Source organism: Humulus lupulus, chromosome 6, assembly GCF_963169125.1.
Source record: "Humulus lupulus chromosome 6, drHumLupu1.1, whole genome shotgun sequence".
Taxonomy (NCBI): domain Eukaryota; kingdom Viridiplantae; phylum Streptophyta; class Magnoliopsida; order Rosales; family Cannabaceae; genus Humulus; species Humulus lupulus.
The window spans coordinates 11,543,088-11,615,176 of NC_084798.1; the positions used below are offsets into that span (position 1 = coordinate 11,543,088).

The 72,089-nt window shown below is 35.7% G+C and overlaps 4 protein-coding genes and 1 long non-coding RNA gene across 6 annotated transcripts; 3 read left to right on the forward strand and 2 right to left on the reverse strand.

Annotated features, from left to right (window-relative positions):
• Positions 1 to 11,021: 11,021 nt before the first annotated feature.
• On the forward strand, positions 11,022 to 13,921 carry LOC133783797 (uncharacterized). Its single transcript, XR_009870965.1, has 2 exons — positions 11,022 to 11,160; positions 13,608 to 13,921. It is a non-coding gene; the product is annotated as an uncharacterized LOC133783797 (long non-coding RNA).
• A 26,102-nt stretch (positions 13,922 to 40,023) lies between these two features.
• Positions 40,024 to 42,988, forward strand: LOC133781659 (pentatricopeptide repeat-containing protein At1g25360-like). The gene has a single exon (XM_062220718.1). It carries the CDS (start codon positions 40,179 to 40,181, stop codon positions 42,582 to 42,584), a length of 2,406 nt encoding a protein of 801 aa, XP_062076702.1. The 5' UTR covers positions 40,024 to 40,178; the 3' UTR covers positions 42,585 to 42,988.
• Positions 42,989 to 43,246: 258 nt separating this feature from the next.
• Positions 43,247 to 44,797, reverse strand: LOC133781660 (probable polyamine transporter At3g13620). The gene has a single exon (XM_062220719.1). The coding sequence runs from the start codon at positions 44,757 to 44,759 to the stop codon at positions 43,329 to 43,331; it is 1,431 nt and encodes a 476-aa protein (XP_062076703.1). The 5' UTR covers positions 44,760 to 44,797; the 3' UTR covers positions 43,247 to 43,328.
• A 4,452-nt stretch (positions 44,798 to 49,249) lies between these two features.
• Positions 49,250 to 51,629, reverse strand: LOC133781661 (probable polyamine transporter At3g13620). 2 transcript variants are annotated; one of them, XM_062220721.1, is made up of 2 exons: positions 51,468 to 51,629; positions 49,250 to 51,180 (listed from the first exon to the last, which is right to left on the reverse strand). In XM_062220721.1, the coding sequence occupies exon 2, from the start codon at positions 51,153 to 51,155 to the stop codon at positions 49,716 to 49,718; it is 1,440 nt and encodes a 479-aa protein (XP_062076705.1). In that variant the 5' UTR covers positions 51,156 to 51,180; positions 51,468 to 51,629; the 3' UTR covers positions 49,250 to 49,715. The 2 variants fall into 2 exon arrangements, with proteins under 2 accessions (XP_062076705.1, XP_062076704.1); XM_062220720.1 differs by having other exon boundaries at positions 49,250 to 51,184; positions 51,468 to 51,628.
• Positions 51,630 to 56,671: 5,042 nt separating this feature from the next.
• LOC133784700 (probable polyamine transporter At3g13620) lies at positions 56,672 to 58,065 on the forward strand. The gene has a single exon (XM_062223984.1). The coding sequence runs from the start codon at positions 56,695 to 56,697 to the stop codon at positions 58,063 to 58,065; it is 1,371 nt and encodes a 456-aa protein (XP_062079968.1). The 5' UTR covers positions 56,672 to 56,694.
• The last annotated feature ends 14,024 nt before the right edge of the window (positions 58,066 to 72,089 follow it).

A 72,089-nucleotide genomic window follows, 5' to 3' on the forward strand; every position in this document is an offset into this window, starting at 1 on the left:
GCGGCGATAGTGGGCTCGAATGTCTTCTTGCTCGCGTGCTATCTCGTACTCTTTAATCCGACGCTGGTTCCGGGCAAAGATCGATTCCGGGCTTGGAGATTTTGGCTCGTAAGGAATTGCTCGTAATGACCCCCACCGTCTTTCCGAATTCTGTGACATCTAACGAGAAAGAAAAAATAGTGAGGGCCATGCATGCAAGAATCACGAGCTCGATGGATGAGCTCGGAGATCTAAGGACAAGAAACTAAGTATTTAGACCCTTACTAAAGAGTCAGAGCGTGGGTTCCACGGGAAAGGAAAAGGAGCGTGGATGATTTCTTTTTTGAAAATCCCGAAATTCAAGGGAAAGGAGAGTGGCGGTTAGCCAGGAAAAGCGTTTTTGGGTTTCGTGTAATTGTCAAGAACAAGGGTTTTTACCCGAAAACTTGGTGTACAAGAAACATAGCCTAAAATTTTCAAAACCCAGAAAGTTGAAACGCCGTTCAAAGGACAAAACTGGGCATAAACCAGAGGCGAACATCCAGAAAGAAAATCCAGAAAACATAAAGCCTATTGATCCTAAACCTCCTATCGTATCATTCTATTATACGCAGCAAGAGCGACATAACAAAAAAAAAAAAAAAAAAAGAGCTAAGAACAAAAATGGCATACTTACACAGTGATGGTGATTGTAGCGAAATCGTCGCTCGGAGAAGAGGTTGCAAGAAAGAACTCACTGACTCGAACAGACCAGGGTTCCTTTGTTTTTTGGGTCGAGAAAACATGCACGGGACGGAAGCTTCTTAAGAAAGTTTCTGGCTTTCTTGCTTTTTCTTTTCTTTCTGGTTTACGATGAACAAACGTAAAGAAGAAGACGAAGAGGAGATCTTATATATATAGGTGGGAAAACTAAATCGATCAGGAGCGTTGGTTAAAATCCTCAACAGATCGAATGGAGGGGAATCGGTGATAAGATGGCGCCGAAAAGTTGTCAGACGAACGATCGTGGGCGTGTTCCCAAGGTACTCAAGTACCTAAAGTGAGCAATACCCATCTGGCACGTGTCCGTTTTTAAGAGTGTGACGGTATGGTTCCCAGAAAGAGTAGTTCAAAAGTTTCCTTCTCTTAGGACTCGAACAAATACTTTTGAGGGGGCAAAATGTTATACCCAGATTTCGAGCCATAGTAAATATGACCTCGAAAGCTGAGTTCGCATTAAATGATCTCGTGAGGGTTAGGGTATGCTCTACGATTGTAAATCGAAGCCTGCAAAGTATGATACATGACCTCGAATGTACTGACCTCGAAATGATCTCGATCTCGAAAGGTAGCTCTGAGAGCCCCTCATCTTCAGGAACAACTTCGGAGCAGGGATATCGAGCTCGATGTACTATCTCGAAAGCAATGTTAGCTCGGGAGATGTCAGTGGCTCGAACAATGACGTGAAACCTGAGATGCTGAAGCCTTGGAGATACGCTATGACCACCTTGAATATCTACAAGTATTGTAAACATGAGATGTAATCCCCATTTATTGATGTAAATCCCCAAGAATCGTGGGATATTATTTAGTCAGTTATGCGTTTCCTGGTCTTCAAGGACGTTTCCTTTTTTATCTGATTAAAGGCATTTAAAGCCATTTATTTGTATTCACAAAAGAGTAACTACCCAAAATATGTGGGTTAATATTCTACATCCTTCTCTATAAATAGAGAAGTCATGCACCATTGTAAAGGACTGAAATTCTGATCCTTGAGAGAAAACTCTGGAGAATTCATGCTAAAGAATTGTTCAGAGATAATCTTGAGATTAATAACAGAGACTCGTGGACTAGGAAGATTTAACTGCTGAACCACGTAAAAAACCATGTGTTTGATTCGTTTGTTTCTTTTGGCCATTGTCTTTAATTGTTTACGTGCTCTCTTCTTTTATCTGTTGACGAAAAACGGCGTCAACAGTTGTGTTCACGGGCAGTTTTGTTGTTAAAGGGTGGCCTGAACGAGCCTGGTTCGCACAAGGAGAAGGGTGGCCTGAAGCTTTTGGGGCCTGGTTCGTGTAGGGAAAAGGGTAGCCTAAAGATTTTGGGGTCTGGTTCACGTCAAGGAGAAGGCTCTCTCGAAGTTTTGGGGTCTGGTTCGCGTAGAGCCCCGTCGCAGTCTCCATCGAGCCTCCCGTGCCAACCACTTGCAAGAGAAAAGGGTGAGACAGAGAGAGGGAGAGAGAAGGAGCTGAGAGGTTAGATGTGAGGGAGATTGAGAGGTGCGGCTGAGAGGAAGAATGAGAAACAAATGAACCCTAATCCCTAAAGCCCCAATCTGATTTTTAGGTCTGTTTTTTTTTTAATTAAAATTTTCTTATTTAATTAATAAATAAAACTGATTTTTAATTATTAATTATTAATTTTCTTAAGAATATATTTATTTATTATTTTTTTAGGCCCCACTTTGAGTGTCCTTAATACTCTTTTAGGACACTCAAAAGAGTGTCCTTAAAAGTCAAAACTGACTCAAATTTCTTTATATTTTTTAGGACTCACATCAGTAATTAGGACTCGCACTGTGTGTCCTAAAAAATATTTTTTAAAGACTCTCACTGAGTGTCCTAAAAAAGTTTAAGAGTTGTTTTTAGGACTCGCATTTAGGAGTGTCCTAAAAAAGTGTCCTAAAAGCCAGATTTTGTAGTAGTGATAGTTCACATCCCAACATTTACTTGGAAAATCTAACAGTAAAGTCCATATATTTTTTTCTAACAAAAGTCCATTTGAGTTATAAAGTTCTTTACTTTAAAAGCACAATGTTAATCTTCTGATAAATCTAAAAATGACAAAATACCCAAGGGCAATAATGCTATAGAAGATTAGACATAAAATTATGTATCAATATTACATTTACTAATTAGAAGCACATAGAAAGAGCATGACTAATCCTATATACTATTAGCATAAGTGAATAAAGATAACAAAATAAAGATAGAGATGAAAGAACATAAATAACTCAAATATATTACATTAAGAACATAGTAAATCAAAGTAGCAAAATAACATCACTGGGATATGGAATCATCCCTAACCTTCCTAGGAAGATCAGGCCATTATGCTCATGATTCTCACAAAATTCTAAGAAGAAAATATGAGAAGAAAGTGAGTGGAAATTTTGCTATAGTTTCTCTACTCTAAAAATTACATGCCCATTATGAAGAAAGTGTCCCTATTTATAGAGGGGGAAAAGGACTATAAAGAAATTAAACAACAAAATGGGGTTTACAAAATAAATCTGAAATATTAATAATAAAATACGAATTTGAAAAATCAAATCTTATTATTAATATTACCCTAGCTATTTTTGTGTATAGTCAAAATGCTCCTTTTCTAAAATACCACAAAAACATGATCTTTAAAGCTCAAAATAGCAATTTACAAAGCTCAATACCCACAAAACATGGCTGGTGACACAAGAGGGTTTTGACCCATTTTCAGCCAATGAGGGAGCTAGGGAGAACTGGGCCTGCGTGGGGGAGTTAATGCATTGGGCTGGAAGTGGCTGACTTTGGTGCTTTGGGCTGCTGTTGTTGAAGCAATTTGGAGGACAGGTGTCGCAAGCTGGGGGTCACGTTATTGCTTGAAGACTGGTCACGTTGGAATTGCTTGGACCATGAGGGATGCACTGGCGTGAAGGGCTGAAGGAGGCAAGCTGCTGGGCAACTGACAGGTGGCGTATGCGGACATGTGGCACACACTGGAGGCAACAGCTGGGCATCTAGGCGACGCGTGGCGCGCTGTGACGATGACACCTGGCGGCTGGCAAGGAGGGAAGGGCTATTGCTGCTGGGCTTGGGCCTCCGGGTTGGGCCTTTTGACTCCAAAAATACCACATTTTCTTTGTATCTTCAATTTTATTTTCTTCTTTCTTCTTTCTTCTTTCTTTCTTTTTCTTTGTTTCTAAGTGCCAAAAATACCAATTAAATCCCATAAAATAAAATAAACTAAATTAAAATTAGATATTTTCATTTATAAATTAAATCATATTAATTCCATGAAAATATTAATTAAAACTTAATTTATTTTGACTATTAAAATCAATAAATGTGTATTTTTTTTGCACTAATCAATTCCCACAAGGGTTGTTTACACATTACTAGTAATTAATATCTATTTCTATTCAGCTTATAATAATTTATTAAGAGAATGATTAAAGCTAAGAAAACTGAAATTAACCTTAGCAAATTCAAGAAACAACTTTAAAACGATAATTTAATGGAGATAAAACTAAGACATTTAATCTTATCTTCTATCCACTCTAATATTTCATTAATACGATTCCTATTATTCTTCTTCCAATTGTGATAGCGGATTAACAAAAACAATTTATATTCATACTAAGATATATAAACCAACCTATATGCAAACTTTCTACATAGCAGACATTAAGTACAAACTTTAATTAATTCTCACTTCTCATATTTCGAATATCATATAGAACATGCAAACGATGGCCAGTCAATCACAAGCATTAAGTATAAACTTTAATAAATCACAATATATAAGAAGACATCATAGAAATTGCATTAAATCATTAAAGAGTTTCAAAATACTCCATTAAAGCCCTAGAAAATAAAATTAGTGTATAGCTAGATTCATAACATCCATTGATTCAGAAAAGAACATAAAAAGATAAATGAAAAAAAGAAGAAAAACTCTTGATGAATTCCAATCTTGATCTCCAAGTTCATCTTGATTTCTAGCGACTAGAAGTGATTTGAATCGCCCATAATTATGTTTTTGTAGTAACCCTAACTATTCCTTGTGAAAAAACCATTTTACCCTCATAAAATTAAGGTTTCGTGGGTTGTACAGACGATGGGTGATGCAGCGCCCATATATAGCGCTCACTACAACAATTACAAGCATTAGCGGCAGGTTTATTAGCGGCGGACTGAGTCCGCCTGTACTGCATATACTATTAGCGGCGGACTACGGGGGTCCGCCGCTAATAAGATTCGAGCATTTAACAATTAATAAAATATATATTAGCGGCGGACTTTACCACTATTTGCGGCGGATAGTCCGTCGCTAATACACGTAATAAAAAGCCCGGGAATATTTTAAGTTTTATTAGAGGCGGGATATTAGCGGCGGACTACCCGCCGCTAATAATATTAGCGGCGGGTAATCACTTAATTTAGCGACGGGCAACCCGCTGCTAATACTATTATTAGCGGCGGACTCAATTAAATAGAGGCGGGGTCCGCCGCTAATACTTTCGCAGATTTAAACCGCAACGTCTCCTTCTCCGAACTCCCACAAACCCATTTTTCCTCCTCCATCATCGTCTCCATTGTCTTCTTCGTCGTCTCCTCCACATCAGGTTCGTCGCAGACTCAGCCTCTCAGTGGCAACGTGGGTAAAGACAGAGGTGCATTCGGTGGCAGCGTGGGCAAGGTCACGGACCCGTACGGCTTTGTCTGGCTTTTTTCTTCTCCACCCAAGAAGCAGAGCACTGGGTATTTTACTATTCATATTTATTATTTTTTTCTGGGGTTTTTGTTTTTGTTTTGTGGATTATAGAGAATGAAATTTTCTGGGTTTTTTTTTCTTGTTTGAGAAAAGCTTTCGTTTCTGTTGAGAATGGTTGGCCCTCTGTTGTTGCCTTTTCACTTTAGTATATATTACATAACAAGAAAAATAATAGAACTCTTTCGGGTCTTTTTTTTTCTTTTCTTTTTTCCCTCTAATCAAATTTGAGGATTTTTATTTAAATATATGTTTATCATATTTGTCAGAGGAAAAATTATATTTGTTTATATCTGCGAGTTTAAAGCACAACACATTAAAACGTTTTTTTTAATCGAAGCATATTATGCACAGAGGCAAGATCTTGCTTCCTAATTAACCACATTACATTTTCCATTGTTTGTATCTTAGTTATTTGATCTTGGACTCAATAGGGAGTAGGGACAGTATGATACTCGGTGTCACTGTCAGCCTTGTTGGTTTGCTTTATTTCTCTATTATTTTCTCGTAACATTAGAATTACTGTAGTTGATATTGGAATTGGGATGTTTTTAATTTGCTTTGTCAAAATTGTGGGTTAGAATAGTATTATTCAATACTAGCTGATTTTTGTCTTAAGTTCTTTACTCTATTCCAATATAGAGTATAGAACTGTATTGTGTAATTATTTTTTGTGGTTAATGAAGAAATAGCCTTTTCTTATACCTAAATTGTTTAAAAATTACTAATATATATATGTATGTTTTGCAGGGAGAGCTTGCTTCATTTCCGTCCGGCCAAAGGTAATTTTTGACTCCTTTTGTCTTTCATTGGTGTAATGTAGTTATTTTTCGTTCATGGCCTTTTTTTTTCTGAAAGGTTATATGGGTCGATTTTAGGGACTTTGTATGTTTCTATAAAGTATTCTGGTTATTTTGGGTACGACTAGTGTGTCTATATAATCATTATTTTTATTTTGATAAAAGCATAGTTATTTGTAAAATAATAATTAATTTGTAAAATTATTATTATTATTACAAATTAAAAAATTATGAATAAATAATAATTTATTTATAATTATTTTTTATTAATTTAATTAATTAAATAATAAAAAATAATTAAATAGGTATAAATTACATAAATATAGAAATTGATAATTATATTTCATAAAAGTATAAAAAATTAAGAATAAATAATTATATAAATAGTAATTTAATTTTTGATTAATTTTTAATAATTTAATGAATTAAATAATAAAAGTTTGATATAATATTTTCTAAATAAATAATTTAATTTAATTTGTTTATTGAATAATATTGTTTAATATAAATTACATGAATATAGAAATTGATAATAATATTTAATAAAAGTATAAAAAATTAAGAATAAATAATAATTTATTTTTAATTATTTTTTATTAATTTAATTAATTAAATAATAAAAGTTTGATATAATATTATCTAATAAAATTATATAATTTAATTTGTTTATTGAATAATATTATCTAATATTAAATAGTTATAAATTACATGAATATAGAAATTGATAATAATATTTAATAAAAGTATAAAAAATTAAGAATAAATAATTATATTAATAATAATTTAATTTTTGATTAATTTTTAATGATTTAAATAATAAAAGTTTGATATAATATTATCTAAATAAATAATTTAATTTAATTTGTATATTGAATAATATTGTTTAATATAAATTACATGAATATAGAAATTGATAATAATATTTAATAAAAGTATAAAAAATTAAGAATAAATAATAATTTATTTTTAATTATTTTTTATTAATTTAATTAATTAAATAATAAAAGTTTGATATAATATTATCTAATTAAATTATATAATTTAATTTGTTTATTGTATAATATTATCTAATAAAACATCATAAAATAGCATAAGATATTATAATATTGCATAAGATTTCAAAAATGATAACAAATCTCCTTTGTTATAAATTTCTATTCTTGTCGAGTTTTTATTTCATATATTTGGTTTGAATTTTTTTCGTGTATCTTTTGGTATTAATTTTTTTTTATCAGGACAGCGACACACCCACGACCCCGACACACACACGACCTTGGCACACCCTCAACAGGTGTGGATATATTTTTTGTAATTAATATCTTTTGTATTTTTTGAATAATTTATTTTGTATTTGTTTAGTGTATAATATTTGAGTTTTGAGTCCTTTAGTTAGTATCCGTGGTATGTAAATCTTGACATCTATTGTTAAGATATATGTTTGTTCTTACTTTATTTTTTAATCTTGGTATGTAAATAATTATAGGACTGTTTTGGTTAAAAACAAAATTTAAGTGATAACTTAAATTAATTTATAAAATATAATAATAGATGATTTAGTATTAAGTAAAATATAGTGTTTTTGTTAATGTTGAATAAAGAGGAACTTGATCAATCAGATTATTAGCACCCGTATTTTCTTTATCACCATTTTCTTAATTATATAATATTAATTAAACTAAGTGTTAGAAAAATATACAAATTCAATTAAAATTAATTTAAATTTTAAAATATTTTTTTAATGTTTGAATCATTTTTAAATTTTAGTAATAAATTTTGAATTATTTTTTATTTTAAAAAAATTTGTAATTATTTTTTAAATTAAAATTGAAACAAACTAATTATTTCACGTCTGTGTTACTCCATTGTCATTATTGGCGGCCATACCAATTTTTTTGAACTACTTATTAATTTTTGTAAAAAAAAAAAGTATTTAGTCAAATAAGTGAAAGCTTATATACTACTAATTAACTTTCACCGCAACTTGATATTTTTAATAGGGAAACTAATTTTGTTTAGATTGTGAAATTTTTTTAAACAAATTTAAGATAGTTTTTTTAATAAAAAAAGTGAGTATAGAAAAAAAAAACAATAAGTGCATATTATCATGTTATTTTGTTCTTTTTCTCCTTTTTGCTTGAACATATGTTATTATTATTATTATAATTTGTAAAAATAGAACAAAAAAATTAATTAGTAGTTAATTTATTTCCTTAGTCTCGGTATGTTTGTGATTGATGGTTGTTGACTACAACCATCAATTACATGGATATCGGCACATAAATGATAAGTTTAAAATATTATTAATAAAATTTATCTAATTATTTAAAAATATAAATTAGTCTTAAAGTCAAATAATAATTAATTTATAAAATTATTATTATTATTACAAATTAAAAAATTATGAATAAATAATAATTTATAAATTACATGAATATAGAAATTGATAATTATATTTAATAAAAGTTTAAAAAATTAAGAATAAATAATAATTTATTTTTTAATTAATTTATAATAATTTAATTAATTAAATAATAAAAGTTAGATATAATATTTAATAAAATTTTAATAAATAATAAATTAGTTTAGGAAAAAAAATTAATTTGTTTATAAATAACATGATCAAATAAAACATCATAAAATAGCATAAGATATTATAATATTGCATAAGATTTCAAAAATGATAACAAATCTCCTTTGTTATCCATTTCTATTCACATTACTAAAACTCACACTCTTATAACACTTTAGATGGCGATTGACAAGACTTGGACAACATTGAGAAATCGTGGTTGTCAAGAATATTGGAATGGTCTACAAGCTTTTTTGAGGATGGCGTCAGAACATAAAGATTCTGATGGAAGAATTAGGTGCCCGTGTGTGAGATGCAATAATAATAGATTTGAATCTTTAGATGTAGTTCAGGCACACGTATTCGATAGGGGTTTTCATCAAGCTTATGATAAGTGGATTTTTCATGGTGAGGTGGAAGAAATTGTTGCTGATGAGGTGGTTGATGAGAATGAAGACGATGAGATGATTCAAGTTGTGGAAGACTTCCTTTTACCGACAACTGAGGAAGCAGAAAGGGATCCCGGTGGGAGTCAGTATTATGACGAGTTATTTGAGGAGATTGAAGCGGAGTTGTATCCTGGCTGTGATTGGATTTCATCCCTGAACTTTTTAGCAAAGTTATTGCATCTAAAAGTTAGAGGGAAGATGCCTAACAACATATTTGATGAATTGCTGAAGTTGTTAAAGCTTGCATTTCCTAAGGAGAACAAAATCCCCGGATCGTACTACGAGGCGAAAAAGAGATTGAAAAAATTAGGGTTGGGATACGAGTCCATTCATGTGTGTCAGTATGATTGCTGCTTATTTTACAATGAGCATGCATCTAAAGAGACATGTCCAGTATGCGGAAGTAGTAGATGGATTACTTCCGAAATGACGAAAGGAAAAAAAGTGCCACACAAGGTGATGTGTTACTTTTCGTTGACCCCTCGGTTGAAAAGATTATACAGTTCAAGGATTACAGCAAAGCACATGATATGGCATCACGCCGGGAAATCAAAAGATGAAGGGGTGATGCAACACCCGGTGGACGACTCTGCGTGGAAGGACTTTGATGCCAAGCATCCTGATTTTTCAAGGGATCCCAGAAATGTTCGTCTGGGCTTAGCTGCTGATGGATTTAATCCATTTGGCAACATGAATCTTGCATACAGTATGTGGCCTGTGGTGTTGGCAAACTATAATCTGCCACCTTGGTTGTGCATGAAAGACAATTATTTCATGTTGACCCTCCTTATTCCTGGGCCAAAATCACCCGGTAAGGACATGGATGTATTTCTGAGACCATTGGTGTAGTGCACCAAAAAAAAATTTCTTTAGATTATTTAAATTTTGTGCTTTATTTGATTTAAATGTTAAGTGTGATGAATTGTTTTATTTAAGTGTTGTTATTTTATTTAATTGTTTATTTGTTTTATTTGATTGTTTGTTATTTTATTTAATTGTTAGAAATGTTTTGGTTAATTAATTTAATAAGTGATTAATTGTGTAACATGTTATCTTACTATTAGTGTTACATTTTATTTAAGTGTGACAAATGAGGTATTTATGTGAGCTATGGTGGAATGCACTAAGGTGCATGATAGATAGTAATGCACCCTAGTAATTTAGTGTGTGCTAGTGCATAGTAGCATGGTGCACATGTGTAGATTTTCTACACATTTTAGGTTTCCTTATTTTAGATTTAATTGAGTAATTTATTTATAAAAAAAAAAAAAGAAGAAAAGAAAAGGGAAATGAGGAGTGGGCGTGTGACCTAGTGGGAATGGAATATTTCCTTAAAATGGTAAAAAAATCAAGACTTGAAGACCATGATCATTTGGGGATAGGCATGATCATATCTTATCCCTTTGTATCTTTTTGAAATAAAGAAAAATCAAGGAAAATAAAAGAGAAATGGAAACTTACCTTAATATTGTTTGGGGAGACTTTATGAGAGGATTTGTGATAAAGGGGCTAAGAAAGGAGAGAAGAGCCATTGCTCTTGTGTGTGTGTGTGGGGCTGCCGTGACCTAGAGAGAGAGAGAGTGGCGTGTAGAGAGAGAGAGAGAGAGGAAGAAAGAAAGAAAGGAAGAAGGAAGAAGAAAGTGAAGAGGAACCCCTCTAGAGTATGTCTTCTTGTTTTCTCTTTTACATAATCTTTTTATTTGATAATATGATTTTGATTGTGTTATTTTTCTTGTGTGTGTTTGGGTCTTTCCTTCTCTTCATGGTGGCTTTCCCATAAAAACCCTAGGCTTGAACAAGGGTGTGGAGTTTGTGGTATTGATCTTTTGTGTTCTTGATTCTACAATCAAGAGAGGTAATGGTCTTTTCCTTAGCCTTATATTGTTTTTGGTGGGTTGTATATGAGGTTTTGCTAATGGTGCTAATGGTTGATTTTGGGTAGGATTGATGTATAGGATTTGGATTTTTGTGAGGGCATGATTTGTGTTTAAGGGTTGTGATGTTGATTTTGCTATGCATAAAAAAATTGTTATAATCTATGAACACTTGTAAGGTGATTTCGGCCTAGGTACACCCAAGGGTGTTCTTGATATGTTGTGTGATTTTACAATATATTTGATCCATGTTTTAGGATCTATGATACATGGGTAAGAGAACAAGTGGTAATCTTGATATTTTGATCATGAAATTTTGTTAGATGCATGTTATATTTTGAATGATTAAATTATGAGATGCATGAAAATAATGATAGAAATATGCTAGGTTAAAATAAGGCATATGTGAATATGGAATAAATTTACTATATGCTATTTTTATTGAAAAAGTTTTGTTGGCTTTCATGGAATTGCAACAAATGGTTTAAAAGGATTCAAGTGATTATGTTAGTGATATTAGAATCATGCATATTATAAGAGCATAATGAGATCTTAGGCATGAATGATTTTATGTAATTTTTGAGACAAAAGTTGAGTTTTGCAAAGAATTAAGCTTGCTGTTTTTTTCAAAATAATTGGGTAAAAGTTGATAAAAAGATGAGATTGCATGCATAAACAATGTTCTTAATGAATGTGTAAATTTTTATGAAATTAAAAGAGGATTTTAAGTTTCATGTTATGATATTTTACCCAATTAATTTCCTACAGAATTTTTATTGAATTTTGAGAAAATATGAGTTTATAAAATTTAATATGGTGATTTTAATGATAAAAAAATGGTTGCTGGAATTTTGTAATAAAATATGAAGTAAGTTTCACTAAAAATGAATTTGATTAATTTTTGGAATAAATTATTTTTCCTAAGTTATGGTAATATTGAAAAATGATATTTTAATGGTATGAAATGCATATTTTGATAAATAATTATTTTTCTTTATTTTGATTGAGAAAAATATTTAGACTCTATTTATTTGTGATTTTTGAATAAAATAAATAGTGGCTGAAAGTTTGTTTTAAAAAGGTTAACAATTGTTATTAAATTGTCACATATGGGTTTTTACTACTTAAAAACTAAGTCTTAAATAAATTAAATCAAAATGTATTTTTCCACACTTAAAATATATTTTTCACATCATTTTTGTAACACAATAATAAAATATATTTTTCTAAAGAAACATGTTAAAATAGGTATTTTAATTAAATCCAAGCGTGTTGGATAATTCTTGGTAAATTAATATTTATTTAATGAAAATGTCACATATTTTATTTTGAGCTAAAATAAAATAAATTTATAAAATAAAATAAAGTTTTTGAGAAATTTAATCAACTTAGAAATTTTAAGAAAAATAAAGCATGTAATATGGCTATTGATTTTCAAACAATAGAAGCAAGAAATGTAGAATTATCGTTTTTGAAAACGTCTTTATTACGCAACGTTCTCACGTATGCATGTTACATACAAATCAACTTTTACGTCCAAAATCATGATTATTATTCAAATATGTAATTTTTATAAAGCAATCATGTTAGCAAAATGGGTAGAACGAGCATTATTCTTTTGGCGATAATTGCATGTTTTAGTGTAACTGTATTCATGAGTGCATGGCCCATGCACACATGAGTTGTATGGAAGGGCAAAATAGTAATTTTATGAACCTAAGAAACGTTATTTTGATTATGATATAGGCTCGTTGAAAAGATTGTGAAATTCTTAGCTTGGACCTGAGGTAAGGAAGTTAGATAGATTTTATGATTTTATGCTATGAATGGTAAGACTGTTATATGAATGAACTGTTATGAAATTATGAATGCCTTAATGTGATATGTGTATGGATGTTAGATACATCAAACAGAATGTGATGTTAGATACATCAAACAGATTTCGATGTCAGATACATCGTACGAGTTACTAAGGACATTGAGACGTGACTCCTAGGGCGGACGCGCCGAGGTTATTCAAGGACCAGTGATCTCCTGTTTACCTCATAGGGTGACATGGACAACTAGCGTTCCATGCTCATCATGTATGCTGTATGATTGTGATATGATGATATGTCACATTTATGTTATGATATGTTGATATGTCACATTTATGTTATGATATGTTGATATGTCACATTTATGTTATGATATGATGATATGTCACATTTATGTTATGATATGTTGATATGTCACATTTATGTTATGATATGTTGATATGTCACATTTATGTTATGATATGATGAAATGTTACGATTATGTTATGATATACCATGATGTTTTTAGATGAACGTTAGTGTTTGGTTGTTTGTTTTTTTTTTTTCTTACTTGCTTATTTGCTTGTACTTCCTTACTGGGCTTTTAGCTCACCCCCTTACTTTCCTTCCAGGTAGCAAATAGGATTTCTCTATGGCACGCGTGGTGACGTGAGGAGTTCTTCATCATGGGGTGTATGGCGTGGGGCAATCCTATGGACGATAAAACGATCAACGTGGAACGCCATTTAAATTATGTTTTGTTTTAAGGGACTTTTCCTAAATTATCAGTGGGACTCTGTTATTTAACTTAATTGGTTTTCTTTGAACTTTGCATAAAAACCTATGTTTTATTTTAAACTTATGGCGCCAACTTGCATGATTTTAAATAAGTCCCCCTGAGACTTTAATAATGGATGGTATTCTTTTATAAGCTATGTTATGCGAATATTTTGTAAGTATTAGTCTAGGGCGTTCTTTACAATTGGTGGATGAGTTGAAGGATCTGTGGGTTAACGGAGTTGATACAAGAGATAGTACGACCAACAGGATGTTCAAGATGCGGGCAGCCCTTTTGTGGACAGTGAACGATTTTCCAGCTCGCAGTAGTTTGTCTGGATGGAGTGGTCAGGGATACAAAGCTTGTCCTACGTGTAATGCGGACACAACTTCCATCCGAGTGATCGGTAAGACATCTTACGTTGGTCACAGAAGATTCTTGCCAAGTACTCATCGAATGAGAAGAGACAAAGAGTTCGATGGAGAAGTTGAGAGAAGACGTCCTCTGAGACGGTTTACTTGTGAGGATATACTAGAACAAGTTAATGCTCTTGCAGCGCAAGTTCCAGGAAAACATGTCCAGTTTGGGGGTGTGAAACGTAAAAGAGGAGTAGATGAAGGTAATTGGAGGAAAAAAAGTATTTTTTACGAGCTTGAGTATTGGTGTACAAACAAATTAAAACACAATATAGATGTCATGCATGTTGAGAAGAATGTGTGTGATAGTCTCCTTGGCACCATCTTAGACAGTGATAAATCTAAGGACACCACTAATGCCAGACATGATTTGAAAAATATGGGTGTGAGAGAATCATTGTGGATTTATGAAGATGAGAATGGGAAGCTGATGAAGCCGCACGCTCCTTATGTGTTAACTCCAGCGCAGAGGCAACAGTTTTGTCAGTTTATAAAAGGAGTTAGATTTCCAGATGGCTTTTGTTCAAATTTGAAGAAGAAAGTGTCCGAGAATGGTACAAATATTCTTGGGTTGAAGTCACACGATTGTCATGTGATAATGTAACGATTACTTTCTCTCGGTGTTCTCAAGTTTCTTCCAAAATCTATATCGACCACTATTGCAGAATTGTGCAATTTCTTCAGGCAAATATGTTCGAGGACTTTAAATGTTAAAGATATGGAGGAAGCACAAAATGATCTTATTCAGATATTGTGCAAGATGGAGTTGATTTTTCCTCCAGCTTTTTTGACATAATGATTCATTTGGTATTACATTTGCCAGAAGAAGCAATATTGGGTGGTCCGGTATTTATGAGGTGGATGTATCCTTTTGAAAGGTACATGAAAAAATTAAAGAATTATGTGGGAAATAAAGCTCGCCCTGAAGGGTCGATCGCCGAAGGCTATGTTGCAGACGAGGCTTTGACCTTTTGTTCAATATATTTCAAAGGCATTGAAACAAGATTTAACCGTCTTGATCGAAATGAAGATGCAACTTATATCCCAAGAAATCTTGCAGTTTTCCAATCTCAATGTCGTCCACTCACAAAGGGAACTTTGAAGACTCTCGATCATAAGACTCGTGAAATAGCTGAGTGGTTCATACTTGAGAATTCTCCTGAAATTGAGCCTTATTTAGAGTAAGTTTATTCTCTTATAAATTAGAACATGTGTGGTTATTATCAGTTTTTTGTTATCAAGAATCGTAACACTATTCTAATTAACAGCGAACACCTACAAGAGATTAAACAAAAATACCCAGATGGTGATCATGATCGTTTGCATAGGAAAAATTTCCGTTCGTGGTTTCATAAAAAGGTAGCTTTGAACTTTGAACTTTGAACAGTGATTTTATTAATGATATATTTTGTGAATCTAATATCATTCTATATATTTAGATATATGACCTGCACAAGCTTGGGTCTTTGGATAACGGTGATGAACTGTTAGCTTTAGCATCTGGGTCAGATCATTTGTCAACCTTTTACCAAGGTTGTATAGTCAATGGTGTTCGATTTATTGCGCACGATCGAGACAAAAAGCGCACCACACAGAATAGTGGAGTGTCTGCTGCCGGAACAGAAGGTTTTAATTTTTACGGCACGCTTGAAGAAGTGGTGATACTTTCTTTCACTGGTGCATATTCAGTGGCATTATTTCGGTGCAAATGGTTTAATACAAATCCAAGAATGAAGAAAACAGTCATTGAAAATAATGTCACCAGTATAAACGTCAATGGCGAATGGTACAAAGATGAGCCGTACATACTTGCTACTCAAGCTAAGCAAGTTTTCTATCTTGATGATTTACTTAGAGGTCGTGATTGGAAAGTTGTAGAAGATGTGAATCATCGACAGATTTGGGACATTAAGGACAATTCTGATGAGGTTAATGATGTTATTGATGTTGTACATGAAACAAGTTCATCAAATTTTTTGTTGACTGTGGACCTCGGAGAGTTGATTATGCAATCTGATCAACCTGCTGCTTATGTTGGAGCTGATGAAGATGGTGACGACGAAGCTGATATGTCAGAACATGAGGACGTTGCAGATGCAGAAGATGAATTGGTTGTTGAACTTTGTGAAGATGAAAATGTGTCTCCGAGTACTGATGGAAATGATAGTGATTACTCTGTTTAGTTTTTTTCTATTTGTGTAACAGAACTATGTATTTAAATATAATGAAGTGTTTTTTTGTAATTATAATATAAGATATTTGAGCTTTGTGAAGATGAAAATGTATCTCCGATTACTGATGGAAATGATAGTGATTACTCTGTTTAGTTTTTTCTATTTGTGTAACAGAACTATATATTTAAATATAATGAAGTTTTTTTTTGTAATTATTATTATTATGAATTCAATGTGATATACTTCTATTTAATGCTAATTACTAACTAATAAATTTTAAACTGAAGTATAATGTCAGCTGATATAGCTACTTATCATGGCGGAGATGGTGGGGGTCAAGACCCGCCAGATCCTTCTAGGGTACCAACATCTTGCGAGTCAGGTTAAATATTGCATATCAAAATTATTTTTAGAAATTATATTGTTAGATAAATATAACATCAATACTAATACTGATTATTGTTAATAAATTTTAAAGCCCCGTCGACGAGAAGAAAAGGTCGTGGCCCTGCTAGTAATAATGTTCTTGAAGAACGAAGGAAAAAAGCTGGGAAACCATTGGATCTAGAGCTTGATCCTGTGACCAACAAAGTGGTTGGGCAGGAGGATCAAGCTTTTATTCGCATGTTGGGAACTCTAGTTTCCATGTTGTGTCCGGGGCATTATTTGGATTTTGCTGATGTACCTCAACAGTTTAAGGATCAAGTGCTTGATCGTATGAGGGTAAAAAAATTACAAATCTTGTACTTTTCATTATTTACAAGTTATCTAATATTTTTTTTCCTAATGCAGTATTACTATAATATAGACGGTCATCCACAACGTGAGTCAGTTCTAGCAACTCTCAACAAGGAGATGGGGGAAAGATATCGCGAGAGAAAGAACTATAGACATAGACACTTCAAAAATCATTATGCTGGACCAGAAGATTTGGAGAATGTCCTCTCTAAGCCACCTAACCATTGCACTAAGGAGGCTTGGCAGCTTATTTGTGAAATGTTTTTGAGCGAAAGATTTTTGGCTCGTTCCTCTAAAAATCAAGCAAACAGAAGACAAATGAAGTATGTAACAACACAAGGCACAAAGTCGTTGGCAGCTAAGCGTCACGAATATGTAAGGGAAGATGTTAATTTAATTTTATAAAATAACACATTCTGAAACATTTTGTTTACATTTGTATAGGAGAACCCGCATGCGCATGTTGTTGATACTTGGAGGGATGCTCATATGAGAAAATCGACAAAATCTTTTGTCAATGAGGCAGCTCAACAAGATTATGTAAGTGAATAGTATTGTTTTCTTGTTTCTAATATTTATAATGTTTCTAATTTTTGTTTATAATGTTATCTTTATACAAGAAAAAATGGCGGCTGAGGTTGAGAAATCACAGAATGAGAGGCAAAGTCAACAGCAGAGTGAGGCATCTCTAAATGTATCTGGTGTTGATTCGTCCTCGGTCAATCAATATGAGATACTAAGTAAAGTACTCGGGGAGAGATCTGACTACCAAAGAGGAGTGGGTTATAGGGCGAAAGGGAAGGCAAAAAGGACATCCTCTAGCTCTACAGATCAAAGTCATTCCCAAGCAAATACTGCTGCTTCGCCTAATGAAGATATGAGAGTTATGGCTTTGCTGGTGAAGGCAATTCGTGAGACGTTTGAGACTTCGACAACTGTGCATCCCAGTAAACTGTATAACCCAATGTTTGACAGTTTTCTGCAGAGGCATTTGCCACCACAATTCGAAGGTGCTTCGTCTTCTCAGTCTCCGTCACAGCAGTATCAGCCTCCGTCACAGCAGTATCAGCCTCCTTCACAGCAGTATCAGCCTCCTTCACATCAGCAGTATCAACCTCCTTCACAGCATCAGTTCCAGCCTCCTTCACAGTATCCGCCGCAGCAGCTGTACCAGCCTCATCCAATGTATCCGCCACATATGTCGTCGCAACAACCTCCTCAGTATCAAAACCAATACATTTTTGGACCCCATTCTCAGTCTCCTCCACAATATTTTAGTTTTACCGATTTTCCAGGAGGATCGATGCAGCCTCCACCACAGCCACAGCCTCGAGATCTGTTTGGGGACCTCACGCTCGGACGATCATCACAACCACCATATATTCCTTCACCGCCACCGCCACCGCCGCCACAGCCACCGCCACCGCCATCGTCACAGCCATCGTCCTCACAGCCAGACCAAAATGTTGAAGATGAGGACAATTTCAATATTAATCTTAATGACTTTCTTTAGTTGCTAGTTTATATATTTGGACTGAATTAATACTTTATTTATTTTTAATGACTATAGTGATATTTACTAGGTTGATAAATATTAAAACTATTTATATTAATTTTAATGTTAGTTATGTTTAAATTAATTTAATGTTTATTTTTATTAAATTATATTATAAATTATTTTTAAAAATAATTAAATTTAATAAATATTAATTTATTTAAAATTTAATTTTAAAAAAATTATAAATACAATAATAGCGGCGGACCCCGCGGCTAATATTAATCCCTCGGATATAGTTATTAGCGGCGGGTTCCGCCGCTAATGTCCGCTGCTAATAATTACTTATTAGCGGCGGGTGTGTCAGTACGCCGCTAATAATCATTATTAGCGACACTTTTTTAGGCGCGGGGTATTAGCGGCGGAGGCCCGCCGCTAAAGTCTATTAGCGGCGGACGTGGCATTTATTAGCGGCGGAGTCCCCCGCCGCTAATAATTAAATTTGTTGTAGTGGCTGGGGCGCCACCTCGATTCTAGAAATTTTTCTACTCTCTGACTTTGCTAGCGCTGCGGCGTTACTAAGGGGCGTTGGGCGCTAATTCAAATGCTTTTGTCTCTATTTTCTTCAGCGCTACAGCACTAATGACTAGCGTTGGGGTGAAAATTCCATTGCCAAAAGCCCTCGAATCGACTCTGGAATCACTCCAAACCTTCCAAAAACATTCGTAGACTCCCATAAATATAATTACTTCAAAAAATTCCAATTTAAACCTCTTTTGGGCCTATATTTCCTCAATTCACCTCTTTTGTCGTTTACTCCTGAAAAATGAAACAACCAAGCATAATTCCACACAAAATAATCCTAAACAATCTAAAATATAACTTAAATGCCCTCTAAATTAAATCTAAAATGATCCTAACAATATTCCACTACTATAGTAGTGAATGTATCAATACTTATAGGTATTTTTAGTATTTTCAATATATGGATAAGTTGTAACTCTAATTTTTTATACATAACAGTATATAATGTAGTTATAGGGGACTTCCACAAATTTTTAGGAACTTTAAAATAATTTAAAATGCCGAAAATAAGATTCAAATAGTTTTTTGCATACTTATTTCAATATTTATACGCGCATGCAACATGCTATTTGAATTGTGATTTTCGACATCCTATATCATCAAAAAATTCCTGAAAAATTTATGGGAGATCTCCTCTAATTATATTATACATCGTCATATATAAAAAATAAAAAAATAAAAGAGTTATAACCCATCCAAGCCACTATTATAATAGTTCGATCCGGCTATATGACATTATTATTTACGTTAGATAACATATATTTTTACTATAGCATATATACTTCTATGTCTATTGTAGTATAGCATATACTTTTATATCGGTTTATACTTCTTTCTTTTTTCTTTTTTTATTAATTATAAGGTTGACTAATAATGAATGGTAATGATCTATATTAATTTTTATGAAGAGGATTGAGATGGAGGGACTATGGTCTTGAGCAACTAGATGCTTTTTCCATCTCCAACTATGTGGCTGCCCACACCTCGGAAAAGAATGAAAATTAGTTCTCGTTCTTCATTTTTTTTTAGTGATGTTATTTGGCATCTTAAGGTGTCCAACACCACAAGAGGTGGCACCCTATAATTTGGTTAGCACGATACTCTATAATAATTATTAAATTAAAATGTGTGGGACTCGATATTTGATTTCACCAATAGTGATATGTCACCTTCTTCTAGTGTTGGATACCAATAGTGTCTTTTAGCAATTTTTTTTTTCCTAACAAATCTCTCGCATGTTTTCAAAATATTTTGGGTAGTTTATTGTGTTGAGGGTTCAAATAGCATGTTTCACGTGCATACAAAAGTGAAACAAGCACTCATGCAATGTGATATTTGAACTATGTTTTCAACATAATAAATTATTCAAAAAAATTCAAAAATGAATTAAAAATTTGTTATATCTATAATGCACGTCATTATAAATAAAAAAAATAAAATTATAACATATCTCTAAGTGTTGAAAATGGGGGACTCCCATACCGATAAAGAATTTTAAATTCCTCTACCGTAAAAAATTTCTAGATATATTTAAATATATAAAATGATTGAGTTTATCAGCTCTAGGGGGCAAGTGGGGTAAGCCCCCACTACTCATAAAAGATAAAAAATTATATCTAAAATTTCAAATAAAACCAATAAAATAAGATTTTTTTATTTATAATTCTAATCAAAAAAATTTCTAATGTATTTCGAAGTTTTCGAGTTGTAAATTCAAAATTAGACTGATTTTTTTTTCTTGCTGGGTGGGACCGAGATAAAGAAAGGACGGAGGGCAACCATGCATGGTACTTCTCGACCGTGTCTCCGAGGGACAGTTGAACGAGCGATTCATGAATGCCGCCGGGCTGGACGAGCCAATAACTCGAACGCGTTCGGTCTGTTTTTTGAGCAAGAACCCAAAATTCAACTAACGAAAAAAATTCTAAAAATTAACGGGAGGGCTCAAACTTATTTGATTTGTGTACGTAAAAAAATAAAATTGTAAATAATATATTAAATGTATAAGATTAGTGTTGTAGGCATAAAATCCTCACCTATCAGACGGTGACATGTGTGACCCCCAAACACGTGTAAAGCAAAAATATACCTAGGTCGCACCTCGCACCCATCAAGTCAAAGAGCACGCATTCAAGAAGAACTTGAGTACCTCACGTGAACTCTGAGCATGTATGAGGTTGCAGCAGAGTCCACTTGAGTACTTTGCTGCGAGCTTAGAATGGTAGGGGGCCCATGCAAGCTCTCCACCAAAAATCCTTATAAATGGGAAGAAAATTCTCATTTAATGGGATGGTTAATTCTTCAAGAGAAATGTTATGCCCAACACCACCATGAGTTGTCGTACCATTATTGATGTAATTTAATATCGGGTCTCACATATTTTAATTTAATAACTATTATAAAAAATTACTAACAACTCATAAGGCGTCACCTGAAAATGGTGTTGGGCACCATTGGTGCCTAATAGCACAATTCTCATTTTTCAATTGAGATACTCTCTCTGTAACCAAATTCCAACTTGAAAGGTCTTTCTATTCTAATACCATAATCATAGAACAGGTCATAACTTTGGACCGAGCCACATGAAAACATCAGTGCCAATGACTGCATTTATTTCATTTTTTATGAAGTATTAGTTCACACCAATATTATTTTATGGGTTTATATCTTTTTTGAGTTTGTATTTTGTCTTATTATTTATTTGGACTCTGTATTTTGATAAATTATTTTTTAGACCCCATATTTTGTAAAATATTTTAAATAGAACCCTAAACCTGATTTTGGTCAAAGTTTTCTCAACTGAAATCACAAATAATTCACTAAACTAACAATTCAGAACAAAAATAAAATCATTCTGCTTAAAAATTGTGTTGTTATATTTAATTTTTTCTTCATTAAAATTGAGTTTATGTGTCCATTTGAATCATTTTACAAATTATAGGATCCAAAAATAATTTTTTTAAAATACAGAGTGCAAACAAATAATTAGAATAAATACAGGGTCCAACAAAATATAACCTCCATCGATCAACAATTAGTTAAAAAAATGTAATTCTACTTTCATTTCATTTTTTTCATATACTTCTTGTCCAAAATATTGAAAAAGTCGAATTTTTATTAATATTTTAAAAAAATAAGTTGATTTATTTTCAATAAATAATAAGATTTAATTTACTTAAATTAATAGAAGAAATTTGTATACATACATAACTCTAATTAATAAATCTCAACTCCAAACTCAATATAAACTCAATCTAATTAAAATTATTAATTCTTGATTTGAATTTGTTAACTAAATATTATTAGCTATCTTGTCTTTTTTCTTCTTTATAGAGAAAAAATACTGAAACTTATTTTTTGTTGATTTTTAATAAAGCTTCTACGGATCAAATTCTATAGGGCATCGTCTAGCAGATTAATTGGTACAAAAAGTAAATTTATTTTCTTAAGTTAACAAAAAGAAGAAAAAGAAAAGTATGCAAATTAATTATTCATATTTATTTCTATGCACGTGCCGCATATTTATAGTATTAGTGTTGAATATTAATGTAAAACTTACCATAAATAAATAACTTGGGTATAAAATTGCAAAAAGTCTTATACCACAAATACCTATTTTTATTATTATATTTTTTAAAATAAATAAATTCGTATTCATATCAAAGATAATGAAAATAAAATTCTTAAAAATAAAATAGCAAATAAAATTATTATATTAAATACTATATATATAACTATATATTTTAAGGGTTTATACAATTTAGATCTTTCTATTTTTATTTAATGCTAGTTTGGATTCTGTTGACGCCGTTTTTCGTCAGCAGATAAAAGAAGAGAGCACGTAAACAATTTAAGACAATGGCCAAAAATAAACAAACGAATCAAACACGGTTTTTTACGTGGTTCAGCAGTTAAATCTGCCTAGTCCACGAGTCTCTGTTATTAATCTCAAGATTATCTCTGAAAAATTCTTTAGTATGAATTCTCCAGAGTTTTCTCTCAAGGATCAGAATTTCGGTCCTTTACAATGGTGCATGCCTTCTCTATTTATAGAAAAGGATGCAGAATACTATCCCACATATTTTGGGTAGTTACTCTTTTGTGAATAAAAATAAATGGCTTTAAATGCCAATAATCAGATATTAAAGGAAACGTCCCCCAAAGATCAGGGGGCGTATAACTGTATTAAATAATATCCCACAATTCTTGGGGATTTACATCAATTAATGAGGGCTACATCTCATAGTTATTATACTTGTAGATACTCAAGGTGGTTATAGCGTATCTTCAAGGCTCCAGCATTTCTGGTCTCATGTCATTGTGCGAGCCACTGACATCTCCCGAGCTAACGTTTCTTTCGAGATGGGATATCGAGCTCAAGAACCATGCTCCGAAGTTCCTGAAGATGAAGGTGTTCTCGGAGCTACCTTTCGAGATCGAGGTCATTTCGAGATCACCGCACTCGAGATCATACATCATACTTTGCAAGCTCGACTTACAATCCTAGATCACTCTAATCCTCACGAGACCATTTGTTGCGAACTCAGCTTTCGAGGTCATATTTACTATGGCTCGAAATCTGGGTATAACATTTTGCCCCCTCAAAAGTATTTGTTCGAATCCTAAGAGAAGGAAACTTTTGAACTACTCTTTCTGGGAACCATACCGTCACACTCTTGAAAATGGACACGTGCCAGATGGGTATTGCTCACTTTAGGTACTTGAGTACCTTGGGAACACGCCCACGATCGTTCGTCTGATAACTTTTCGGCGCCATCTTGTCACCGATTCCCATCCATTCGATCTGTTGAGGAATTTAATCAACGCTCCTGATTAATTTAGTCTTCCCACCTATATATACAAGACCCCCTCTTCGTCTTCTTCACATTTGTTCATCACAAGCCAGAAAAAAGAAAAACACTCCCTAAACTTCTTATCATAGTTTATACTCATTGCATGTTTTCTAGGCCGAAGAAACAAAGGAATCCTGGTTTGTACGAGTCAGTGAGTTCTTTCTTGCAATCTCTTCTCCACTCGATGATTTTGCTGCAATCACCATCACTGTGTAAGTACGCCATTTTTGTTGTTCTTTTTATACTGTGTTTGCTGTGTATGTTAGTTTACGTTCTTAGCATGATGCGATAGGAGGTTTTGAACCGATAGGTTTTTAGGCTTTCTGGATTTTCACTCTGGATGTTCGTCTCTGGTTTATACCCAGTTTAGACGTTTGAATGTGGTTCCTATTTTCTGGGTTTTGAAATTCTTAGGCAGCGTTTCTTGTACATTAAGCTTTCGGATAAAAACATGGGCTTTGACAAATACACGAAACCCAAAAACGCTTTTCCTGGCTAACCGCCACTCTCCTTTCCCTTGAATTTCGGGACTTTCAAAAAAAATCATCCACGCTCCTTTTCCTTCTTGTGGAACACACGCTCTGACTCTTTAGTAAGGGTCTTAATTCTTAGTTTCTTGTCCTTAAATCTCCGAGCTCATCCTGTCGAGCTCGTGATTCTTGCATGCATGGCCCTCACCATTTTTTCTTTCTCGTTAGATGTCACAGAATCCGGAAAGACGGTGGGGGTCATTACGAGCAATTCCTTACGAGCCCAAATCTCCGAGCCCGGAATCGATCTTTGCCCGGAACCAGCGTCGGATTAAAGAATACGAGATCGCACGCGAGCAAGAAGACATTCGAGCCCACTATCGTCGCCAGATAGACGAGGTCATTGAAAAGAAGAGAAGGGTTCTTCGGGAAGCCATCTATCCGGAGCCTAACCCGGGACTTAGGCCAGTTCCCCTCAACCCTGCGTTAAAAGTCACGGTAGCATACCACCCGGGGGAACTCCAGTTTTCCTTAATGGCGGAGCCTTCGTCTTCGCAGCCTAGGAGGGAGATGTTTGAAGCCGAATTCTACCAGAGCTCGGTTACCACCACTGACCAAATAACTGATATCTTGGCCCTCCATGGCCTTAGTTCGTTGGACACACTGAAGTGTCGAGCTCCGACAAGGCATGAACGGAGCTGTTTCGCTCCTGGGGGCCGCGATTCCAGTGTGAAATACGCGGCCTGGAGCCAAGAACATATAAGGGCAGGAGCTTTGCTGCCCCTGAAGTCCTTTTTCAGAGACTTCATTGATTTCGTTGGGTTGGCTCCATTCCAACTCAACACCAACTCATACAGGGTGCTGTCTGCCCTGAGGTCCTTATTCCACGAGCTGAGGTGGACAGGGCCTTCACCCCAAGAGATTTTATATCTCTTTTGTTTGAAGAGTAATCCCTCCCAAGCTCGGGGAGGAGATGGTTTCTACTATCTTTCGAGCTACCCCAAAGAGACGAAGATCTTTGAAGATCTTCCGAACCACCCCCCTGACTTCAAGAAGGCTTTTTTCTGGACAGACGGTCTGTTCCCGTCTCGACATCGTTCGTTTAGGCGAATTCGTAAGTATTCTCGTTACTTTCTATTTTTGAGCTCGAATTTTTAGCCCTTGAATCCATGTTTAGTTGAAGTGTATCTCGCCTTTCAGCTAACTTCAGCGTCCCACCCCTGACGAGACAATGAAGGGGCACAGAGAGAGCCTGCTCCGACTCCCTTACGGCAGGAGATCTCTCTCATTTCTGCTACATGAGGACAAGCTACGAGCTTGTGGGTTATTGGGACAGGGCCAGTCAACCTCTGACTGGTCCAGTAATAAATATGAACGCTGGGAGGAAGTGCCACTGCCCACAGGCATCCTTCCTCCGAGGAGAGAAAGGAAAGCATCTCTCCCAATTTGCTCGAGAAGTCCGCGGTCGGGAAATGAGGCCAATGACGAAGCCTCGAGTTCGGACTCCGGAGGAGGTAAAACCCTTCCTACTTCGCGAATGTGGTCCCCCACTTTGTTAAAACACAGGCCCAATTGACTAGTCTCGTGCCCACAGGATAGATACCACTTCTACATATGGAGTTGGGTAGATGACTGTGTCCATAGGTTTGATAGTGGGCTCAGGAAATATGATACCATGTACACCACGGACGAGGTGTGGAATGGGATAGCGGTGCAGTATGGGACCAATGACTATAGGGACCTCTCGAGGTTATCACCAACTTATAGGGAAGGCACTCCCCCCGCCTCTTCTGAAGACGGGGGAATTTCATGGTCCCCAAGCTCGAGCTTGGGGAAGAGTCTCAGTTAGGTTTTTTCTTCAACTGGTTTATATCTTTTCCCAAAGTTATTATCATTGTTTAACTCACTGTCATTATGCAGGTGCCATGAATCCCGACCTCGACGCCGTGCTCTTTAGTGATGGGGGAGCTGGCGCCCAGAAGAGCAAATGCCCGAGGATACCAAAGAGGCCCGACCGACAGTCCAAGGTACCTAAACGTCACGAGACGACTCCCACGGCCCAGATCACTGCGAACACCTCCAAGGAGCCGACTGCCCAGGTTGATGGGTCAGGCTCTACTGCATCCATCTCGCAGCTTCCCACCGAGACCCGGTTAATAGTTGCTTGGCCTCCGAAGAAACCTTCTACCTCAACGGTTCAGCTGCCAACGGCCTGAACTCATACTGAGGAATATGTGCTTGATGGCGCCGCTGGGACAGAAGGGGCGCTTCTCAACTCGGACGTCCTTTCTCGGGTGGGTCAGAGCTTTTCTGGCTTTGGTGCCGACCACTGGGACCTCGTGCGCAAGGCCTCGGACTGCAACACTCTTTATGAGAAGAGTATCGAACTCTCCGCCGCGGTAGCCTTCTCAATTCTATTTAGAGTATTTATGTCTTAGAGTATTTATGTCTCTGATTATAATTCTGATTCATTCTTTGTGTTTCAGGCCCTTGTTGTTTCAGCGCAACTCAACTACAAGCTGACCAACGAGGTGCAAACGAGCTTATCTCTGGCTCAAAAGTCGAAGGATCTCGAGCTGAAGATGGTTGACGAGCTCAAAGACTCGAAGTCTGAAATTGAAAAATTGAAGACCCGTCTCGAGGAGCTTGAAAATTCAAACACTGAGCTCGAGAAGGCCAAAGCCAAGGAGAAGTCTGCCACCCTCGATTTCATGGAGAGCGAGAAGACCCGCCTCCTGAATGAGTCTAAGGAGCAGAGGGAGAAAGCGGTCGACCAGGCCATGTACAAACTTTGGGCCGACAATGCCGATCTTGACACCAGCTTCCTGGGTCCTCTCGAAGCCACATTTGTTGAGCGGTGGAATGCCCGTCTTTTGGCAAGTACAGCTGCTCGAGAGGCGGCCCAGCAGGATAGTCATGCTATTCGTCCTGGAGGGTCTGGTGATATTGATGCTGAGAAGGCCAAGGATACTCTTCTTCCTTAAATCCGATCTCGGGGAGATCAGTTATCGGGGCTGCGTCCCCTCATTCTTGTAACTATTTAAATTTGTGCCCACGGGGCTGACACAATTTCTTTAACTTTTTCTATTATATGCTTTACATTTCTTGGCTCGAAATATTTTGCATTTTTCCTTTTATATGCTTTACATTTCTTGGCTCGAAATATTTTGCATTTTTCTTGCATTGATGAGTTATGTTTATTTAATTCATACAAACATAGTTTAGATTTAGGCTCGAAATTCGATGCATTCATGCATAGTTTATTCGAATTATCCGCTTCCAACCTCGTTATTTATCAAGGTCGGACATTACTTTAACCATGAACTGAAAAGTACTTATATGGCATGTAATATGAATGATTTGGTTATATCTCTGTCACTTTTCCTCATCCTCAGTATCTTGGCTCCGAGGTTATGAGTTCGAAACTATTTTTCTAAGATATTCCAGCCTCGATTTTGACATATTTCGCAATAGGTCTAGGCTCCCATTTATCATTGATCGATAATTTGGCTGGTTTGTTCCAAATCTGTTGTTTGCACATCTGGTTAACTCCAAATATTTAGGTTTTTTGATGGTTCGGTTATGTCCGAACTATCTAAGCTCGCGTATTTGGTCATGTCCAAATACTTTATGTTTTTGATGGTTCGGTTATGTCCGAACTATCTAAGATCGCGTACTTGGTTATATCCAAATACTTTGTTTTTGATAATTCGGTTATGTCCGAACTATCTAAGATCGCGTACTTGGTTATGTCCAAATACTTTATATTTTTTATAATTCGGTTATGTCCGAACTATCTAAGATCGCGTACTTGGTTATGTCCAAATACTTTGTACGTTTTTGATAACTTGGTTAAGTCCGAACTATCTAAGCTCGCGTATTTGGTTATATCCAAATACTTCATGTTTTATTTATTACTTTTTATTTTTTAAGCTGGTGGTATGTATACCAATGATGCCCCCTTAATATCCTATGAGTGTGACCATAGGTTATTAACTTAAGAGAGATTGCAAAAATAAAAAATAAATTACATGCGGAACAAAGTAGACATGTCATTCAAAAACAAAGAAACATAGATAGAAAATCATGGTTACAGGCAACACTTTTCCTATACTATTGATAATAAGGTCTAAGGTGTTCGCCATTCAATGCTCGTGGTAGGAGGCTCCCATCTAATCTCGCAAGTTTGTATCCGCCAGGGCGGATGACTGATTCTATCTGGTATGGTCCTTCCCAGTTTGGCCCGAGTACTCCTGCTGCTGGATCTCGAGTTGCTAAGAATACGCGTCTCAATACCAGATCTCCTATTCCGAACTTTCGATCTCGAACCCTTTTATTGAAATATCTTGTGGTTCGTTGCTGGTAAGCAGCATTTCTCAGCTGAGCCTCCTCCCTTTTTTCTTCGATCAAGTCTAGGGTTTCTTCGAGCTGAGTATGATTGGAGCTCTGGTCATAAATCTGAGTTCGAATCGTTGGAATTTCGACCTCAATGGGCAACATTGCCTCGCAGCCGTATGCTAGAGAAAATGGGGTATGTCCAGTTGATGTCCGAGCTGTAGTTCTATATCCCCAAAGGACTTGAGGTAATTCCTCAGGCCATCGTCCCTTTGCTTCTTCCAACTTTTTCTTCAAAGAACTTTTGAGAGTTTTATTAACGGCTTCGACCTGACCATTCGCCTGAGGGTGAGCTACTGACGAAAAACTCTTTATTATACCGTTCTTGTTACAAAAGTTGGTAAATAAGTCGCAATCAAACTGGGTTCCGTTGTCAGACACAATCTTTCTTGGCACTCCATATCGGCATACGATGCTCTTTATCACGAAATCTAGGATCTTCTTCGAAGTTATGGTCGCCAATGGTTCAGCCTCCGTCCATTTTGTGAAGTAATCAACCGCGACCACAGCATACTTTACTCCTCCTTTGCCAGTTGGGAGCGAGCCTATGAGGTCGATCCCCCACACCGCAAAAGGCCATGGGGATGTCAACATGGTCAGTTCGGAAGGTGGAGCTCGGGGTATCGTGGCGAATCTCTGGCATTTGTCGCACTTTTTCACGTACTCGAAAGAGTCCGTTTTAATGGTTGGCCAAAAATATCCTTGGCGTATAATCTTCTTGGATAGGCTATGCCCCCCGGTATGGTCTCCGCAGAACCCTTCATGAATTTCTTCAATAATTTTCTTTGCCTCGGGGGGAGTCACACATCTGAGCAATGGCATGGAATACCCTCTTCTGTATAGCCTTCCGTCCAGGATGGTGTAACAAGGAAGTTGATACATTAGTTTCCGAGCCTGATTTCGATCTTTTGGAAGAATTCTATTTTCGAGGTACTCAACGATCGGGCTCATCCAGGTCGGCTCTGTCTCGATCATACACACATCTTCCTCGTCAGGCTCAGTAATACTGGGTGCTGACAGGTGTTCTATGGGTACAACATTCAGCTCCTCATTTTCGGCGGAGGTGGCGAGCCGAGCTAAGGCATCTGCATTTGAGTTTTGTTCTCAGGGAACCTGTTCGATTGCATAAAACTCTAATGCGGACTTTGCCTTCTCCAGATAAGCTGCCATTTTTGTGCCACGAGCCTGGTATTCTCCCAAGATTTGATTAACCACGAGCTGGGAGTCGCTGTAGCAATGTATATCTTTGGCCTTGAGCTCTTTTGCTATTCGCAGTCCCGCAAGTAAAGCCTCGTACTCAGCTTCATTATTAGATGCTTTAAAGCCGAACCTTAACGCGGAGTGAAATTTTCTCCCTGCAGGAGTGATTAGAATAACTCCTGCCCCCGCTCCATTTTCATTTGATGACCCGTCGACGTAAAGTTTCCACAGCTCGCGGGCCGTGGTTGTTATCTCGTCGTCGGCTATACCGGTGCACTCCACTATGAAATCCGCCAACGCTTGTGCCTTAATGGTCGTTCTCGGATGGTAGGTGATCTCGAACTGTCCGAGCTCAACAGCCCACTTTAGGAGTCGACCAGACGCCTCTGGTTTAGACAAGACTTGCCTTAATGGTTGATCTGTCAGTACATGGATAGGATGTGCCTGAAAGTAAGGGCGGAGCTTGCGAGATGAGTGGATTAGACTGAGGGCGAGCTTCTCCATTAGTGGATATCTTGACTCTGCCCCCAGTAATCTTTTATTGATATAGTAGGCGGGTTTCTGTAATTTCTCTTCTTCTCGTACGAGCACCGCGCTTATCGCGTGTTCGGTAGTTGAGAGGTATAGGAACAGTACTTCCCCCGTCTCCGGTTTCGATAGGATGGGCGGTTCGGCTAAGTGCTTTTTGAGCTCTTGAAAGGCTAGCTCGCACTCACCTGTCCATTCGAACTTCTTACTTCCTTTTAATAAGTTGAAGAATGGGAGACCGCGGTCCGTTGACTTCGAGATGAACCTGCTCAAAGCTACCAGTCAAGCTTTGAACATATTTATGTTTCCGAGGCGAAGGCATATCGATCAGGGCCTTTATTTTGTCGGGATTAGCCTCGATCCCACGAGAATTGACAATGAAACCCAGAAATTTTCCTGAAGACACCCCAAAAGTGCACTTCTGAGGATTCAACTTCATGTTGTATTTTCTGAGCACGCCAAAGCACTCTTCGAGGTCATCAACATGGTTCTTGTTAAGTTGAGACTTTACAAGCATGTCGTCAACATAAACTTCCATGTTGTTCCCTATTTGCTCTGAGAACATCATGTTTACGAGCCGCTGGTACGTGGCTCCGGCATTCTTGAGTCCGAATGGCATGACATTGTAGCAGTAGAGCCCTTTATCTGTGATGAAGCTCGTATGCTCTTGGTCGGGGGCATGCATGGGAATCTGGTTATATCCAGAATAGGCATCCATGAACGACATCAGACCGTGCCCCGCCGTGGCGTCTACGAGCTGGTCAATTCTCGGCAGGGGAAAACAGTCTTTCGGGCAGGCCTTGTTGAGGTCTGAGTAGTCAATGCACGTTCTCCACGTCCCATTGGGTTTCGGGACCAACACTGGATTGGCCACCCAGTCCGGGTAAAAAGCGTCCCTTATGAAATTATTTGCTTTCAGCCTGTCCACCTCCTCCTTTAGTGCTTTCTTTCTGTCTTCATCCAGCTACCTTCGCTTTTGCTGCTTCGGGGGAAAGCTTTTGTCTATATTCAATGCGTGGCTCGCTACATTAGGGCTTATTCCCACCATGTCAGAGTGTGACCACGCGAAGACATCCTGGTTTTTCTTCAGAAAGTAAATTAATTGCTATTTTGATTCGTCTTGGAGGTGTTTCCCGACCTTCACCTTCTTTGAGGGATCAGCTTCCTCGAGCTGAACCTCTTCGAGCTCTTCCAAAGGTTGGAGGTCAACCTTCTCCTCAATCCTCGGATCGATCTCCTCATCAATTTCTAAAATTGTCCCATCTTTATTATGTATGACAACGAGTGCTTGAGCGCTCGTTTGTTTCTTTCCCCTCAAGGAAATGTTGTAGCACTCCCTTCCTGCCAATTGATCTCCTTTCAATGTTCCGACTCCGCTTGGAGTTGGGAACTTAAGGGCTAGATGCCTTACAGATGAAACTGCCCCCAGCCCGACCAGGGCGGGTCTCCCGAGCAATACATTGTAGGCAGACGGTAACTCTACTACCACGAACTCCATCATCTTGGTCACCGAGACTAGATAGTCTCCCAAGGTCACAGGGAGTTCGATGGACCCCATACAGGCGGTTCCTTCTCCAGAAAAGCCGTACAACGTGGTTGCACAAGCCTTCAGGTCGCGAAGGGAGAGTCCCATTTTTTCTAGTGTTGCTTTATAAAGAATGTTAACTGAGCTCCCATTGTCTATGAGAACTCGGCGCACTCTTTTGTTGGCAAGCTGTAGGGTGATGACAAGTGGATCATGATGAGGGAACTGGACATGGGAGGCATCCTCCTCGGTGAAGGTTATAGGCTGAGTTTCAACCCTTTGGCTTTTTGGTGCCCTTGGTTCGGGTTCATAAGGAGACCCGTCCCCTGTTTTCAGCTCATTCACATATCGCTTTTGAGCATTTCTACCCCCTCCTGCGAGATGAGGACCTCCCGAGATGGTTATTACGTCCTCTCCATCTATCGGCGGAGGCCTGTCTTCATCCCGAGATCGGGAGTTATTATTCTGTGCTGCCGGAAGCGCGGCTACTCTCTGGCTGGCAGTAGCCTGTCCAGTATTCTGGTTTTTGACATACTGCCAGAAATAACCTCTCGAGATCAACCCTTCGATCTCGTCCTTCAGCTGTCGGCACTCATCAGTTGTGTGTCCGGTGTCCCTATGAAACCGACAATACTTGCTGGAATCCCTCTTGGACTTTTGATTCCTCATAGGGTCCGGACGCCTGAAGGGGACCTGGTTTTCATTAGCCAGGTATATGTTTTCCCGAGACTCGTTGAGCTCGGTGTGCACTTTATATACGGAGAAATACCTTTCTCCTTTTTTCTTCTTTCCTCCGTCAGCCTCGGGGTTATTTCCCTCGCTCTTTTTCCTCTTGGAGGGATTCTCCGAGGTAGGCTGTGGAGCTGCTGGGTCATCCAAGGTTGAGGCAGAGTTAATGTTTATCGTTGTAGTTTCGGTCTGCGAGGTCGCCTTGAGCGTTGACCTCGCCTCCTCTACATTGACAAATCTCTGCGCCCGTCTGTTAAACTCGGTTATTGACCTCACCGGTTTCCCTTGCATGTCATCCCAAAGGGCACTTCCGGGTAAAACACCAGCTCGGATAGCCATTAGGTGCCCACTGTCATCCACATCTCGAGCTCGGGCGACCTCAAGATTAAATCTTGTTAGATAGCTTTTCAGTGTTTCGCCCAGCTGTTGTCGGACGTTGGTCAAAGTGGATGCCTCTGGTCTGACTCCCATCATAGCCCGGAACTGCTTCTTGAAGTCCCTAGACAACTGATCCCATGAGGTTATCGAGTGTCTCTTGTACTTCTCGAACCAACTCTTGGCAGGTCCGGCTAACGACGTTGGAAACAACATGCATCTGAGCTCGTAGCCCACGTTACTAGCTCTCATGATAGTGTTGAATGTACTCAGGTGGCTACATGGGTCAGTTTTTCCCTCAAATGCTGGGACGTGAGGAATCTGGAACCCTTGGGGAAACTGAGTGTTAGAAATATTGGGAGCAAACGGCTCGAGCTCCTCATCAGAGTCCTCATATCGACCGTTCCCTCGTTCATTCTTCAAAAGCCTAAAGGCTTTTTCGAGCTGATCAATCCTTTCTTGGACTGGGTCCTTAGGCGGTGTCTGGAATTGCCGGTCATTGATTATGATCCCAGGCTCGCGTCTCCGTGAGGGATCTCTACGCCTATTTAGGTGATTCCTTAGGTCCGGATTCGTCTGATCTCCCTTCCCCCTGCTCTGATTCAGATGATTCCGCAGGTCGGGATGGGTCTTGCGGCTTCCAGTATTTTTACGACCTCGGTCGCGTTTACTGACGGACCTGGTTTCTCCGGACTCGTCACTGGTGAAACTTACTGATCGGTCATTTCGTGGTGAATCCTTTCTATGTCGCCTTGTCTCCGCAGTGCGAGACCGGGACGTCTGACTTCTCTCAGATTGTGCGCCTCTCCGCTCCTGGAAAGTCTCCCTGTGTCCTTGCCTATCCCCCGTATGCCCTTGACCCTGATTTTGAACAGGTTGAGCGTTTCTACGGGGAGGTGAAGGATATCTTATGGGAGACGGAGGGAACCGTATAGGTGACGGTGGTTGTCGTCCTTGCTTCGGCCTAGAGGGCCCAGAATTTGCCCGAGATGGGCCAGTTGCGTTCGGTGCACTACCAGGAACCTGAGTCCGAGCCTCGGTAGGAGCTCGGTTATTCTCAGTTCCTGCAGGTGCTTCCGCAGGTGTATTAGGCGGGACCCGAGCCCGGGTACTCCTCTGAGGCCTAGAAGGGGCGGATGGCTCTGCTGGTGTTGGAGGTTGTGTCGGCCTCCTTGTGGCAGCATTTTTTCGTGGACGTCCATGGGGCCTCCGGGGAGGAACGTGCACGTCCCTTGGAGGAGGGACTTGGTCTTCGCGCGGAGGCGGGGACTGAGCCACCTGCGCCTCTGCGACTATCCTAGTCAACTCCTCGTTACGTTTGTTGGCTTCTGCCAACAACTGTTTCAGCTGCCGATTCTCCAATTCTACAATAGGGACATAACGTTCAGGGTTATAGTACATGTCCTCATCCCTTGGTTGTGGAGGTGGCCCCCGGGAATCGGAGGACCCACTCCTTTCATCAGCGTCCGGGTTCTCCATTGGCTGTTTTCCAGGACGCCTTGGGTAATTTTCTTCAGGAGTGTTCTGATTGTTTGCAGCCATGAATCTCTCAGGGATGAATGCTTAAGGCTCTCAATGAAAGCACCAAACTGTTGACGCCGTTTTTCGTCAGCAGATAAAAGAAGAGAGCACGTAAACAATTTAAGACAATGGCCAAAAATAAACAAACGAATCAAACACGGTTTTTTACGTGGTTCAGCAGTTAAATCTGCCTAGTCCACGAGTCTCTGTTATTAATCTCAAGATTATCTCTGAAAAATTCTTTAGTATGAATTCTCCAGAGTTTTCTCTCAAGGATCAGAATTTCGGTCCTTTACAATGGTGCATGCCTTCTCTATTTATAGAAAAGGATGCAGAATACTATCCCACATATTTTGGGTAGTTACTCTTTTGTGAATAAAAATAAATGGCTTTAAATGCCAATAATCAGATATTAAAGGAAACGTCCCCCAAAGATCAGGGGAAGTATAACTGTATTAAATAATATCCCACAATTCTTGGGGATTTACATCAATTAATGAGGGCTACATCTCATAGTTATTATACTTGTAGATACTCAAGGTGGTTATAGCGTATCTTCAAGGCTCCAGCATTTCTGGTCTCATGTCATTGTGCGAGCCACTGACATCTCCCGAGCTAACGTTTCTTTCGAGATGGGATATCGAGCTCAAGAACCATGCTCCGAAGTTCCTGAAGATGAAGGTGTTCTCGGAGCTACCTTTCGAGATCGAGGTCATTTCGAGATCACCGCACTCGAGATCATACATCATACTTTGCAAGCTCGACTTACAATCCTAGATCACTCTAATCCTTACGAGACCATTTGTTGTGAACTCAGCTTTCGAGGTCATATTTACTATGGCTCGAAATCTGGGTATAACAGATTCTGATTTCAAACAATTACAAATAAAAACATTTTCTATTTTATAAATTAGTAAAAAAAAAAGTAAATATTATTTTGGTCCTTATGTTGTGCAAAAATTATTGATCAGAACCTCTAATTTGTTAAATGACAATTTAGACTCAGTATTCTATAAAATATAACAAAATAGTACATTAAATCTGATTTTGGTCAAACATTTTTTCAATACGATCAAAATACTCCTATATTTTATTAATTAGTTAATTTGATAATATAAAAAACAAATAATAATTTAAAAATAATAATTTTAATTTATAAAATATATTTAAATGAATTAAAATGTACGAATCATTTTAATAAACAAAATCAAAATTAAACATAATCCTAAACTTAAAAATTTAAATTTGAATCAAATAAAATTGCACAAATAAATAAACTGGGTATAAAATAGCAACAAGTACAAAATTCACATATTATCATTATACCAAAAATACTTGTACCAAAAATACGTATTGAGTACTTATACCAAAAATGCCTATTTTATCATTATATTTTTTAAAATTCTCATTCTTTAACTTTTTAAAAAAATAATAATTCATATTCTTATCAAAGATAAAGAAAAATAAAATTCTTCAAAATAAAATAACAAATAAAATTATTATATTAAATACTATATATAATTATATCTTTAAGTGTTTATAAAATTTTAGATCTTTCTATTTTTATTTAATATGAATTTGGTTCTCGGTTTCAAACAATTACAAATAAAACCTTCTCTATTTTATAAATTGGTTAAACAAAATGGTACATTCAACTCAACGGTATGGACTTTTCTTTTTCTTTTTCTCCTCCACCACATAAAATGATGTAGTATATATATTTAGAATATTCTAGAAATTTATTTTGTTATATTTTGTTATATTATTTTGTCATTTTATTAGCTTTATTGTAACTAGAGATAGCAATTTGAGTCATGACACGACACGACACGAAAATAAATAAGTTTAGGTGACACGTTTAATAATCGTGTCGTGTTCGTGTTTAAGTTTTTGACACGTTTAATAATTATATGCCGTGTCATAATCGTGTCAGCACGATAACACGAATAATTTTTATAGATTTTATGATTTTTTTTCATATAGTTATGATTAATCGTGTCATAATCGTGTTATCGTATCATGTTAACTTATTTAATAATCGTGTTATTTCATGTTAGTATTTTTGACACGTTTAATAATGTTCGTGTTTACCTTAATCGTGTCATGTCATAATCGTGTTGACACGAATATGATATGTTCACACAAATGGTCAGGCCTAATGTAATGTTTATATAAGCCTAGTGAAAAGAATGTAATAAAAACTTTTGAGAATCGATTTTTGAAATAGAGTTTTGAGAGTCTCTCGTACTTTGGGTTTTCCCCTTGTTGCCACAGATTTAGCATGAGCTTTGCTCACCCATCTAACCCGCTCCATCATTGGGTATTCGGAGCCTTGATTCTTTCTCGAGAGGTACAATAGTTATGGAAGGCGTTTGGAGTAGCTTGGGAAGTCTTTTGGGTGGATCAAAAACTTCAATGGGTGCGTTGGCGAAACTTAGCTCACCATCGATCCGAGCAAGTTAGAGATTCAAGCGACGGAGAATGTCGATTTCGAAGGCGGAGTGCCCACCAACGATCGTCTTACCCATTCTCTTCTCACAAGTACAATCTATCACCATCTACATTTTCATCTCCCTCTTCATCTTCTCGGTACCATCACTCCACCGTGACCTTCTACCACGAAACCATCATTCTCAAAGCCATCTCTACATAACCCAGATTTAACAAAAGAAACACTCACACTCATCAACTCAGCTCATTCCACTCGTCATCAATGAAAATCTCAGAAGGAAATCTATCATAATCCATATGTGAGACCCATAGAACTTGTAAAACAACATCATATTTCACTAAAAGATTTCACAAGAGCTTAGATTTATGTATCTACAAGTAACATTTGTGACTTCTATTCCAACGAGAGAAAGACGGATATAAATGGGTTAGAGAAGAGAGTCCCAATGCCAGCACCCATGGACTACCCAATCGCATCTCCAACGACTGGCATAAGGACCTCCAACACCAACAAACGGCGGCGAAGCCCGTCAAATTTCAATTGGACCGAAGTTGCTATGATCCAATTAAAGCCCAAAATCAAGTCAGCCACTGATTGAAGAAGAATTGGGTCATGATTCCTCTAAACTAAGTCAGGCCCATCTATTTCGTGACCCAAACAAAGCTACAGCCAGACCGAATTCCCATGTTTAACCACTTTTGAAGCCCAAGTCTATGCATCACATTCAACCACCATTTACTTCCAAACCCATGCCCACTTTGTCGAAAGATAACCCCACAACTCTTTCTAATATGATGGCATTTGTACAAAAATTGTTCCATTTTGAGGAAATTACAAATTCTTTTGGTGTTGATTTGGAAGAAGAAAGTGTTGATGAAAGCAAGAATGATCAAGATGCGCTTATGGAGGATGTCAATATCACCAAAATCGAAGCGCCACCAATTGAAAAAATAATTTTTGACAAACTAGTAGTGAGGCCTACACTTGTGATTTGACCACTTGCTTGATATTCTTAGTCTTGATTTTGGAGGCTTCAACACTAAAAAGGAAAGGCGACGGCGATGGTGGATAGCTTGGCCTATTTTTTTTTATTTTGTTTGGCTTTCTCTTTGATACCATTATGGCTTTGGGATGAGAATCGAAGAGATTTTTTTGTTGGGGTTTACCACTCTAACAAGTTCAACAATGATATTATTTATTTCATTAGTTCGAGCTTCTTTCAATCCCTATGCGCTCCTTTTTGTGATTCAAAATGAACTCGAGGTCGAGTTCTTTCATAGAGAGGGTGAATGATATAGGATATATATATTTAGAATATTCGAGAACTTTATTTTGTTATATTTTTCCTTTTTATATTATTTTGTCATTTTATTAGCTTTATTGTAATGGATATATAAGCCTAGTGAAAACAATATAATGTGAACTTTTGAGTATTGATATTTGAAATAGACTTTTGAGAATCTATCATATTTGGAGTTTTCCCCTTGCTGCCATGGATTTAGTCTGAGCTTTGCTCACCCATCCAACCCGCTACATCATGAAACTAGCAACAACAAAAATTAGTTTATTTTTTTATCAAATTTGAGTTGATCACGGTACTAGTTTTTATTAATTTACATAACAAATGATCCTATTTATAATTATTTAAAACTGAAAGTACAAGGGATATTTAAAAAAACAGTTTAAAGAATATAAATTATAAAAAATATATATCTTAATTTTTTTATGCATTTTTTTCATAATCTCTTCTATATAAAAAGTGTGTAAATATAACGGAAATTCTTGGTTTTAATAGTTTTTTATTTATTTTTCCGTTAATTTTAACATAATATTTTTATATTTAATGATAGATTGTAAACATGACTTAAACTTAAATAATTTAAATAAATTAAAATAAGATATTTTTGAGATATTTTACAATAATAATTATTTAGAAATGATAAAACCATATATTTAATAACTTAAATAAAATTTAGTTAAACTTAAACTTAATATTATATTAAACATATAATATATATATAATCTTTTGTTGTTACTGTTAAATTCAAAAACTAAAACAAACATAAACTTAAACAAAAATAAATAAATTAATTAAAATATAATATTTTAAAGAAATTTTATGATAATTTAAATATATAAATTATATTTATTTATAAATAATAAAGGCATACATATCATTTTTTTTATCTTATAAATTTGTGTGATGATATATTTTTTATCAAGTGATTGGATCTATTTTTCTTCATAAAATTCACCAAAGGACATTGTGAGATACATTATAAACTAAAAATAGTTTATGCAGGTAAATTATTGTCTACACTATGATTTTTTCTATTCTTATTTTATTTCTATTAATAATTTCTTTTTAAATATTATTATATTTTATATATATGTCATGTAGTCATATAAATATATATCAACGTTGTGTTTTTATGATGTCATATATGTAAAAATTATTGATATATATATAATTTATTCTATTATATATTTTTTTTTAAACAGTGAACCAACTTTTATTAAAATTATAGACAATATTTATAAATTTAAAACTAATGAAACCTGGATTTGCAAGTTGCTTCCAGCTAGTATAATTTAGTACATCTATATGTCTAGTGATTAAAAATAGAGTATTTAAGAATAGAGTATGGATATGTGCAGCCAAAATATACCATCAAATATTATATAGACAAAGTAATATGACAGTTTAGTGTAGTGAATTAAATTTATTAAAATAGAAACTCACTATTTTAAAAAACAATAATGTGTAAGGAATTTTGGTACATAATTTAAGCGCATATATCATTTGACAAAAAAATAAAATTCACAACGGTGGCAAGTAAAATAACTCCCAAAAGGTTAAGCTTGATATTTTGGTTCTCGGTATAATTAGTTTTGACTGTTATTTAGTTAAGTTTTATTTTGATTGTTCTTATGGAACAGATGAACCATGAGTTTCCACAGTTTTGAAGATGAGAGCACCCATGGAAGTTGGAAAATTGGCCAATCGGTACGCAACCCAGTTGCAATTTTCCCGCTTCCAAAACCCCATTTCAGAATCTCTGGCTCGGCACGTCCATGCCCACATGATCGCTTCTGGGTTTCGTTTACGTGGTCATATTCTCAACCGTTTGATCGACATATACTGCAAATCATCAAATTTGACTTATGCTCGCAATCTGTTCGACCAAATTCCTAAACCAGATATCGTTTCGAGAACGACGATGATTTCCGCCTACTCTGCAGCTGGGAGTCTTAAGTTGGCCAGTGAGATATTCTTTGCAACTCCATTGACCATGCGAGACACTGTTTTCTACAATGCCATGATCACTTGTTGTTCTCATAACAATGATGGCTTTGCTGCTATACAAACCTTCCATGACATGAGGCGAGCTGGTGTTTGGCCGGATGATTTTACTTTATCTAGTGTTCTTAGTGCTTTGGGGCTTATAGTTGATGATGAAAAGCAGTGTCAACAAATGCACTGTGCAGTTGTGAAGTTTGGATTGTGTTTTGTTACTTCAGTTTTAAATTCATTGATATCTGTTTATGTCAAGTGTGCATCTTCGTCACTAGCTTCTTCGTCTTCTTCGGCTTCACTGATGTTTTCGGCTAGGACATTGTTTGATGACATGTTGAAAAAGGATGAGTTGTCATGGACGACGATAATTACCGGATACGTGAGGTGCAATGACCTTGCTGCAGCTAGGGAATTTCTTGATGGGATGAGTGAAAAGTTGGGAATTGTATGGAATGCCATAATTTCAGGTTATGTGCACCATGGCCGCTTTGAAGAGGCAGTTCAGATTTATAGGAAGATGGTTTCAAAGGGTGTTCCACAGGATGATTTCACATACACGCATTTCATCAGTGCTTGTGCAAACGGTGGATTTTTTCAACTTGGAAGACAGATACATGGTTATATTTTAAGAACAGAAGCAGAGCTTACACCAGAATTTTCATTGCCAGTGAATAATGCATTGGTTACGTTTTATTATAAATGTGGTAAGATAGATACAGCAAGAAAGATATTCAACAAGATGTCTACAAGAGATGTTGTTTCATGGAATGCAATCTTGTCGGGGTATGTAGAGGCAAGGCAAATTGAGGATGCCAAATCCTTTTTCAGTGAGATTCCGGAGAGGAATCTTCTAACATGGACCATAATGATATCTGCTTTAGCACAAAATGGATATGGAGAAGAAGCTATAAAGCTTTTTAACCAGATGAGATCAGAAGGTTTTGAACCCTGCGATTATGCATTTGCTGGAGCGGTTATATCATGTGCCATTCTTGGAGCATTGGAGAATGGACGCCAACTCCATGCTCAGGTAATCCAGTTGGGGCATGATACAAGCCTCTCAGCTGGAAACGCGCTTATTACCATGTATGCGAGATGTGGAGATTTTGAGGCTGCAGAGCTTGCTTTCCTTACAATGCCTTATGTGGATTCAGTCTCTTGGAACGCTCTGATTGCAGCATTGGCACAACACGGTCGTGGTCGCCAAGCACTAGAACTTTTTGAGCAGATGTTAAAAGAAGACATCCAACCAGATAGGATAACTTTTCTCACAATTCTTTCAGCCTGCAGCCATGCTGGTTTGATCGAAGAAGGACGCCACTATTTTGATTCTATGTTGAGGACTTATGGTGTTTCCCCAGGTGAAGATCATTATGCCCGGATGATTGATTTGCTGTGTCGAGCTGGAAATTTCTCGGAAGCAAGAAACTTGATTGATTCAATGCCATCCGAGCCAGGTGTAGCGGTCTGGGAATCGCTTCTTTCTGGTTGTCGAACGCATGGGAACATGGATTTAGGAATCGAAGCTGCAGAGCGACTCTTTGCACTGAGGCCACAGCATGATGGAACCTACGTGCTTTTGTCAAACATGTATGCCAATGTTGGCAAGTGGGAAAATATGGCGAAAATTCGGCAACTAATGAGAGGACGGGGGATCAAGAAGGAACCTGGTTGTAGTTGGATTGAAGTTGAGAACAAGGTCCATGTTTTCTTGGTTAATGACACTGCACATCCCAGAGTTACAGCAGTGTACAAGTATTTAGAGAAACTGGGACTCGAAATTAGGAAGTTGGGATATGTCCCGGATACAAAACTTGTGTTACATGATACTGAGTCTGAGGAGCATAAAGAGTATGCATTGTCAACTCACAGTGAGAAGCTTGCTGTTGCATTTGGGCTCTTGAGTCTTCCACAAGGAGCCACCATTAGGGTCTTCAAGAATCTTAGGATCTGTGGAGATTGCCATAACTTTTTCAAGTTCCTGACAAGAGTAGTGGAGAGGGAACTTGTTGTTAGAGATGGAAAGAGATTTCACCATTTTAGAAACGGTGAATGTTCTTGTGGCAATTATTGGTAGCTAGAGTTTGCTCAACATTTTTCTTACTTGGCCAACTGGTTCAAAAGCTGATTTTATTGATGGGAAAAACATAAAATATTAGACAGTAATATAGGACTTCGGCTCAGAACAGTCATGACATCAGGCTTCATCCCTTGATCTTGTGACATACGGAAAAACATTAACAGTTTGTTCAAGGACAAACTTCTTATTTTTTGTCGGTAAGGACAATATTGTAAACAAGTTTTCTTGTTGTGACGTCCGTTTAAAGCAAACACCTTCTGAAATAGTGTACCATAAAAATCAATTACTATGTACCATCATATGACCCACACTAGTTAGAACTTTAGATAATTGAATTGAACTGAATTGCAATGTAATTGCCCCTGTTTCATTTTATTTTATTTTAACAAAGTTTGATTCCATTTTATATTTATATATATATATATATGCAATTTTAGTTTAATCATAAAGTTGAAAGTCATATATATATATATAGTCAATCAATCTTTGTTTAATCGTAAAGTGTTTTTTTCTTGAAAGTAGATGATATTACCAAATTGAGGGATCTTGAAATTAATGCAATCACAATCCATAAGCCGTTTGAATTAGTCAATGCAGTAAAGTTATGTAATATCTAAACAATAATAAAGAATTTCATAGCACAGTACAAGGGGGAAAAATAGCAAAAAGAATCACTTTTCTTCAGGGAAGAAATAATACATAGATCTGTATTATTTTGCTGTTGTATACAATCAACCTAATTTATACATCATGATCATCTTTATCCAATTGATTTTCACCCTTGATGAACTGAAACCACATCTTTGATCTGCAGAGATTCATCAAGAAATACCAACCAATTCCAACCAGAGTTAACAAAGAGCTAATCAAAAGAACAGGTTTGGTAGCCACAGTCATGACATACACCAAAAACACAGATGGAATCAAGCACATCACAACCAATCCTGAAAACCCCAATGGGACACTAAATGGTCTCTTCACTTCTGGTGACTTTCTTCTCAACCACAGAAAAGAAGCAAATTCTAATAACATTCCTAAGCTATACAAGAAATTTGCAGAAGATATTATGTCTGCAAAATCCATGTATGAAACAACCAGTGGTACTACTGTTGAGATCAGAATTCCCAACCAAGGAGTGTTGAACCATTGGGACCGAGCTCCGAAAATCCGAGGCAAGAATCCCAATTCTGCCATTCCCAACACCTGGTATGCACTGCTAGTCAATTGGGCTTCATACAATCCAACTACAGATAAAACAGCACCAAGTTCAATCCAAATCTTCAACCATTTCCCAGCTATCATTTCTGCTACAGTGGCCAAATACCCATCTGCCCAATCCTCTTGGTTGAGAGGAATAGCACCAGTTGCAGCCATGAGAGGTATCAAGTAACCAAAACAAGAGAGAATCACAGCAGAGAAAAGAGCCTTCGGGTATGTCTTCTGGGGTTGATCAACTTCACCAGCTAAAGTACTAGCATTGTCCCAAAAATTTAAGTTCCAAAAAAGGGTATTGAAGAACAATGTCCAATCTTTCTTCACACCCTTCTGACCCAAACTGAGCCACCTAACAGGTTCAATCATGGGAATTGCAAAAAGGGTCATCACCAAAAATGGCAAAAGTGATACAATCCCAAGAGTGACAGCAGTGTAACCAACAATACTCAAACCAGTATAGTTCAAAAAAGAAAGCACCAAAGTCGAAACAAAAATGGCAACATAGCGAGGAAACCCAGATGACAAAATAGGTATAACCAGCTTCAAATAGTCCACACAAAGAACAGGGTAAGAAGCCAAATTGATAACCCCACTAAGGAACTTCCAAGCTCCCATAAGAGAACCCCAAAAGGGTCCAAAAGCGTGGTGTGCCCAAATAACAAACCCACCATTTCCAGGGAAAGCAGTGGCGAGCTCAGCTGTTATGAGAGCCTCCGGAATACTCCATATGAAGGGGAAAACAAGAAAACCCAGAATGGCAAAGAGGGGTCCGGTTGCCCCCACGGCCGACTCCTCGCCATACGGGCCACCGGAGACTTCGAAGTAGATGAGGAAAACGAGTGGCAGTAAAGCTAGCTTTTTTGGGGCGTTAATGGCGGTTGGGTTTGAAGTTGGATCTTGAGGAAAAAGGAGCTGGGAAGTTGTGTCCTCCTCAGAGTTAGAGTTGGAGATTCCCATGTTGTGTGATATCTCAACAGGAATTTTCCGGGAAAAAAAAAAGTCATAATATATAAAATTCTTTTGTATGGGAAAATATCTTAGATGATTGGTTTGGGGGCAGGTGGTCCAACCGATCCAGATCAATCGTGCGTTGCGTTGCGTGATCACTTTGTTTTGTAGATTTATTATTTACACACGTTTTAGTAAGAACACGATACTCGTGTACTTTTGCAGTTAAATTTGGCAATACCATACTACTCTTCTACCCAACAATCTCATCAAATTTGATGGAGTATATTAGGAAATTTGTTTTGAATTTTTTAGAGCACTTTAATGTTAATAAATGTCTTTTTTTTTAAAATAATAAAAAAAAGAAATGTTAATTCTAACTGTTCGGTAGTGTGATTTTTTGCTAATTTATTAAATTATAGCGCATATATAATTTGAGTAATTTTTCAAACTATACTTGTACCATAAAAATATGTTAAAGTGTGATGTGTGCTGTTTACAACTATCACTAAATACTTCAATGATTAAACATCGTAATAAAATTTCATAATAAAGTTCATAAACAATTTTAAGAGAGAAATTAAAGTTTGATTTAACATGTTGCCCTAATTAAATGTGGAGTAGAACAAACAAATTGGGTCTTATTTTGAATGGATCACGTTGAGTATAAATGTGATAAAAATGAAAATAAAAACATATAAAAAATTTGATATATAAATATGCATTGATAAAATTTAAAATTGCAAAAGGCACTCCATTTTGGGAGAAATGTAATTCACAATCAAATGTTTTAAATCATATATTTTAGTACAATATGCTGTAGTGTGGACAATTATTTGAGCAATTTGGTGAACACTCCTAGTAAACACACCCAATTTGGTCATATAAAGATAAAGTAATGATATATGTGCATAAAATATGAATTAATATATAGTAAATAATTTTTGGAGAGATTTTTATACATAATATTAGAACAACTACCAATGAAATTAATGTATTTTTTTTGTTTACTCTGTCTATTATAAAAAGATTGTAGATGTCACGTTCTCGTTTTACATGATATATTATATATTAATGTAATTTGCAGAATAAATCCATATATAATATAATTTTATATAGATTTATTCAATGGCAACCCACCCAAGGTGGGAGTCAGTGGAGTGGTCACAGCGTGGAGGAGAGTCATGTCATGTATTATCTGACATTTTCCATAATTTATTTGTTTTGTATATTATTATATTAATATACATTATTCGACTATAAGAGTATAGGAACAAATCTTTTCAATTAAAATTGTATAAATGAAATCCATGTTTGTATTAATATATAAGACTTTAAGCGTACGGCTATCAGTATTTACAATTTATGATTAGTTTTTGACGCAATTTTTTTTATGATCGTGTATATTGTAGCTATTTAAAACATTTTGCAAATTTTTAAAAAATTTCGAATAATTTACAATACTGAAAACTAGGTTCAAACATGTTGTTGTACGCGTGACTAATTCTTTTTATGCGCGTGGAAAACAACATGTTTGAACTTAGTTTTCAGTACTGTAAACTATTCGAAATTTTCTAAAAATTTGCGGGATGTTCCAAATATCTACAATATATACAGTCATAAAAAAAAAAGCGCGCTGAAAACTGTTCACGGGTCGAAAAACACTGAGAGTCCTACCGATAAGACTTAAAGTAAAACCCCTATAAAAAAATTATCAAATAAATATATATATCTTTAAATATTAAAAATTAGATGACAAAATGAAGAAAGAAACGCCCTACTTATCTCCTAATCATATTTTATGAAACACCATGATCTCGTTAACTGAAAAAAAAAAAAAAAGAGAGAGTTTTGGGATAATTTTCTTTTGAATTCTTGAAATAAATTATTTTTCAAAAGATATGAATATATAATGTTTCGAAATATTTAGACAAAATATCATATATTTTGTTAAAAAATATATGTAATTTTTGTATGTTAATTAAAATATAACGAATTTACAAAAAAATTAATTATAGTTGTAAATTCGTTAATTTATATAATAAAAACACATAACTATATATTTTTTAGAATAAATAGTATTTTTGCCCCCCGAACTATTACCACTGTCTGATTGTGCCCACGAATTGTTCGCATTGTTAAAAATTCCCCCGAACTATTCCCGTTACTGAGTTGTGAGACTTCTGTTACTTTATGTCTCATGTGGCTAACAGGGAAAAGATTTGACATTTTGGTCACTGGTGTGGCATTAACACGTCACTAGCACGTGTATAACTAAAATTTAAAAAAAATTAATTTAAAAATTAAAAATCAATTTCACTCACTAAAAAAGTTAATTTAAATTAAATAATACATTGAAAATCAATTTTCTTCCATATGCAGAACACAAACCAGTACCAAAATGTGAAAAGAACATATGAACAAATTGTAAAAATTCAAAACAAAAATCCACATTGTTCATCAATCTACAGAACATAAGCAAATAATTTAGATCCAAGCAAACCCAATATTATATTCTTCATCTTCAAGCTCATATTCAATCAAAAAACTCAAATCCAAACTTGGATTCAAGTAAACACAAGAAGCTTGCGATTGGGTGCGGTGGGCGATTGGGTGCTTCCGACTAGGTTCGCAGAGGCTTGCGACTGTGTGCGTGCAGTGCTTCACATCTGGGTTTGCAGAGGCTTGCGACTGGGTGCTTCACATCTGGGTTCGTAAAGGCTTGCGACTGGGTTCTTGCAGCTGGGCTCGAGGACGTGCGCGCCTCCAATCACGTGGGTGCCTCGACTGGGCTCGCGCTCCTGTGCGAGAGGCTGGGCACGAAGTCGCCGAATGATCTTGGGGTCTCGGAGTTCACGGAGATGGGTTCAAGAGGAGGTCCGGGTTTGGGGAAGGCAACGACTTTCGGGGTGGGCTCTCATGAAGCTTGGGTTCGTGGGGGATAGGCGAGGTGTCCTGGGTACGCTAGGCTTGGAGCTGTGGTGGTTATGGCGACGGAGACTGGTGGTCGGAGGTGGGTATGGCAGCTGCTAGGGTTCCAAGGGAGGAAAGAAGATGAGGGAAAAGAAGATGGGAGAGAGAGAATTTGGTTTTAGGCATGGTAATATTTTTCATTTTTTTTAAGTATTTTTATTCTTTAAGTTAATTTTCATTTTTATCTAATTATTTTAATATTATTCATTTTTAAATTAAATATTTAATTAGAATTTTACATGTGGCACTGACGTGGCAGTGTCGTGGTAGTGCCACGCCAGTGACCAAAATGCCAAATCTTTTATCTGTTAGCCACATGGGACATAAAGTAACAGAAGTCCCACAACTCAGTAACGGGAATAGCTCAGGGGGAATTTTTAACAACGCGAACAATTCGGGGGCACAATCAGACAGTGGTAATAGTTCGGGGGGGCAAAAATGATATTTATTCTATTTTTTATATAAGATAAAAGTAAATTACTTGTCAAATAAAAAGATACAAGTAATTATATATTTTTAAAGTCTCTCACAAATCAAAATAAGAGATGTTTGCGACTAAAATATACAAACTTAAATACTCAAACCGATTTTTTGGTACTAAAAGTACCAAAAGGTTAAATTTACTTACAATATGAGATTAAAATTTATCAGTCAAAGAATATGCGGTACTACATGATTGGTCTACAATATAATTTTTTTCTTTTCTTTTTCATTATTAATATCCTCAAATATCTCATTATTAATATCTTTAAAGCTTGTTATTTATTATTGTTAATATCCTTCCATTGTCATTATTTTTTGTAACGATATGTTACAATTTTGTAAATATCATTTACAAATTGAATAGAAAATTGTAACAAGCAGTAATAGAACTATTATAAACCGTTATCTGTATTTTTGTAAAATTCTATATTTTTCAATTTTTTTAAAAAAATTTACAGTGATATGTGTAATTTTCTAAAATATTATTGGGTAAAGTTAATGCGGGTTAGGTCCACGCCTAGGGCACTCTTAGTCCAATGACCCCATTTTTAAAAAAATAATTACTAAATTATTTATAATTTTTTTTAAAGAGTTTTACATCAAAATTTAACTAAGAGTTTAAGTCCTCATTAAAGTCGGAGCAAACCCTAAAAAGTGTGAGAAGAAATGGACGTAAACATAGTCTAATAGTATTATACTTTTTCACATTAAAATAAGGTTCCAAGTTTGAATATTCTAATTTTTTTTTAAAATGTGTGAGAAAAAGAGAAGGAAAATGATGTGTTGAAAGAAAGAAAGAAAGAGATAGGGTGTCTAAAGGAGAAATAATTCAAATAAATTGAAAATTACAATAATATGTAGTTTGTGGGAAAAAAAATTAGTGCCAAAATTAGAGATTCCTTTAAATTTAATTGATGTATAATTTTGGTAAGGGTGTGAGAAGAACAAACAAAATATACATAATTTTAATGAAACATTATCTAATTCATTTCATATATTAATATATTTTGTAATAATAAATTTCGAATCCCTTACCCAATATGAAAAATAAGAATAAGAATACATTAGAAATATTACAATCGAACTCTAGTACTAGGTATGGAGGTTTCCTTGATAGATAAGAATAATATTCCAACCTAAAAATTGAAGAAAAAAAATAACTATTTCCTACATAACCATTTCCGATCACTAACTCACCATTATCTTAATCTAATTTCATCTAATGTGGACATATGGGGACCCATGTGAGGCTTGTTGGAGCCTCCATACAAGCCTAAAAGCATGTCTTCAACATGAATGGTCAAAAGTCACACTTAATTAATAGTGAAGCTTATAGTAGATCCCACTCTAATGCATTACAATTATTTCAATACAAGGCAATAATGGAAATTGCATGGTAACAAGAACCTAAAGCAAGTTTTTTTTTTTTACAATTTGAGTAGCAACTATTGAAACTAAACTACTTGAGAGCAAGAGAAGAAGTAATAAGGCAAGTACCAAATGTAGTAGCTATTCTTCAGTCTCACTAAACTTGAGTAACTTCTTTGACTTGCAAAATCTCATAAAAAGGAACCATCCCATTCCAGCTGCAGTCATAACACCACTCACTAAGAACACAGTCTTGGTAGCAATAGCCATCACAAAGATCAGAAAAGAAGATGGAACCAAACACATGATTATCAAACCAGGTATCTTCATTGGTACCCTATATGGTCTCTTCAAGGTTGGCATTTTTCTTCTCAACCAAACAAATGAAGCAAACTCCAATAACATTCCCAATGCGTACAAGAAATTTGCTGATGAGATTATGACAGTGAAATTCATGTAGGATATCGCCAGAGCGATTAGTGTGGATGCAACAATGCCCACGAATGGAGTGTTGAACTTCTTCGAACGAGTGGCACAAAACTTAGGCAAAATCCCTATGTTTGCCATGCCAAGAACTTGGTATGCACTGCTGCTAAGTTGCGCTTCAAAGAGTCCAATTGCAGATAAAACAGAACCGAATTCTAGCCATACTTTTAGCCATTTACCGGCTATGATTTCAGCAGCCTCAGCATGGAAACCGGTTTCCCATTTACTTTGATCCACATCAACAGCTCCAATCACGGCAATTAGAGGTATTAAATAGGCCGAGCAAGTGAAAATGACAGCTACCATAAGAGCCAAAGGGAAATTCTTTTGAGGGTTTTCAACTTCTCCTGCTAAAGTACTTACATTGTCCCAAAAGTTCAAGTTCCAAAACAGACAGTTGAAGAACAAATTCCAGTCCCTTTTCACTCCCTTTTGGCCTAAACTGATCCATCTGTGAGGTTGAATCTTTGGAATTGCAATCAAAGACATCAACACAAATGGTGAGAGTGAAACAATCCCAAGTACAACTGCAGCATATCCAACAATTGATAAGCCAGTATAGTTGAGAAACGAAAGAGACAATGTCGATACCAAGATAGCAACATACCGAGGCCACCCGGCCTCAAGAACTGGAATGATTTTCTCCAAGTAGTTGATACAAAGAACTGGGAATGCAGCTATGTTGATGACACCACTAAGGAACTTCCATGTTCCCATTAAGGATCCCCAGAAAGGACCAAAGGCGCGCTCTGCCCAAATGACAAAGCCACCATTTCCAGGAAAGGCAGTGGAGAGCTCAGCTGTGATGAGTGCTTCTGGGACACTCCAGATGAAGGGGAATATAAGGAAGCCGAGGATGGCGAAGAGGGGCCCGGCTGCTTGGACCGCAGGCTCTTCACCATAAGGGCCACCAGCAACTTCAAAGTAGATGAGAAAGATCAGAGGAATCAAAGTCAGTTTCTTCGAGACTGAGATTGAATTATTGGCTGCTGTTGTGAGTGGCAATTCTAATGATCTTGATGATGTTTGTGCCGTAATTTTATCATTCTGTGGCTGTTGTTTCACTTGGCCTGAAATGGGATTTTGGGACTCCATTGTCAGGGTAGGACAAGCTTTTTTTCTATCTGAAAAAGGCACAATGATTAGAACATTATAACTCCATATATAACTAGTACCTACACCTATATTGAATAATACAAAAATCAAACACCTGGTAATCAAACAAATCATTCATTATCAAATTCGAAAAACTTTCAATCAGTCAGAATACGCACAACCCTCACTCACTTTCCAGAGAAAAAGACCAAGAAGAAAAGACAATATACCCCATCAAAATAAGAAATTTCAAACCAAAAAACATGGATAGAGCAAAACAGATCAATACAGAAACGAAGCAGCAGAAATCACCTTCAGTGTTCTGGGCAGCCACCAAAATTTGAACCCACAAACAAATTTGAATCAGATTCAAGAGAGAATTGAATAGAACTATATGGGATTTCAATTGTTATAACTGAAGTGAAGATCACACCTTATCAGATTCAGAAAGTTGAAAACTTCCCTCATTTTATGGGTCAAATTTACACCTACTATTCTATACGTGTATGACAACGATATTATAATAATAATAAAAAAATAAATAAATATTTTTCATAAGAAAATGAAAAATAAAAGTGGGGACAGATGTACGTATATTCTGAAATTAAATATTCTTAATTATATATAAAAAAAAAAGAATCTAAATTCTGATTCTGCCTGATAACGTTCTCATTTTCTGACCGTCCATGAATACTTTTATGGATTTGGAGAATATTATATATGATTAAAGAGTAACACACCACGATATTATATATACCCTCTTGTGTTTTGTTCGGAAAATATTAAATATTTTCGGAAATATTTCTTGCTAATAATTTGTAATGAACGTCTACGTTATAGTTATTTAAAATATTTTTAAATTTAAAAAAAAATCTTAATTATTGTATGCCTGATTAAATTTTTTTATGCATGTAGAAAGTAATATATTTTAACATTATTTTCAGCATTATAAATTATTTTTAATTTTTTAAAATTTTTTAAAATATTCTAAATAACTATAATATATACGTTCATAAAAAGGAAATTCATTCAAATTCATCGAAAATACTTTCCGAACTAAATACACTAAAGCAGTGTTATTCGATAGTGTGTGACAACAATATTATAATAATAATAAAAATAAATATTTTTCTTAAGAAAAGGAAAAATACAAGTGGGCACATATGTACTTATATTCTGAAATTAAATATTCTTAATTTTATATTTCCTCTTTTTTTTGGCAATCTTTTGTTGTAATCGTGTATGTTGTAGTTATTTAAAATGTAAATTTTAAAAGAATTTTGAATAATTTACAATACCAATAATTAAATTCAAAATAAGTGTTGTATGCGTGTCTACTTTTTTTTTATAATAGTGAAAAATAATATGTTTAAATTTTATTTTCAGTACTGTAAATTATTTTAATTTTTGTAAAATACTCTAAATAACTACTAGAAAGTATATATTCATAAAAAAAAATTTCGTGAAAAATATTTTCCGAGCTAAAATTATGCCTCTTTTTGGGGTGCACCCAAAAATTTGCCGACATTATACATGTTCACGTGCAATTACTTTTTAACTAAATGATTAAAAATGATTAGAAAATTTAATAAAAGTAGTACATAAAAAAAAGAATGATATAATTAATTTATATACACGTTCATATACCTTTATTTTTCCACTTTACAGTAAAGAATTCCTTCTTTCAAACGCACGTGTTTAATTTTTTTTTTTTTTTTTGGCTTTGATGAATTTAATATATTTTGACTCTCTTGCTATGATTTTGTTTTTCTACCATCCAGTAGTCAGTCCAAGCCAACTTTATTTGACCGTATTTATCATTTTCGTTTTCACATTTATGTTTCTGAAAACGCCAATTTCAAATACACAAAACCTTGGCCCATGTTTCTGCACTGTCCATAAGAATTTCTTATCTTGATGCTTAAAATATAATTCTATACATTAAAATTGTGTAAATTTTAAACAATATAAATTTATAATATTGTATTGTATTATGTTATAGATATTTTTTTCATTTATACAGCTCCATTTCTTTCGAAAATACAGTTTTATAAACCTTTTTCTTTTAGAAAAAAATAGTTTGCTCATGAATGGGTTGCTTTCGATGCTTTGGTTAATGAAGCTAAAAACTTAAACACAAAATCGACCTAAGCAATTTAAAACATATTAAAGGCAACTTAATCAAACAATAAGAAAATCAACAAAATAAATAAAAAAACAACAAAAAATAATTTTGTTGCTTTCGTTGATAAGAATATATAGTTGATTTGGTTGCTTACTGAATTGATTTTTTTTTTTTTTTATGTTGATAAGAAAATACACAGTCAATTTGGTTGCTGATATTAAGGTTGATTTGGTTGCATAATTTGGTTGATTGGGTTATTTACATAAGTTGATTAAGTTGCTTTCTTTAAATGTTTTTAAGTTGATTAAAAATTATATGGTTAATATAGTTGTTTAAGAGGTTGATTTAGTTGCTTTCTCAAGTTGATTGGGTTGTTAAAAACAAAAGCAATCTCATCAACCGCCAAAAGCAACCAAAGTAACTTGGTCTTGTATTATTTTTCAAAAACATTTTCTTTGAAAATGAATATAAAAAAGGTTCAAATAAGAATAAAAAGAGACAAGAGAGGCAAATAATTTGTTCCCAAGGGGGAAACAATTACATTTATATATGATTGTCAATTAACTATTAGCTAATTTACTGCTGTCTGTAACGAAATGTATTTTAGCTCTAATAAATAAATAAATAAATATATATAACTGTCACACTTTGTACGATTTAAGTACTTTCACCGCAAATATTTCTTATATATTTTTTTTTAAATTTGTTTAATCACTCTTCTTCTATAGTTGATGAAATAATCTTGTATCAACAACTAAACCTCTTAATTTGTTATTTAAACAATTAATTTTATTTTACTTTTTTTATTTATTTTATGATATCGAGTCAATAATCAAGTTTCATAGGCATAGGGAGGCATAAGTTATTAAAATTGCCATAATCTAAAACATTGTGTGATCATCTGAACTTATTAAAATTGTGCAAATTTTGTGTCAATTTTGCCATTAAAGTTAATATTTATTGAGAATATAAAAAATAGTTTTTTTTTTCATTTTTTTACTATCCAAATTATGAATTATAATATTTTACAAATGTTTTTAAGTAAATAAAATAAAATAAATTAAAATTTTAGTCATTAATTATTAATTAATATATCATAATAATTATCTAAATAAAAAATGTGAAAGCTATTATTGTGCTAAATTTGACTTATACTATATTTCGTGCCAATTTATTAGAATTTTTAACATATGTCAAATTTAGCACATTTTTTAAAACACTGTTTAAGTGATATTTTTCTAAAATGTACTAAAATATAGCAATATATCACTTTTTGTGACACTCTATCATAAATGGTCTAAATATATTTTTGTCATTGCAAATTTAGACACAATATTAATTATTTATAATAAAAAAAACTGTTAATACATTAAAATTCAATAAATCTATATTATTTTTTAGAGTTAGATAAATATTTTTTAATATTTCATATATTCATACACATTACATCAATAAATCATCAAAAGATTGTTAATATTATGACTTTTTTTGTTTAATTAGAAGCCATAAGCCAAATATATATATTGATGATTATCTCTATTGGAGTTGGGACTCCTGCAAGTATCTATTTTATATTTTAAAAATAGTATATAATTATTAAAATTAAAATTAAAACCACACAATAAATATATGAATACATACAACTAAAAAAATCATAATTTAAACAAATAAATTTATGCATTATATTCATAAAAATAAAAAATAAATTAAATTAAATAATAAGTGAAAAATTGTAAATGAAGATGGAAGTAGATATCCAAGGTCAATTCTCACACTACAAATTTATGGTCAGGGTTCAGGCCCGCCCATGAGCTAAGACGAGCTACCTATAGGATCCTCTCAACCCAAATACTCAATTTTTTATTTTTTTTTAGTAAAATACATATAACTTTTATTTTGAGAAATTTACATTTGGTACCAATTTAAAAATGTCTTGACCTATCTTAATTATAATTTTACCCTTTCCTTGCCTTTTTTTTCTTTCTACCACATTTATTTATTTATTTTGGATTTAGTACATTATTATACAACCCTCTCTCTTCCTTTTTCTCCACAACATTGAAAAAATCCAACCACTTGGCCATTTGGGATCAAGAGTAGCACCGTCGCGGCCTACTCTTCAAGATGGTCATTTTGATAGGTGGAAGACATATTTTCTTTTCGTCACTAGCAAAGAATTTTGGAATCAAAAGTAATTAATATTTTAGTTTCTTTTTATATTTGGTGTGGATTGTAATTATTATTTGTTATTAGTTGTTTGTGATTACTGAGTTTTATATTTTAAATTTGAAATTTGATGATATCATTGTTATTATTATTAGTTTTGAATGTATGGACCTGTAATCATCATAACATTTTATAATATTAAATTAGAGAGTTAGAATATTTGTCAATTAAGATTTTTATAATTTTAAAATGTTCAATTACATATTGTTTTTTAGAAATAGAAAATCATATCCACAGATACTACCAAAAAAAAAAATTTAGTGATAACTTTTTAGTCCCAACATATATTTTGTATGACTAAATGTTACTTTTAGTAAAAACAAAAAATTACTTGTGACTAAAAAGTCATACTTAATCACAAGTTGTTTCTAATGTAGTTTTAGTCACAACCTATGATTTTTAGTGATAAAGTTTGTCGTGACTAAAAATATATTTAGTGACAATAAATTGTGATTTTTATGACTAATATTTTTAATCACGGACTTTTTAGTGATGACATAAATAAAGTGATTTTTTTTAGTCACAAATTTTTTATTTTTAGTCACAAAATTTATTCTGACTAATACTAAGATTTTTTTTTAGCAATGACGAAAGAATTACCAGTTTTGGAATTTACAAATTCTAAATCAATCATTTCTTTTTATTTTTCTAGTTTATTCTATTATTAAAAACACTACACATTGATATAATATAATCAAATAAATTATATAAAATTATTAATATTCACTTATAAATTTATCACAATATTGTTTTTGTTATTTGATTTTTTTTAAGCATTGTATAATTTGTTGAAAAAATATAATATATACAAAGATATAAAGGATATTTATTTTTATTTCTTTCTTTCTCTAATAATTTTCTTAACAACTTGTTATTATCAGTGTCTCTAACCTCTTATCAATCAGTTTGTGTTTTATTTATATCAATTATTTAATAAAATAAATATCTTTATCGATTTGTTAATATTGTTTATATATTTCATTTGTTAGAAAAAATAGTTTGATTAACTTATTATCAAAAGAAAATTCAAATATATAATAAAAATTAAAAAAAATCACAAAATTTAAATTTAAATTTATTAATTCAAATTTAAATTAAACTGAAAAAATATCTGTGATCTTTAATTATATAAATAGATTCTTCCGAAGATATAAAAATCTCATTCTTCAGCAAAAGCAAAAACCAACCATGGAGGCTGTTGAATTACCAACCACAACCAAACCACCCACAAACCCTAAAAAGCTTACTCTTCTCCCTCTCATCTTCCTCATCTACTTCGAAGTCGCCGGAGGTCCCTACGGCGAAGAACCAGCGGTCAAAGCCGCCGGTCCACTCCTAGCCCTAATCGGCTTCCTCGTCTTCCCATTCATATGGAGTATTCCCGAAGCCCTAGTCACCGCCGAGCTCTCCACCGCCTACCCCGGCAACGGAGGCTTCGTCATATGGGCACAACAAGCCTTCGGACCCTTCTGGGGTTCTCTCATGGGAACATGGAAGTTCTTATGCGTCGTCATCAACATCGCAACCTTCCCCATTCTCTGCGTTGAGTACTTGGAAAAACTCTTCCCTGTTCTCGAATCGGGTTGGCCTCGTTACGTAACCATTTTAGCTTTCATTATTATCCTTGCTATTATCAACTATATAGGCCTCACTATCGTTGGCTACGTAGCTGTGATCTTAGCCCTAATATCGATCTCACCTTTCGTGGTAATGACCTGTTTTGCCATACCTAAGATCAGGCCTGGTAGGTGGATTGGTTTAGGCCAAAAGGGTGTTAAAAAAGATTGGAGTCTGTACTTTAACACCCTTTTTTGGAACCTTAACTTTTGGGACAATGTATCAACTTTGGCCGGCGAAGTAGAAAACCCTCATAAGACCTTTCCGAAAGCACTCTTAGTCGCCGTTATCTTCACCTGTTTGTCGTACTTGATCCCTCTTTTCGCAGTGACTGGCTCAGTCGCCGTCGATCAAAGCCTGTGGGAGACCGGTTTCCACGCCGAGGCCGCCAAAATCATAGCCGGGAACTGGCTGAAAATTTGGATAGAAATCGGTGCAGTGTTGTCAGCGATTGGACTCTTTCAAGCCCAGTTGAGCAGCAGTTCGTACCAAATCCTTGGCATGGCAGAAATCGGAGTTTTGCCCAAGATTTTCGCCTACCGTTCGAAGAAATTCAACACTCCATTGTTGGGGATCTTGGTCTCAACTGGGATAGTTTTGGCAGTGTCATACTTGGATTTAGAGGTGATAATTGCTGCTGCAAATTTCTTGTACAGTTTGGGAATGTTGCTGGAGTTTGCCTCTTTTGTGTGGCTGAGGAGAAAGTTTCCTGAGCTGAGGAGGCCGTACAAGGTCCCAATGGGGTTGGTTGGTTTGGTGTTGATGTGTTTGATTCCATCTGCCTTTTTGCTCTTTGTCATGTCCATAGCCAGAAAGATGGTTTACTTGATCAGTGGAGTTTTAACTGCAGTTGGAATTGTTTGGTTCTTTTTCATCAAGTTGTGCAGAGCAAAAAGGTTGTGTCAATTCAATAGTAATCAATTCCAAGAAGATCAGTACTAATATATATATATATATATATGTATATTATTGATTTTCTTTTATAGTAGGTTTGACATTGTTTGAACATTTAATGTGAGTTTCATATTTTAAATTGTAACTCCAATATTTGATGATATAATAATAATATTATTTTATTTCGATAGTTTTAATTCTTTTCTAAACATGCTTTATAGTGAGTAAAATTCCAGCTGAAGGAGCTAGGGCTATCTCTCATTGGCCCTTTATTATTAGTTGTTCTGTGTCAATAAAATAAAATGAGATGCAAATTAATAATAAGGTGAAAAAAGAGTCTATTTTCCAATCTTTGACTAGAATTTCCCATGTTTAAACTCCTCTAATAATGTCCAACACAACTTAAATGGACCGATAATAAATTATACCAATTACTATAGAGCAAGAATGTGATAGTATAAAAAAAATTCTCAATATACTAACAAAACTATATACCACCATTGAAGCGTGAGTCTTAGTTTCTCTCTCTTCCATGGCGAGGAGTTGAAAATCTGGGCAGAAGCTAGCAAAACCAGTCATTGAGTCGGAGCTCCCCTCATCCAATGGAGAAGATATTGTTCAGGAGCATACTAAGGAAGTGCTCATTGAGGAAATGGGTATGATTGTAGAAGAGCAAGAGCTTGATGCTAGGGTTTCAGGTTGTACATTGAAGGAGGGCTTTGATCTTTCCAAGGATCCTGATACTGTGTCCTGGGCTGCAGAGGTTGAGGCTAGGTCATTCCAAGATTCGGCCAAAGAAACTTGGGCCAAGTTTGGGGAATCTCTTCCGTCCCATGGTTGTACGAAGCTACATTACTTGGAGCACTTTTCAGAAGGATGGACAGATAATTGCGAAGCTGGATGTGGATGAGATTGAAGTGGAAGCCTCCTTCTGGAAATCAGCATTGATCTGTGTGGTGATTGGTGCTAACCCACCACTTGCGGTTTTTGAAGGGTTTATCAAACGAATTTGGGGAAAGCTAGGTATTGAGCGAGTGGCTTGAATGAATGTCGGTTTCACAATGGTGAAGTTTAGAGATGAAGCAACTCGTGATCTGGTTTTGGAATCAGGTGTGATTCATTTTGATAAGAAACAAGTTGTTCTCCGTCCCTGGACTACAGATATCGAGTCCTTGAAGTCTATCAAATCAGTGCCCGTGTGGATCCGTTTACCTGATCTTGGCTTGCAATATTGGGGGGTGAAGTGTTTGAGTGCCCTTGTTAGCACAATAGGTAATCCTATAATGATTGACAAGATAACCAAGGATCGATCTATGATAAAATTTGCTCGTGTCTTAGTTGAGATGGAAATAGCAGACTCTTTACCTAAGTATATCAGTTATTTCAATGAGCAGGGTCAAGTTATGGAACAACTTATAGAATATGAATGGTTGCCAACAAAATGTTCTAATTGTAAGAAATTGGGGCACTCAGTAGCTTCTTGCAAGTTTGTTCCTGAAACAGTCTGGAGGCAGAAAGAATCGAAGAACAAGGAAGCGACTGATCCTCTTGAGGCAGTGAATACTGTAAGTCCGAATAACTCTGTTCCAATTCAGCAAGCTCAATTAGACACTATCCAACCAACTGGTGGTCTAGTAGAGCCCCATTGGTTTTCTCTGAAAAGAGCTGGTGTTATAAAACAAGTTGATTGGGTTCCTGTTAAGCAGGCCAAAAACCCTTTTAGTGTGCTCCAGGAGCAGCAGAGACCTCTGACTGAACTTTCTCCCAAACTAGACCCGAATGGAATACTGCAACCTCCTGAGCTGGAATGTTAGAGGGTTGAATAGACCGAATAAACAGATGGTGGTTCTTGATGTCTATAGATTGAATAACGTTGGAATTGGGGCTTTCCTTGAAACTAAAATCAAGGGAGTGAAAATAAAGGCAGCTATGAGTTCTACTTTTGTTGGTTGGGAGTATTATAGTCGTGTGAACTTGGATGGTAGAATTTTATTGATTTGGAAAGCTCATTTGGTGCATATTGAAGTGATCCAGGACAATGCCCAATTTTTGCACTATAAAGTTAGAATTCGCAATAAACCTAATTTCTGTCTTACAATAGTGTATGGTTCTAATTGTATGGAGTCCAGGAGATCTTTATGGCATGATTTGGCCCATTTGTAATGCCCTATAAATTCCTGGATCATTCTAGGGGATTTTAATGCTATTTTTTGCTCCTGACGACAAATTGGGAGGGAGACCTATCACAATGAAAGAAATGGAGGATGCTCGGCAGTGGCTTGATCTTGGCTTGGTTGATGAAATGAAGGTTATGGGATCCTTTTATACTTGGTCTAACAATCAAGAAGGGGGGACTCACATTTTCTCTAAGTTGGACAGGGTGTTTGCTAATGAAGCCTGGCTTGACTCATTTCCGTTAGTTGCTACTGTTTCTCAATGGGAGGTTATATCTGATCATTGTTTTATTCTTATTAAACATCTTCCTGCTTTGAGGATGGGGGTGAAATCGTTTCGTTTCTATAACATGTGGGTCTCTCATCCTAAATTTAGGGAGACAATCTTGGCTAACTGGTCTAAACAGAAAGAACCAGTGGTAAGGCAAACTTACTGTGAGGGTCATCTGATAACTCTGCAAAATAGAGTTATTTTACTATATTTTATATGCTAATTGTTGCTTAGTTCTTGAGTTTTTAATTAACTTATTAAGTTTTTATGTAATTTTTAATTTATTAGTCTTATTGTAGTTTTCTTGATTTTTTATATGTTTTTATAGATATTTTATTATAATATGTTGTAATTTAATTATTTAAAATTTGTGTTGTTAGATTATAAGTTTTAAAAAATGTCATTTTATTGATCTTAATTGCCAAAGTAGATTAAATTTCAATTAGTATTTTCATGGACTTAATTTGAGTTATTTTACAATTGAAAATATTTGATTCTAATTTAATATTTACTTATTTTGTAGATAAATTGTTGCATTTTAATGCTCTTGAAAAGAGAAGAAAAAATGTTAGTTTTGAAAGAAAAGAATGGAAAAAGTGGTATTTATCAAAAGGACCACACCTCCCAGCCGACCCACTTCAGCAGGCCCAGTCTGAAAGACACTCTCCAGCCTTCATTCCATCTCCATACAGCCATGCATCAATCACACGCCAGCAGCCCCAAGACCACCTCCCAGCCAGCTGCCTTCTCCACCAACGCTAGCTGTCAACCATTTCCTCAGCATCACCACTTGATGCCACCAAGTCCCAAGCCATCCTCCAGCCTTCCGTACGGGCCCAAGCAGTCATCAAGTTTTGCCATTTTCCAGCAGCCCAATTGGGCCTCCAAACCATCACTTGCCGCCAACAGCTGCCACCGAAGCCCAGCTCCCCAGCCGCCTGTTACTGCCGTACAAACACCTCTTGAGCCCATAAATTTGCTTATTGTCCCCTTGTCTAAAATGCCACCTTTTTACCCACTTGTATGCACACTTTTACCCCAAAATCATCATCACTCCTACAATTTACCCCTATTTACCATATTATTATTAATTTAATCAATTTACTTAATTTAAATTGATTATTTTAATAATGTCATTTTGGCTATAAATATGGACTTTCAAGGCCATTTTAGGGTGCTAAATTTTTTGTTACCATATTTTTTCTTCCATTTTCTCTCTACCATTCTCTCTTCCATTTGGGTTTTTCAAGAGCATTTTGCAAGTATGTATGTCATTTATTTTGTAATTTCTACTCTAGTTATGTGCTTCTAATCTTTTTCATAAGATTATTAAGATCATGATGAAGCAACTTATAACTAAGTAATATTTATGTGTATGTTGATTTCCCTTGTAATGCAACAAAGTTTATGGGTTTTTCTTCTTCATATATTTCTTTCATCTTAAATATCTTGTATTTTAGATTGTTAGAACATATTTACACTTTGTTCTTCATTAATGCATAAACATAATATTCTTTGTGTAAGATGTGTCATTAAATAGTACACATCCATGCTTAGAACAAAAATATTATGTTTTGCCTTATAAATAATGTTCATTGATTTATTTGTTATTTCATTAGATTGATTTACACTAAATGCTTTGAAATTATAATTTTGAAAAGTGAAGAAAAATCCTATCTTTTTAGAAGTAATTTGTGCTTAAAATTATAAATCTATTTTGAAAATGATAGTTTGAATTATTTTAACTATCACTAAAACTTGGGAATCAATATACTAATAAATATTATTATACTTACATTTTGTGAATTCTAGTATCTTAATAATCTTTTCTTTTAACACTTATTGTCAAATCCTTATTGGTTTATTTTTATTCTCTTAAATAGCTTTATTTTTCAATCTTTTATTTTATGTTCATAATATTAAAACTCATCAATCTTTGGAACTAGGTTAGAATTTATTACTTTTGATTTAAAATAGTTTTCTTTTTTATTTTAGACAACTCCTTTGGGTTCGACCTCGTGCTTACACGAAAACTATTCTATAAATACGATCTGTGCGCTTGCGAGTATAAATATTTAAACATACCCGTTTTGGGTCCATCATCATCCCCAGTGAAGACTCCATCACGTTCTCAGGGCTCCTCGTCTCGATCTCCCGCAAGTCCCTCGAGGTGGCGTTGTAGCAGTGGTCCACCATGTAGGTCGCGGTTTCATAGACCGTCCCCCGAAAAGCATCGGGGAGTTTCTCCAAGGCCTGGGGGTTGACCGGGACGCGCACGCCGGGGGTCGGAGCTGGCAAGGCAGCAGTGGGTACCTCCTGTTCCTGAGCAGGGACAGGAGGTCGTTGGGGAGGTGGATCCATCTTCTCTATGGCAGGAGGGGGTGGAGGCACCTTCTCTATGGCAGCAGGACCCTGGCTTTTCCCCTTGCCAGGAGACTTGGAAGAAGTCCCAGGGGTTTTCTTGGCCAACCGGAGCCTCTTCACCAAGGGCCCGGAAGACTCGGAGGAGGGATTTCCCCCCTAGAACATAGATCGCAGAACATTATCCCCGGGCTGCGACATCTCCTCGTCTGAAACAAAGACAACAAATCATTAGTGTGCAAGTAAAAATATTTGCTTGCAGAAAAAAAAAAAGAGCTAATGTATGTATTGAAAAGGGTCCTACCCTCCGAGCTAGAGGAGGAATCTATTGTCAAGACCTCCGGCCCCGGAGCTTCTACGGGGGAGTCTAAGATAATGACTTCACGAGTGAGAGGAGGCTCTGAGTCCGGATCCGCCTCAGGACTGGACTCCTCTACATACTGCCTAAGACCTGGAGCTACTACACCCTCCAGAAGGGAGGGCCACGACCTAAGGTTGGTCCCGTACTCCTCAAAGAAGGTCGACCTAAAGACCAGAGTATAATCTACTACTACAGTACCCCTAGGGCGGCCCATGTCATGATGCAACACAAGCTGGTCAACACACTGGAGTAGAGTGATGTGGCGGTCTGGGTCGTTTTGGTGGCGGTGAACGAGTTGGATGGGGTTAAACCTAGCAAGCTGTAGGTCTGCGGCGGCCCTGTCTAAGTCCCTAAACAAGTAAGGGTTACCTTGGTCGGAGGGGTCGGCTGCTGCCCCGAACTGGGTCCGCTCTACATTGACCTCCTAGGTGACCTCAAGAGCCTGCTTCTGGCGCACGAGGGGCACCTTGTCCTCCTCGTCCTCATCCTCGTCCTCGTCCTCGTCCTCATCCGCGGCCTCCTACTCGGGAATGGGCACCATTTCACGAGCTGCGGGGATGGTCTGCGGCCTCCTCAAGGCCAGAGTTTGGCTCGGGGAAATCAACTTAAACGCCAGCATCGTCTCATCAGACACGAGTTGGCGGTGGTCTTTTTCACTTAGTGGGAGCCCTGCCAAGGTTTCGTACTGACCCCCAAGGGTCACCGACTTAGCCGTCCTCGCGAAAATAGATGCACGATAGTTTTCAAGTCAATAACAAATGGAAAGGAACTAATCAGCGATGATCTTGCGAGCTAAAGTTAGAAGGAACTTACGAGGATGGTTGAAGTAATGATATTCGCAGTTGCGAAACCCCGTTGACATGAAGAGTTGATCCTTGAAGTCATTGGGGTGGCTAGGCAGCTCAATGACCGCGGCCGAATTAGGAAAACAGGTCAAGTAGTAGAACACGTCACCTCGCCCCCGTTGTTTCGGGCTGGCTTTGAGGCAGAAGAAGTAGAGGATGTCCGCCGATGTGGGGACCTCCCATTCCTGCTTCAGGAACAAGTACTTCAACCCCGCTAACAGATGGTAGGAGTTAGGGGGAGTTGGAAGGGGGCCAGCTTCACGAAATTCAAGAAATCTGCGAAGTACTGGTCCAGGGGGAGAAAGGCCCCAGCCTTGAGTTGTTCGTCACTCCAGGCCGCGAACTCCTCATCGAGCGGTGCGCAGCTCCGCTCGCCCTCAAGGGGAGGACGGACGACCAGGGGGCCCTTCCCTATCTCGATATTGTGGGAAAGCATGATTTTATTGACTTTCCTCTGGGTTGTAACCTTCGAGGCGATCCTCTTGGCCTCAAAGAAGGCGTCAGGTCCCACCTCGACCTCCTTCTCCACGGTGGGACCGAAGTGGGTAATTGGGGAGTCTGTTGCCACCTCTTTCCCCTTGCTGGCCTGCTGGGATGATGAGTTGGCGGCGCTCTTCTTGTACATGCTCTTCCTGGGTCCCATCTGGTCGCCTAACGAACAAAGATGAAGAAAGTTTAGAAAATGCGACCTAAGCATAAGAAAGAATCTAGCACGAAGAATGGTTTCCTTTACACGGGCTGAGGTAATCTCAGCCCGCGACGAGTGAGACCACGCGGTTCTTTGAACACGCGCCTATGCTCCCAACAGATTCCTGATTGCTCGGGATCCATGTGTCAGGAGGGTCAGGATAAAGTTTTCCTTGGAGGGAAGGTTTCGAAAGGAAAAACCGCATGTGAAGCGTGTCTCCTAAGCTACCCAGTTTTTGTACCCCAGAAACTTGTTGCCTTCCCCTCTCCAAACAGGCGCATTTAAAAAGATAACCCAGAAAAATCACCCCATAATTTTATCCTATGAGTCACGTTCCTAAGCATTCTCTTTCCTACGGTCGATACCCCTAGGATAAAAGCCTACGCACAAAATACCAGCAAATAAAAACAAAAGAAAAATTACCTACTGCATGCGGCTAAGAAGGAAGTTTACCTAAGCAAAGAAAAATGGAAACATTTAAAGCATACAGCAGACAGAAGACTTACAGAAGTTTTGGCTGCGTAAAGACCGAAAAGATCGTAGGAGTTGGAATCCTGATGGAATCTTTGGAACTGGAGTCACGAAAGAACCCTCATGTCTGGAACTTAGGAACGTCTAGAACAGTGACCGGAAGAAAAAAAAGGGTTTTGAAATTGAGAAGAGAGGAGAAAGAAGATGAGAAAAATTTCGAGTATAAGGTGGCTCATGTGAAAGGTGGCCAACCTTATATATATGTAAAAGGCAAAAGAATGAGGGCCATTCGATTGTCTTGATGTGGGATACAAGGATCATAACTCGAAAGACGAAACGACGGCCGAAGATAGGCTAGGCCATTTAATGCAGTTCTCGGAAGACGGACCGTCACCAACCACGATGCTCCACGTATCCGATACCAGCGTAATGGGCGGGACATGAAGAGTCAATAAGGAAGCCTAAAAGCCCCCACTATGGCCACAAGTGACGTCATATACCACGAGCAGGGGCTTGGGGCAAATGTACACCCTAAATTTCCACGGGTTATTAGCGAGCTGGAGAAGGGCATAATCTTATCAGCCACGTGGAAGCCACCTACCCGGAGCTGCTGTTTCGAGTCTCTACCTCTTTAGCTCGAGGTAGCCAAAGGTTTAGCAAGAATACTCAAAGGCGTCGAGTCAGCAGTGTGGGCACCATGAGCTGAGACTACATCAACCTCGAGGTACGACCTGGAGCTGACACCTCCGACCCCTTTATAAAGTCTACCACGCAATGTAAACGTGCGCATACCATACATCACGTGTCTACTCCATTCCTGAATTCTCAGACACGCAGCATAAACGTGCGTGTTCAGGCACCCTAGGACTAGTTTGGGCCATGCGGCCCATTATCCCCCTTACCTATTGATTAGACCACACTTCATTGTCAGGTTTTAGAAATTAATCATGAATGTCACAGAAGTGACATGAGGGGTAAGAAGGTCACAGGATGACCTCCTTTGCTGACACCCAGGTGTCATCTCCCTATAAATATGGAGACCCTGGGTGTTGCAAAGGGTTGACTTCTAATTTGTAAAGAAACACCATGTAAGGAATATCAGAGATATATCAATAATACTGACTGGTGTACTAGAGGGATTTTAACCTTCGAACCACCTAAAAAAGTAGTCGAGTTATAATCTTCCTTTGAGATTATTCATATATTACGGTTCATCATTTAGCACTAATCCATCTCTTTATTCATATAATTATCTGTTGCCGAAGAACCGCGTCAACAGTCCCCATTGTACCTTGGATAAAATCATCTGGATAGTCTCAATTGATTGATTTAATTATCAATTAGAATTATCAAAGTTGACCAGGTCAATTTTGGATAGTTTCACAGAGTTATGTATTTTTTAGAAGAAAATAGAAATTAGGGCAGATTTATTAATTAAGATAAATTGGTATCTAAATTAATAAATAAATTTAAATTAAGGTTCAAATTATAAATAATTAATTTGATAAATGATTTAAATAATTATTTAATTAATTAAATCAATAGAAAATAATAGTATTGTTTGGTAACACTTAAAAAAATAATTTTTTATTTAATTAATTAAAAATTTGACAATTAAACATAAAATGTGTTTGGTAACTTTATTTTTATTTATTATTTTTTAAATTTTAATTAAAATTTTGAAAATAGAATTTTTTCACTTTCAAAATTTTTTTAAACAGTTTTCAATTTTTCCTTTCTTTCTTTTATTCTCTTCTTCATATCAACACATCATATTATTAAACAAAAAATAAAAATAAAAGTTATCAAACGCTTTTATTATTTTTTATTTTTAAAAACAAAAAACAAAAATAATTACCAAACATATTTTTATTTTTTTAAAATAAAAAACAAAAATAAAATAATATTTCTATTTTTGTGTTTAAAAAATTCAAAAATAAAAATTTTACCAAACGGGCAAAATACAAGCCTTGATTTTAAGTCCAATGGGCTTATAATTAAATGGGAAATTTCACGGGCCTAAAGTCCATGATAATTTCGACCTAGGGCTTCAAATTGACTATTATTTTATTGATGTTTTAATTAAATTAAATTGCCTAATTGAGTCTATAAAAGGAGTGCTTAGAGAGAAGTAAAAAAAAAAAAGTCAGATTTTCAGATAGTTTTATATTCTCTCTAAACACAAGTCATTTTCTAAGCCTCTTAGTTATTTTTTCTTCTTCTCTCTGTATCTATCTCATGTGTTGAGAATTTCCCACACTAGTCTAGGTGATTCTAAGGATACATTGGAAGACTATGAAGAAAATAGAAGATCGGTTCAGTTTCTTGATAATACTCTGCGACAGAAATGATACAAGGGTTAGAGAAACTGAAGGAATGACTCATTCATTCCGCTGCGTATATTGTAAGTATTCTTATCTTTGTTTCTCTTTGAAACATGTTCTAGATTATCTCATATTAATTTGTTTAATATTAGATCTACATGAAAATAAATAAAGATCTTGTATAAGTTTTTCTTGCAAAACTAAACCCATAAAAGTGAAACTTCTTTAAAAAAAAGTCATATAATATAACTTTTTTTTAAAAAAGTCATATTTTTACAAACTTTATTAAAAAAAACTCATATAAAATATAATTTCCTCAACAGGGGATCATCTTTCAACTCCATTTGACAAGAGCAAGAATCATCATGTTGCTTTTAACAACCAAAAACAATATATGCATGGTGACAAGATGAATATGTGCTCATGCATCATTTGTTTATTTCTTCAAGCTTGTCCAAGTGGATTTTTCAAAAATGCTTTCATTTTTACTTTTGGTTTATGAACTCGTACTTATATGTCTCTATTTCAGATGAACCGAGTCGATCTACAGATCTTACTTTGTTTTGAAATGGGATACACATACACTTTACAAACTCCGAGAAATGCTGAGGGACACCACTGATGTCCAACACCATAAAGGGATGGCATACCGCTATTGGTGCAATCCAATATCGGGTCCCATACATTTTGAATTTAATAAGTATTATGAGATATCGTTAACCAACCATAGGGTGTCAACTCATGTGATGTTGGACACATTAAGGTGTCCAAATAGAAACACTCTACAAACTCCAATAAAAACTCATCAGGTACCAACTTTTAACTTTTATATATTGCTCCTCATCTGGTTTCATCATCCCTAGGATTGAAAGTTTTAACATAAAAAAATTAGTAAATGGCTATAAATGAGTTGAGGAATGACACACCTCATAAAGAAAAGTGAGAGACTACATAATTGGTCATGTATGTTATGTATATATGGATATAAATAATTAATTTGAATTTATTTTTTATTTATTTTATGATATAGCTCACACTACAGGAAAATTGGGTTCTAGCGACGACACATCTAGCGACAACATTCCAATTTTCGTCGCTAGAGGTACTTTCAGACATAGCCACCCACGTCTCTCTTATTTAGCGCGAACCCAAATTAAAAAACCCACCAATTTTTTCTTTTCCCTGGTTTTTTTTCCCTCAGACCCATATATACCCCCAAACCCCTTTCTCTCTCCTCTCAGACCGAAACCCTTCTCCTCCCTTCTCCTCTCAGACCCCAAACCCCAAACCCTTCTCCTCTCAGACCCCAAACCTCAAACCCAAACTCCTCTCAGACCCAAACTCCTCTCTCTACTTTGTAAGTCTTTGTTGTGAAAATTAATATACGCAAGTATACGCAATCGTCAAACAAGTAATAAAGTGATAAGTAAGATCGTCTCCACAGGGATTGCAAATGAAATTTAATGCAAAATCAATATTTAACAATTTGGATTTTAAGAAAATAAATTGATTGGATGTTGTGAACTAAAATAAAATGATTAAACTGGAATCAAGATTAAAATATTGCTACAAACGCTGGAAAATTAACTGCAAGAAAACGTATCTATGGAATTATAGACTTGAATAGCTAAATCCCCCTATGTTTTATCTGCCCAGTTGTTACATTACTTCAGCAAAACGCACAGAGTTAACTAGAATTCCTTACAAGCCCATGAGATTTTTCCAAAACTCATGAAATAAGTTCTATCATCCAACCCAATATATTCCTATATTAAATCAGATTCAAGAACATAATTTAAGCATCAATTCTCAAAGTTATGCAAGGTAGTAAAATATTCCTATTCTACTTACTAAGAACAACCTAGAAAATGGGTGTTCTCTTGCATCATTCAAGTACCAACTACTAGATTTAAACTTTCCAATATTAAATCTAGCTTAATAACCTGCCATTAATTTCCAAACAACAACAGTAAATAAACATGAAGCTCACTTGAATGAACAATGAAAATTTAGCTTAAGTAATGCATTCAAATTTAAAATACATGACAAAAGGGGTTTTTAACCATTCAAGTCTCAAAAGTTTAGCTCATAACTAAAGAAGCAAACATAAACCAAAACAGAAAATTAATATCCATGAGTGCTAGAATAGCTATGCAAAATGAGAAAATACAAAATAGAGAAGAAAGGAAGAAATGAGAACAAAGCCTAGATTGATGGTGTTGTAGGTTGGATCTTCTTGTCCTTATCTTCCTCATTCAATTCCTTGTGTTTCCTTCTTTTTCTTCTTCTTCTTCATGCTCTTTTTTTCTGCCACTTTTTCTCCCACGTTAATGGCAGCTCCTCTCTTTTGTAATCAATGTGATGGTGGCTGGTACTTAGTTGCCTCCTCTCTAGGGTACAATTTTCATTTTACCCTAATTAAAAAGCCCACTTTCTTCTCTTTGGTCCACTAGTCCAATCCACATCAGCCAGCTGACCTAACTTTTAAGTGACTGCCACATAAGCGCTGAGTTAGATGAAGAAAAGCCTGCTGGTATTTTGTCCACGTCATTTCCCAGTACCCAGAAATGCTATAGCATTTCTCCAGCAATTCAGCAGCATTTCCAGCTTAGTGTTCTCTTTAGCCTCGGATTCCTTTCTTTCCCTTAGCGATTAAAAAATTCCTTTCCTAAACAACAAAACAAACAGAATTAATTAATTAATTATATTTAATACTAACAACTTAAAAGACTCCTAAATTAGTACACTAACTAGAAAAGAAAGATAAAAACTAATCAAACTTACAAACAACATCACATTCATTACTCTTTTCACTAAAAATCAAGTTCAAAGTTAATAAAAATAACTCTATACCATAGAGTTATCAGTCTCCCTCTCTCTTCTCTCAGACCTCAAACCCCAAACCATGCGAACCCCAATCGACTGAACCCCATCCTCTCAAGCATCCTCCGATCATCCTCTCGGGCCGATCTTCCTCTCGTGCAGCGACGTCCTCTCAGGAAGCTCCGTCGTAGGCGACGACATTCACAGGTAGTTTTATATATATATAGTTAATATTGTTAATATATATTTATTTATTTTATTGTAATATTGTTAACTTAATTTATATATATATAAGCCTTGTAGCATTTCAGGGACCATTCTCGGGCATTTGCTAAAAAATTTCTTTGGATTCCAAGGACCACTGGGTACATACATATAAACCCTCTTCTTATATTATGCACTATATGGTTTTTGCTATAAATTGGTGTTGCGATTAACTTTAAACAATATACTTTTGTTTCAGCTAGATGCTGCAATTAACAGAAGTGGTTTTTTATTTTTAAGGTTTTTAGTGATTTTCTTTTTTAATGGGGTTTATTGGTTGATCATTTGTTGAATACCCCTGTTTTTATGTGTTATGTGTTTTTATTGTTATGCACTGTGTTAGGCCTCCAATATACAGTGTTTTGATGGTTGATTTTATAATCTGAAATTTATTTATTGCTCTCATTGGTTTTGAGTGTTTCTCAGAACTTACAATATCGTTAAGTAAACACCCTATACCACATCAATGAACCAATTAATAATGTTTAAGTCAAGTTTAACTAATTTTTGTATATCAAATGGTTAAGTTAACAAATGAATGGAAAATACTTATATGAAATTCATTTTCATTACCTTTCATTGATCGGTAGCTTCTCCAAGTGTTTTGCTTGGGCTCTGTGTGAATTTTTATGAGATTTAGTATGGTGGTGACCTATGTATATTAGTTTAGTTGGCTGTCAATAACAACATTCTTAGAACCTTTGATATTGAATACAAGTATCAAGTTAGCAAGGCCAATGATTCAAATTTGTGAGAATTTGTTCCAAAAAGCTTGATAATTTATTGTCTTTGCTCCTTAGTTGTTTAACTATTATCTTCATATATATTTAGCTAAGACAGGTAGTTCTCATCTCAGATTAGTTGCAATTCTTTGTGTTCCTTGATCCTATCTCTCTTCATCATCCACAGACAACCAAAGACACACTCTAACCTGAATAATTTTCATATTTGTGTAGAAATTTTGTTTAGTTATCACAAATGACAATATTAGAACTCTATGTGATGCCATTTTTATCTTATTGAATTGTGATCAATATGGTTTAATGGGTCCATGTAAAGCAACAATTTGATATTCTTAAAGAAAAAGGACATATATGGAAATTAAATAAATAAAGATAAAAAATGTAATTTTTGTGTATGTTCAAAGGAAAATGTAATTCCTTGTAACTGGAAAGTTTGTTATTATTTTTAGGCTATTTAGGATTTTTACCCCCCGAACTATTACCACTACCGTATCGTGCCCCCTAATATTTTTAGGCCGTTAAAAATTCCCCCCGAAATATTCACAGTAATGTAAAGAAGGACTTCCGTTAACTTTCAACACATGTGGCTAACAGAAGGCTGACATGACTCTTTATATGATGATGTGTGGCCATGTCAGCGCCATGTGTGTAATTTTAAAATTAAAAAATCTATAATCATATTAAAAATTAATGAATTAAACACTAAAAAATATAATTAATAAATTAAACCATTTTTTATACATTAAA

Coding starts and splice junctions, on each gene's coding strand:
- LOC133784700 (XM_062223984.1), top strand. CDS start 56,695: ATGGAGGCTGTTGAATTACCAACCACAACCAAACCACCCACAAACCCT.
- LOC133781659 (XM_062220718.1), top strand. CDS start 40,179: ATGAGAGCACCCATGGAAGTTGGAAAATTGGCCAATCGGTACGCAACC.
- LOC133781661 (XM_062220721.1), bottom strand. CDS start 51,155: ATGGAGTCCCAAAATCCCATTTCAGGCCAAGTGAAACAACAGCCACAG.
- LOC133781660 (XM_062220719.1), bottom strand. CDS start 44,759: ATGGGAATCTCCAACTCTAACTCTGAGGAGGACACAACTTCCCAGCTC.